The sequence below is a fragment of the Lactuca saligna genome, chromosome 8 (assembly GCF_052625555.1).
Source record: "Lactuca saligna cultivar CGN05327 chromosome 8, ASM5262555v1, whole genome shotgun sequence".
Classification (NCBI taxonomy): domain Eukaryota; kingdom Viridiplantae; phylum Streptophyta; class Magnoliopsida; order Asterales; family Asteraceae; genus Lactuca; species Lactuca saligna.
In genome coordinates this window covers 42,765,935-42,838,023 of record NC_136424.1, presented here as the reverse complement: position 1 = coordinate 42,838,023, position 72,089 = coordinate 42,765,935, and the positions used below count along the sequence as shown (strand labels likewise).

The 72,089-nt window shown below is 36.0% G+C and overlaps 1 protein-coding gene and 1 long non-coding RNA gene across 2 annotated transcripts; one reads left to right on the top strand and one right to left on the bottom strand.

The window, feature by feature from the left end:
• The first annotated feature begins 17,909 nt into the window (after positions 1-17,909).
• On the top strand, positions 17,910-19,720 carry LOC145013179 (uncharacterized). Its single transcript, XM_078971984.1, has one exon. The coding sequence runs from the start codon at positions 18,308-18,310 to the stop codon at positions 19,511-19,513; it is 1,206 nt and encodes a 401-aa protein (XP_078828110.1). The 5' UTR covers positions 17,910-18,307; the 3' UTR covers positions 19,514-19,720.
• Positions 19,721-20,537: 817 nt separating this feature from the next.
• Positions 20,538-40,879, bottom strand: LOC145007996 (uncharacterized). The gene is made up of 3 exons (XR_013663219.1): positions 40,522-40,879; positions 40,322-40,414; positions 20,538-20,752 (listed from the first exon to the last, which is right to left on the bottom strand). It is a non-coding gene; the product is annotated as an uncharacterized LOC145007996 (long non-coding RNA).
• Between the last annotated feature and the right edge of the window lie 31,210 nt (positions 40,880-72,089).

Below are 72,089 nucleotides of genomic sequence, written 5' to 3'. Positions count from 1 at the left end.
AAGATCATAAGCGCACAAGACATATACTCAGAAAGTTCCACTAGATAAGGAAGTTGGTTGAAGATGGAGACTTTATTGTGAGTCGAGTTTCTTTAGAAGATGATCCTGCCGATCCGCTCGCCGAACCATTATCATGAATCAAGCATGATGCTCATAATAGATCTATTGGAATTATATTTGCTAGTGAATTGGTTTAATTTTACAATTTGTAGTTTGATTTTATGGAGCATTTTAGATATTTTTTGTATGGTGATTATTATAATAATTTGCTATGTTTATTCATATTATCTATGTTCCTTCTTTTGCATGTCTAGAACCACTTCCAGAATAATATTTTATTCAAACTTCCATAGTCTATTGGAATATAATAGTGAATTAAGACTTCCATGGAATATTGGTATATTATTCATCAATATGAACATAGCAAAGGATTACAATCAATGCTGATGAGTAATTGAAAATGGAGATTTTAAGTATTGGAATAACCATGTTTAAAGATTACTTCATGGATCATTTCATGAGTAAATTAAGAAAATTATATTTCTTATTCTTTAAATGGAGATGCATGAGGTTTTTTTCTACAGTCTGTTGTGTCTTGGTTTTTCCCACCATTCTCTATAATTGGCAGCTATATAGGGTTTGACAAGATATTGCATGAGGAATAGCATTGAACTATGTAGTCAAAGTTTATTTTATCCTTTTGCCAAAAATGGAGAAGTAGATATCTCTGGGGGCCCCGTGGACTTGTTGTTGACAACAAATGATTGGCCAAGTTAAGACTGAGTTGATCGGATTCAATAGTTAGTCAATAAAATTCACAATAATTTGGTATTAGGAAACATAATCATGAACCATGAGACTAACCCTTGATCCATGTTTTTAGTTCGTAATAAAATAACATGAAGATCAAAGAAATTTGAAGTCGCTAGTCTTAGGGTTATTTATAGCAATGTTTCTATAAATACAGTAGTTGCATTGGACTATCATTCATTGATGTTCCTAGTAAGTATTGGACCGGTCAGTTGTTGATGCCTTAGTGCAAGTAGGAGTTGATGGAAATTACTGACCATATGCATAACAAGCAAGTAATATTACTATATATTAATAGCAGTGTCCTTTTGAATTACACGTAAGAGCAAAATAAAGTAGAACTAAAAAGGCATTCATATTAGCGAATTGTTTTGTTAATGAATTAATAGTTTAATCAGTTAATTAGAAAATAAGTGAATTTGGAATATTCCAGTATGATTTGAAAAGACAAGATAATTACAAAGTTCGAGATCATAAGTAAAAACACTAGAATCATCGGCGCCCATTCCCATGTCATGGTTGACCATTTTCCATGTCTTGTTCCATTACATATTAGCTTTAATCGAGTCTTCCAGTTGCTGGTGTTCGAGGAAATTTCAGATCTGTGAAGTTTTTAGGTTTTGGCTGTGTTCCCATGTGAGGAACTCTATGTTGGGTTCTCAAGTTCGATCATCTGGCTAGACCAAAGAAATCGAAGATGAACATGAAGGTATGACTACTTGTTTTATGTCCTTTAAAGTTGCATAGATTTGTTTAATTTAGATCTGCTAGTTTCAAGTCTATAGATCAAAAATATTGTTCTTGCAATGTCACAATTTGGTCTTTAACTAGGGTCGAAACCCGGTAGTAAGAGCATGGTGTTGTAAGAAACAAACCCAACAAGGAACCTATTGCCCATGCCTGAAAGGTACATCTTAAAGAGAGAGAAATAGGAGAGAGTGGTCTGGTTACACTAAATAGATAAACTAATGTGATTATATAAGTTAGGGGTATCCTAAGTGTCCAAAATACTTCTACATGATTTATTAACTCATATCATGTGATATAATAGCTAGTTAGCTTTCTCTCTTTAATTATTAGTTTCACAAAACAATATATATTCCCTAATTAAATACTAGAGTTGATTTTATTTATTAATAATGAAATTACAAATAAATATTCAGTAAGTGACAACTTCTTAAAGGTGTGATCCTATATGATTATATGTTATTGGTAACACCATTTTAAAATGATTCGTAAGCATATAGATCCAACACATTGGGGCCAATGTCAAGCCATGGACTTAAAACAAGGGTAGCTACCTGATAGGCAACTCATGGGTATTTTCGTCTTTTTGCAAAAGTTGTATACGAACAAATTATTTTTTGTTTTTGTTTTCCAAGTAATTTAGATACTTAGGGGAGGCTAATTGTTTTTATTAGGGTTTAGAAATATCCAGATGTTAAATCAGAAAAAAATCTAAGCTCTTTCTCTGAACATTCCATGGTCATGGAATGGTTGCACTGGCCAAAAAAAAAACGGCGTGGAATAACTTTTTCACTATAAAAAATGCACAAAACACAGTCGTGGAATGCCCTTCAATATCAAAACACGGTCAGGGAAAGTTAAGTAACATAAGTGTTGTGCGGTTACACAGTTGTGGAATGCTATGCTTTATAGTTCCATGACAGTGAAACGACTATATCTCAATTTCACATTTTTTTTATCACTTAAACCATTTTGCACATATTTTTTCCCTACTTGTTCTAAAATCACGATTGCCTACCCTTCTGTTTTGTCTCGACTGACGACGCAAATAAACACATACATGCATACATATCTCCCGATTTTTTCTTTAATCTTGCTTCATTCTAAAAAACAAAGGTATGATTTTAACTTCTAACGTCTTCCTTCTTCCCATGTGTCAAATAAAGCTCCTTTCATAAATATTTTTAGATTATTGAAGAACCCCCTAAATTTTGGGCTCGAAAATTTGTTCTAAATTATCAATTCTATTTATATTAAACTTGGGGAAGCATAAGGAATGTGATTTCAATCATAAATTAGAAGTGAAAAAGACAAAAATCGGGTAATCTCACTCTAATTATACTTGCTTTGCATTTCTCACATAAAGCTTGAATCTTTGTGTGTTCTGTGAAAAAGACAAAAATCGGTAATTCCAAATGAAGCAGAGCTGTTAATTCTTAAAGTGACAACCATCATGACCTAAACCCCCCGCTGCATGTCCAAAATCAAGGTGGTATAGAATTTTCTACTCCATCTCAAGAAAAAATGTTTTTATGGTCTTATAGATTGCGTTCGGGTTTCTCAAAAATTTGTGGATGTTCCTACTTGTCGTTCTTTACATACTACAATGGAGTGTACACACTCCTACAAAATATTAGGTGGGAAGGAATTCATTCCATAGGTGATTTGGGGTATGTTCAACCCACCTTGGAATTCTTATCATTTGTGAAATTATTGGTGCACCATCCATTAATTTCCTACGAACCTCTTGTAAGGATAAACACACCGTTCTTTAATGATTTTAGCAATTTTTTGTATAGAATTCCAAGGACCCGATATAATTCTAGCTCGGCCAAAGTTTCAAGTCTCACCCACCTGGTAGTAAAAGTTACCCATTGTATACTTGCTTCCATCATATTTCTTAAAGTGAAAATTAGCAAGGTTGGACAAAAAAGATTAAGTTACTATGGTGTATGACTAACCACACCCGTCTGTATCCCAACTTTTGACAATGGATCATTTATAAAGTCTTATAGCTAAGTCGAAGAAAAAGCAGTCAGTTACAATATGGTGGTATGATCACCATTTTGCTTAAAAATTCATTATTAGGTATCAAAATCCATATGGACCTTAGGCTATTTCGGGTTAATGTGTTTCAAAGCATTCATATGCTTAGGTTATTCCTATGGACCTATCGATAATGATGACTATTTACGTATCTATAGGCAAAATACCAATCGTCTAGTTATCGCAAACCCTATGGAAACAATGTGGCGTCTTAGGTCCAATTTAGGTGTTCTAGTGCCATAACAGACAGTCGATTCTAATGAACAAGAGGATCATGAGGCATCCCCTGCTGACCTTGTAACAGAAGGTAGTGCTACCAATCCACGAGGATCAGTTGTTTTCTTGAGCATCAAATGTATATCATAGAATTCCAGCACTTGAACAATAACTACATACGTCTTTGTCATGACTTCTCCAATCTCCACGAGAGTGCCTATGAGAAATATACCAATATGGTCAAGCTCACCAAATAATTTTATTCCTTTCACATCCACTAACAAGAGCATAACAAAAACCTAAGCAACTTGTAATGTCCCAAAAACCATAGTACAAGATTTTTAAATTTCTACAGGGAATAAAAATCCATTTTCATAAAACTACATCATCATTAAAGCATCTATTTCATAACTATCAAAATCAGAGTATCATGACAAACATCTCTCAAACATCATGAAGTCAATTGGATGGTGCGTACAAACAAGCCTTTGATTTCCCTCAATCCTCAAAAGTAACTATAACATTTAAATCCAAAACTGTGAGATAGATACCAATATGCAATCAACCAATGACTGTGTTGTAGCGACTATGCAACAGGACATTCACGGTCGGAACCTGTCATCACATTATGGTGATCATCCAAAACACCGTATTGGATTAAGCACTTAACCCTTGATCTCTAGAGCCCAAAACACTCAGATCTGATGACTCCAATGGTCTTAATGGATAAACTTTCCAAATTTATCCATAATCATGTCTCAAATGCACCCACACTCGAAACCTAACTTCAAAGGGAAGCAAAACACATGCTTGATTGCACGAGAAAGCATGAAAACACACCTTTCCTCAAACACTCAAGTCCAGAAGTGACTTGGGTAATTTAAATGGTCCAAGAGTTTCCAAAATCCAAATATATATAGAAAAGTGACTCAAAACCACTAAAAAATGTGCATAAACTTAGATATAAAAAAGAAAATGTTGAGGTTTGAACATAGACCTCTAGTGACTCAAGAATCTGAAGTAGATGATGGATCTAAGCTAGTTGCTTTCTTCCTTGCACCAAAATGGAGTTCCTTCTTCTTCAAGCTTTACAAAACCAATAGAACGAGGTAAAAATCAAGTATAGGGTTAGGGTTTGGAAGGGTAATGATCTCAAAGGATAAGGGATACCAAATGAGGCAATCTTAGTAATTAGAGCCTTTAAATATGGGTCAAAATCCGGGGTCTAGGGTTTTGAACTCTATTTGACACCACGTCATAGCTACTTCAATGACATGGTCATGCTATGGTGATCCTCTACTACCACACCAGGATTAGCTATAACTCCGCAAACTTTTAAGATTCAAAATAAATAACCCAAAAAATAGTCCCTATAAAATAGATGTTACATAATTTCATGTCCTTCATTCACCGCATCATTTGTTTAGGTGATCAACCAACATAAGCACCCTATTATCCTTAATATCCACAAAAATACCCTCCACATCACTATCCTTCGCTATATACATCCATTTCTCTCCTCTCGGTCTTCCTCAATAGTTGGTCCCACTCTTTGTCTAAGCATCGAGGACAATGCATCATTTTAGGCTCGGGGAGGGTGGATTTTATTGCATTTCATTCATTGAATTAAAAAAAAAAAATTCCATTCATTTCATTGCATTATATTGCATTTTATAAAAAAAAAACACATAAAAAAGGTTACACTTAAAAGGATACAAAACATAAAAGCACAAAAAGATATTAAATTTTCTTAATTGAATTTATCTTTTTATTTAGGTTTTCTAATATCATATGCATGCATTTTTCTCTCCTATTTATCTTCATCTCTAAAATACCAATAATCTTTTGTCACAATACATAATTAAGGCCAACGTTTTTCCTGTTTATATCTCATGTACATGCAATAGAGTTAATTTGTGAAAATCTAGAGTTATGTCAAGGACACATTTGTTTTATTAATATGTTGTGTATAAACATGTAGTAGTAAGCTATAAGTTCAACACAGTTTACATACTCTGTGTCATAGCATATGGTAATCAAATATAGGGTGCCTTAAATACTTGTGAGTACGTTGATGTGTGTCTCGATTAGGATAAGTACCCATGTCTCTCTCTCTCTCTCTCTCTCTCTCATGGTGTGATACAAAAGTATTATATAACTATCTAGTTCCATTTTAGATTTCTATTGTTAATCATTTTTATATATTTGTTCAGCTCCACTTTGTATTGTGTAAATTAGATTAACTGAATTTTGTTGAATTCTTATGCATGTATTATATTTTGGATTAAAATGATTGGTTATATATATATATATATATATATATATATATATATATATATATATATATATATATATATAAATATATATATATGTTAGGATATATGAAGCTTTTCACCACTTAATTTATGTATTTTTAAGCTAAAAAGTTTTAATTCTTGTTAAAACGCTATCATGGACATCTTAAACAAATAATAATGTCACTGCTTGGTTGTACTAATGGGTAGCATAAGGAAGCAGAGTCGAATCCTTAGGGACACAACCTAATGATGTCTCTTTATGTAAGGCACATATTAGCAAAAATAGTAAATAAAAGAAAATGGGGTCTTTTTTGTGAAATTAATAAGTAAAACAACAATGAAAATAACTAAAATAATGTAACATCTATCGAGTATTTGAGATATTGAAACTGATTTGGCATGTTTGGTTATTTAGGGTAGCCTTTTTAGGGTTTTATATTTTTGCTAAATATTTTATGTTCCCTATAAATAATCATATGTTAGATTTTGATGTATGCTTTTTCCTAATTAGGCTTTTCTTTGTACGTTCATATCAAAATCAATATACACAAAACCTTTGACATATTACTTGCATATTATGGTGATTGATTCATGATAGTTATTCAGATTTCACATTCATAATCTCGTTATTATTCTCAACAAGTGGTATCAAAGCAGGTTCTTATAGATCTCAGCGATTATTGCAAGAATCGATCTTGTTTATGGTGATATTCTATCATGAATCTCACTTTGTTCTTCAAGTTTTGTAATTTTTCTGAAAAGAAAAAGTAAAATATATCGTATTATTGCAAAACCTTGTTCAGATCTGTTATCATCTACTATCATCTGATTTGTTCTTGATTCGTGTTTTGGAAGAGAAATAGAAGAAGAACTGTGTGTTTATTCTCATATTTGTGCTCAGATGTGCTTTCTCTATTTAAATATCATTTCAGATCCGTTTTCCTTCTCTAGAAATCTTGTCAGATCTACTTTCTCTCTCTTCGAGTTTTATTTCTAGTTGAAAATATGATGAACTCTTGAGTTTCAGAGTTGTTATCTTGGATTCAAGAAGTAGGAATGAAAGTTACAGATCCAGAATTTATACTTTTCAATACAGATCGTTGGTATCTTATTTATGGTCTAATAAAATGTTCTCAAAGTGTTTTTTTACTTGTATAATCTCTTAGTAGATGCATAGATTAATAAAGATGTATATTTGAAAAATATAGAAAAATGAGTTATAAATTTTTTGGATGAAAATGAGCTTGTGTTGGAACGATTTCGTATTATCAAAAATGATTTGGAACGGGAAAAAGAAGAACAATTAGAGAAAGAAAGAAAAAGAAAAGAAGATGTTATTCAAAAGGATGTTCTTGGTGTTCTTGGTAAAGTTCAATATGTTTTCCATGTTTCTGAATAAAAAGTGACTCCAAAAACTTCTTGTTGAGGGGGAGTCAAGTGGTTCAAGTTTTTAAGAAGTGTTACATTTCGAATTTGGTACTTCTGAAGACGAATCTCAAAGAAATTCTTCTGAAATCATGAAAGTGAAGAAGTTTTTTCTGTTGGAACTCAAACCGATGATTTTTAATATTTTGATGATGTTTTTGAAGGAAAGGTTCCTTACAAAAAGCCAATAATTCAAGATTTTCAAATTTACGAAACTCCAAAAGTTTATGTACCAAAGGCTTGTGATATTCAGACTTTAAAATGTAATGAAGATGTTTAGATCTGAAAATCATGTTTGAAGCCTCATAATCTAAAAAGAAATAAAAAGAAGAATAAAATGAAGAAGGTTTGGATGCCCAAAGTACAAGTTCCTCGAGTTTGTGAAAAAGTTCAGAAATTTAAAGTCAAGCATATTCAAAGAAACTTCAATTCTCATTTTTCTTCAGATATTGATGTTAGAAGTTGGAGGAAAGAGAAAAAAGTATTTGGTTGGTTTAATGAAAATTTTTTTCCAACTAAAAAGCAGATATTGTTTTCAAAAGATGATCACTTTTCGTCAAAGAATTGGGTGTGCAAAAAGTCTTCATCAATCTTGAATCTTAAATATGTACCAAAGGTTTCATAAAAGAACAAAAGGGGGGGGGGGGGGGGGGACAAAAGCTGATGAAAATACAGTAAAAATTGTGAAATTTAGAAGGATGAAATCAATTTTTATTGATTTTTGATAGTTGGAAATGACAAAAAGCTGAAAAAGTTGAAAAAGTCTGTGAAAAGTGACCTTTTTTTGCAAAAAATGGGTTGGCATTTGACAATTCTGCAAAAAGGGATGCAAGCTATCACCTTTTCTAAAATAAGGTGCTAATTTGGAAATTTTGGGTTTATTGGGGTCAGATTCGGAATTTATTGAAACTTTGGTCAAAACTTATTAATTTCGGAATTTGGGTACAATCTATCAGATTCATTGAAGTTTAAGGGTAATTCTCGGAAATATAATCAATTGATCAAAGTTTTTTCCCTACAATTAGTGAACTCAGAAAACGAACCCAAAATCGGAATCGAAAGCATCGAATTCGATATTTACTGTTCATCCTCCGAGCATTTGGAACGATTCAGACTTGGTATGAATCGGATTCGGGACTTCCACACTCTCGGAATCGGAATTTTTAAACTTGGAATTTTGTCAATCCAAATGCGAACTCGTAATCAAAATTCTTCTTTCGGAATTTCCAAGCATTCGCAATCGGAATTTGATTTCAAAGTTAATTTCGGAATTTAATCTTCCAATCAAAAGCGAATCAGACCAGACATCTCAAAACCAAAATCATTATTGCACGATAAATCATAATCAGAACATCAGGCGGATCAACAGGTTTCGGAATTGATGACCATCTCTATCGGAAATTAGAAATTAAATAACTAATCGGAACCTCTAAGGTATTCAAAATTTAAAAAACGGATTCACAATTTCTTGAAATCAAAAACCGGTTCAATTTTGACTTTTTTTTAAGACAAAACGCGTGTTCTTCCGATTATAATGAAGAAGATGACATTTTTCCACATTTTGTCCCCAGATTTTTAAAACATCATAGTTTCTTCCCCAGATCGAAAATTCTTTACAACTTCTTGGGATTTTATCAACTTTTACCCTTCTTACCAAAATATTTTCATTTCTAATCTTTTTCTTTGGTCATATTCTTTTTAATCTCTTCTTAATCATTGCTTCTTATTCTATTCTTTTTGTCTAAATTTATAAACTCGAAAAATACAAAATTAATTTTTGTTATTTTTCCGGTTTTAATTTTGCGATTTGCAAATACTCTAAAAGAATTTATTTCATCAAATCTGATGGGTTATGAAGATCTATTTTGGCAAACTCGCTCCTTATGACAGTGCAGGTTTTACGACTTACTCAATGAGATAACGAATATTGTTGGTGATTCTTCTTAAATTTCTAGATTCTCTCCATGTTATTGTTGAAGATTCAAGGAGGAGTGATGATTATTCAAGGGGGAGTTTGCATTTGGAATATTATATTTGTTTCTCTCGCTTTGAAGACGCATGTGCTGATGAGTCTCGCAATTTAGGGGGAGAAACGCCAAGAGGATCGAAAATCATGATTTTCATCGATTTCAACATCTAGGGGGGATTGTTGAGTATTTGAGATATTGAATCTGATTTGGCATCTTTGGTTATTTAGGGAAGCCTTTTTAGGGTTTTATATTTCTGGTAAATATTTTATGTTCCCTGTAAATAATCATTAAGTTAGCTTTTGATGTAAGTTTTTTCCTGATTAGGGTTTTCTTTATACGTTCATATCAAAATCAATATACACAAAACCTTTGACAGATTACTTGCATATTATGGTGATTGATTAATGATTGTTCTTCAGATTCCACATTCATAGATTCCGCATTCATAATTTCCTCATTACTATCAACAAGTGTCTCAAAATCTGACAATCAACAGAGACACATGGCCAATTTTAAGGCTCACGACGTGGTACATAGGTGTTCGTGTTGTGATATTAGGCTAACCCTATTCTCGTGTTTATCTCCCTATTTAAGTGAAGTAGCAGGCTAGGGTTTGCATACCCTCAACCTCAATTGCGTCCTTCTTGCCTAAAACATTCTTAGCCTTCATTTGTGACCTTAAAGAGCTCATTTGGTGGTTTTTGGCTCTTTGAAGAAGAAGAAGAAGAATATGTGGATGCATGCTTTTTGCAATCAAGTTCCCACCTCATCATCTTGTAATGCATGCTAGTTCTAACATTTATGCTTTCCTTTTCACAGATAGGTTGGGTAGCATACACGAGATCCATAAAGTTAGCAACTTTATGGGTCATTGAGGCATTTTCTTTTAGTATGAGTTCATATATGAAGTCTGGTGTTGGTTTTCGACTCCAAGCATGAGTCTTGATCATATTATCTTCTTATTGGCCTAGTTATTTTCCAAGTCATGAATTGGACATGAAAGACTTAAACACCACAATATCTTTGGTCTTTAGGGTTACGGAAGACCCTCTGGAAAGTCTTAAGGATTAGATTAAGGGATTAAAACCTTAATGTTCAAAGCTGTCGAGAAAGGATCTTACGATGTAAGAAATAGCATGTCACATCGTGAGATGTGGTGTCCACGACTATTTTATCCTTTTCCAATCACGATGTGACCTATGGGTGGTCATCACGTGACCAATGGCTAAAGTTGACCATGGTTGACTTTTTGTCCATGGTTGACTTTATAGGTCAAACTAGGGTATTAAGGATGTAGGCTGATAGGGTATGATTGTACAGGTATTAGCTATCTTATTGTTTCTATTTACCCTGTATGTGAGAGTTGTATTTCTAGATGTTATTCACAAGGTGAGTCTTTCCACTACTTATATATGTGTGGTAGTATATATGTGACCAGCTGGGTCTTTATTGGTTATTGTTGTTTATGTGATTTGAATTGTTGATAACTTGGGATTTCTGAGAATCCCTAGGGTTGCTAATAACCCCTTAGACGTGTTATTAGTCTACACGGTGTGTTGTTAACCCACTGAGATTACTGATAATCCCAAGGGTTGTTGATATCCCAGAGTTGTTTATTACGTTGCGATGTTTGGATGTTTTGGGAGGGAATAACTAAGCTTAATGCTTAAAGTTATGGATTATATTTGTTTTAGGTACCATGGATGATCGCGAGAAGGCGAAGGTGTGACTGTATACTCGGTTTGCAGATTTTTCTATGATTTCCACATTTTGATACTCTGATTTGGGATGACTGTATTGATACACCTGGAATTTATTTTTTTGGTTTTATGATACTTAGGGGTTTTTGTTAAAATGAAAATGAAAAATTCGTTGAAATTTTGGGTTGTTACAAGTAAATTCAATAATAAAAGCTAATTCAATTCTACTACGACTTACCTAATCATGCAAACAACACAATCTTGGTTATTTAAGATGTGTTCTATCTAAGTTGGTACTGAAAACTACTAGCAAGCTATAGTAATTTCTCTTTTACCTAGTTAATTAACTAGAACAAACTCTTTAGTTAATCAAAACTTTTTACTAACCTAATTAAACATGCTCTTTTACCTAGTGTAAAAATATGAAATTTCAGTTTATATCGTAAATAAATCCCAAGATGGAACCAATCTAATACTTTTACTTATTATCAATTTATCAAAATAATAAAGAATTCTAAAAGCTGATTAACTAGATGGATTTAATCCTAAATTAGGTTATCATACTAAAAATAACGAAAATCAAACATTTATTAAGTGCAAAACTAAAATAACTAGATATAATCACTAAATAAAAACCAAGTCTAATGATAGATTACGTAACATGTACTAATCTTGCAGAACTGAAATCTTGGGTTCTAGCTATACATGGAAAATGATAAAAAGAAAATCAAACAACTAAATATTACTAAAATAATTGAAAGAAACGAACCATAATCTTCAAATCTTTAGAAATTGTTGGAAACGGCGAAAAAGCGCCAAAAATTGCTTGAAAAGGGCTTCTTTCCGTCTGTCGTCATCTAGGGTTCAAATAAGAGGACACCTGGTATTTATATAGCATACTTGGCATCAAATAAGGATTATGGAAAGAAGCACAACCCGTGCTACGTAAGCACATTCTGTGTTTAGAGGCAGGTGGAATCTATGTGCAGTTAAATGAAGTACCTTGCGAAAAAAAAAAAAAAACTTTTTTTAGAAGCATGCCCATGAAGCGCGTCTTGTGCTTGGGTATCCATTCCGTGCTCTTCATACGCAAAGTAATAATCCTGTAAATGTTGAAAAATCAGAAAAAATGTCATCAGGGAGTAAGCACAGCTCATGCTTGAGCTATACAACTAAAAATATCCAAAATAATGCATTGGTTTGGATCATGAGGCAAGCACAGCCCATACTTGGGAAGCACGCATGTATTTTAGGACCAAATTTTTAAAAGGCCTAAAAAATCAAAAATACTATCGTTAAGTTTTGTAAGTGGAGAACAGACCATGTTTAGTGAGGTATGGCTCATGCTTGGTCTTTTTTTAGGATTTTGGCTCAAGATGAGCTCCAGTCATGCTCCAAAGAATTCCAAGCATGCTCTAGTGAATTCCAAATGACCACTCCGTTCGAAATATCTAAAAATAGACATGACAACATGAATAGTAGGAGAATTTTGACGAAATGCCTAAGCTGAACATTATTTAAACTAATGCATATGAAAAAGCATAAAATATGATACAAAATACTAATAAAAACTAATACAAAAGAAGCATAAAATGGCATTTAACAGTTGTCAAAGTTGTTTATATTTTCATTAAGCTCAATAATTGTAAACAGTTAGAAGTTTATTGCTATGTTGAAAAAAAATGTTTCTTTATGTAACCATGAAGTCATCAAAAAGTGGAGTCCAATGTAAAATCTTTTACAAGTTTTGTATGGCTTTCAAAGAATTCTTCGAAATCAATTTGATTTTGTTTTGTATATAGTTTTTGTAAAAACTTTTTGTTTTTGTAGCTCTTATTTTTGTAAATATTTACATTGAGTCCATGTACATTTTATGTTGCTTTTTAGAATAAAAAAAAAGAACTAGACCAATCGATTTTAGATATGTCACAATTATATTAGATCTTTCACATAGGAATGATATTCGTTAGATTGCTTACATATTGTTGGCTTGGTTAGTATCGATAGTTGATTTATAGCCAACAATTGTGTTATATGGTTATATTTTGTATGTTTTGTGTTTGTATATAGTTTTGTGTGTGTTAGGTTCATTTAATATGCATCTTTCGACATATTTTAATCAGTATTTTCTTATAAAAAGCCAACTTTCTTCCTTATATTGCTCTAACTTGTGTATTTCTCATTATGTTCACAGAATGTCCCATACTACTCACTTTTGTTATGATTTTCAACGAAAATTAGAGTGGGATGAGAATACGTCACTTTGAGGATACGTTATATGAAGCATCGGACCTTAATTGGAGTTGGAAACTGAAGATTGATGATGATGAATGATTAGAAGCGGTTTTAATTGAAGAATTTCAATCAATATGCAAAAAAAGATAAAACACAATTATGCTTCCTCAAAAAATAAGATCATGTTGATGCTTCGAGGTTTTTTTGGATGTGAATATGCTTCTAAAGTTTTATAGAAAAAAACAATCGTTATTTCCCATTTACATCATCATGTGTCTCCTTTGAAGTCAGAAGATGACCTAAAAATAACAACGTACTTCATTAAACTGGTTTTAGATGTGTATTGAAGAAAAATACGATCGTGTTTTACAAGAACATGATCGTGGAATTGGCCAATAGATTTTTCTACATATAAAAAGCACCTGATAACCTTTTGGTCTCCCTAACTTGGTTTCATATGGCTCTATGGCGAATTTCTAAAGATTTTGAGTGAAGAACGAAGATCCGAAGAAAACGATTTAGTTTTGTATTTCTATTTAGTAAAAGTTAATCACCTAGTACTTATTTTTATCATTTGTAATTAGATTTTCTCAATGTCAGGCTAAAAATCCTACATTTCAGTTTCACATCGACTCAACTTTTCATGCAAGTAATCATTAGACTTGATTTTTTATTGTGATCATGTCTAGTTTGATCAATTTTATGTTTATATGAATGTTTGATTTTAATTCAGTTTTTGTTTTCCACTTGAATTGATATTAGATCATTATAGTTTACTGATTGTTATGATCTATAATTGTCTTAAATAATAGGTAATAAGTAACTACGCTTCCGAGCCTATGCGATGTATTGAAATTTACTGGGAATTTTACACTGTTATTAATGTTGCTTCTCTAGATTAATTAAGAGCTTGTTTGATTATTAATAAAAATTAACGTTTAATTCAAAAAGCATGTTTTAATTAAATAATTTGGTAAAAGAATATTATTAGAGTTTGTTAATGATTTTCAATACCAGTTTAGAAAATGCACAGTTCAAACAATTAAGTTGAGAGTTATTTGCACGAATAGGAGAATCACCGTATAATTGAAATTGCTTTTAATCATTTGAAGTTTCAAAGTTATTAGTTACTTTTTTTAATTTCTAGTATAATAATTATTTTAATCATCAAAACACCTCTATTTAATTTACTGTCAGACTAGTGCATGCCTTACGCAAGAAGGCATAGACGTTAGGATGTGTCCTTGTGGATTTGACCATGTTTTTATTTACTACTTCTTAGTGCAATTGAGTATTATTTTCTATACATATTTATTATTTTTTAGGCTCTTGCGATGGCTTAACACTCGTCGTGGTTTATTATACTTTCTCCCATTATGGAATGTTGGAAGTTGACTCAAGGCTCGAAAGATGAAATGAAGATTGATCAATTGCAGTTGTTGAAGAGTATGGAGAGAAGAACATAGAAAAATGGGTATACCTTTACCGAAGCCAAAGTGTTATCCACCTTAAATAAATGAGTGTAGATATTTATAGGAGGGAGTTCATACATCTTGTGAAATGAGTTCACACATGAGTGGATGAGTTCTTCAGTGAGCCTACCCTATAGATTGAGATACATCCGTTTTATCCTTAAGAGTTAATAGTAGGTGTCATGGTAACATAAATCTATGTGCTCTGTACTTCATGCTTGATGAATATTTTTGCCTTATGTGTTATTTTACCTTGTTTTGGAATGCAGTGTTATTGTTGTGCACATGAGATATATGTTGACAACTTTCTAATCATAATTATGTTGTCGTGTTGAATAACTTAAGGCATTCTTTCTTTTAATTTGTGTTTGCATAATTATTTTTTCCTTTATTTCTATTCTCTCTCAAATTCATTTGAATTTTTTTTCTTGATGACATGAAAAGGTTCAAGCCTGGAGAGATTTTTTAGATGTATAAAATGCACCTTTTGCATACTTATTTCATGTTTATTTCAAAAATTACATATCCTTTTGGTGTAATTTTACATGCATTTTATATTTTTGGCACAATATCAAGGATCCATGTACTTCTCATGTTTTTTGTGGATGTTTCAATACCATTTGAAAGTTGTAACATTATTATGATGCTTAAAGGAGACTCTCTACAAAGTTTCGGGATTTTAGGAGCAAGATTGAAGAAATTGAGATTTTAGAAGATGGGGTGTTCTCAGAATAAAACATAGGGGTGGAATGGTTACACATGTCATTCCACATTCGTGTAATGAAGAGGTTAGCAACCCAAGAGTTAATTTAGTGCCCGTGTTTTCTTAAGGCAAAATCAATCTATAGGCATTTTCCAGAAACTCTCAAATTTTGGCAATGCATTATGGAATGAAAACTAATCATAGCAACATACTTTGCTCATTCCATGCTCTTGTTTTCACAAGGCCAATTATTCCAAAGCATGGAATGAGATTTTGACAGTTTTATAGTTTCCTACCTTCCATTAAAAGAAAGAATATTTATCATTTTAGAAGAAACTTCAAACAGAGACAAGATAGGGGTGATTTTTTAAAAACATTATCATTAATTTTCACTCTGGAAACATTTAATCTTTGAAATTATATGTTTTTTTTAACATTTGTACTTCGTACACTCGTGTTCGAAGTTATTCATGTGATACTAAATTTCCTTTCATTTCTGATTCCTGAATTCTAAAATACTTGTTTGGATTTTTGTGTGATATTAATCTATGTTTATGTGTTAGTCCTTGATTTGATCTTTGTAATATTTTGATTTACACTCTTTTCACTTGATCAATGAAATTATGATTCAAATCATTCTTATTAATCAAATTATGAAATTCGTAAACTTTTTTTGATTTGGAATTAGTGACAAAATTTTAATTGGTTTCAAATGAATCAAAATAAGTGTAGTTAAAGAGTAAATACTTTTACATTTACCAAGAGTATTGAACATTATTGGTAATAATTACATGAAGCTTAAAGTCTTTTAGGAATTTAGTTTAAGAACCTGTTTAGATTTGATTAACTAGATGAAGTTTTACTTAAAGATCATATTTTAAGTAAAATATATTTTGCAATTTTAAGATATTGGACATATTAATACTTAAATTACCAATCTAGATTAAACATGAATTGATATCACATCTTATTCTTAAACCATGATTAAAAATTACTTATAATCACATGATTTTCTTTTTTCATTAATACTATTTACTTTTTGATACATATAAACAATTAAATTATGATCATAAATTATTAATAATCATATGTTTTTTGTTTTAGCAAGATCATTGTTATTTTTAGATGAACATAAAAACTTAAAACGTCACAATAAAAGATTTATAGTTTTTAGTTTTGTTTTATTTACTAAATGATTAATAAACAATGTCCTTTGAACACATAAAATAATTTGTGTAACCAAATGTATTTGTTTTTAACCATATCATATTCATGTGACCAATTTAATTCTATGATTTAGACAAATAAATAATTATTCCAAAGAGATCATATATGTATCTATCATCTTATATAAAAACAATCATAAATGTATTTCCAAAATCAAACAAATATCATGGTAGTTGGTCACATTTGGTCATACCTTTCGACCTTGGCCAGTAAATGTCATTTTTTTTTTATCTTAATTAAATCGTGGCTAAAAGTTTTGAAATGCTCATGTAAATCGATAAAAAGTGTCGCTTAAACTAGGTTAAAACTATATTAGCAACGTTTAGCCAATGAAATAATCGACGTGTGGCACAGTTGTTTCAACCAAAATGTAAATATATGTCATTTTTGTACTAATATTTGAGTTTGCTTTGGGATAAAGTTTGCAAGTGATTGGTATATATCGAAGTGTGTCGCTTTTAGATTTTGGCATATTTATGAACGTTGTTGTGAAAGTCGCCTGTCTTGATCATTTAACTTAGGAATGAAGTCGTAGCTAGAATACCTCTTAATGAAGCTTAATTCTATCATGATATTTTGTACTCCTTATTTAGATCTGTATGGCTTCTTCATCTTATAATCCCTTCATTTTGTCGGTAGTTCCTTACTCATTTAAGAAAGTCGTTATAACATATAACTTATGTTATAATATAATGCGATAAAAGCATGATGTTTCCTCAATTGGCATTGCTAAGGAACTTGCAAAATATAACATGGAATTGCCAAGATATCACTTTAAATGCCAACCAGAAAGGACATGAATGAAAACCGCTTAAACTATATAAAAAGGTAAAAAGAACCGCTTATATTATTTATTAAAGTATATAGGTATAAGCTATATCTTTAGCTCATTTATATATTTTTATATTGAATTTTGAATTATAACCTTTTTAATTCATAAATGAATACGGTCAACATCCAATCCAATGCAAATTTTAAAAATATTGTGGAAAAAGTAGATATTTTGAAATGAATATAGAACCCGAATAACTTTGAAATAAATGTTGAATGTCTTGAAAGAGAGGAGAAGGATACTAATCCCTCGTCTCTATCTCATTCTCTATCTCTCTCTAGGTCAGGAAACCCAAATGTAGCTACTCTGCTACGTACCACGTGAAGTGCTACCATTTTTCTTCTTTTCTCTCTCATCACTCACATATGGTCCAAGTGATAAAACAATGCATCTGTACAAAAGCATCGAGTGCTTCTTCACAACCTTTCTGTCCAACTTTTTCTTCTTCACCTTCATCACGACCACTACCATCCCATCTCTTCCACCACCCTTGTGCGATTACAGCATCACTATCACTTAACATGTCTACTATTCTTGAAGTTCTTCATCCAAAAACATAACTGATTCACATCTAGTCATTGCTAAATATAGCATACACTAGTAGCCTCCCCAACTCCCGGCAGGGATATGGAGCATGTGGGTTCTTCTAGAAAACATGAGTATCTTATGTTTGATCCAAATAAGGTTGATGGTCATGAGATTCCTAATTCATGTCATCAAGAAGAGCCTCCTTTGTTTTTGGAATTCCCTTCACCTTTCTTTGATGATATCGATACTATTCCAATACTCGCAAACAACCATACCCACCAACACCAACGCAGCTCCCCAAACAAATGCTTCAAAATCACTGAACCTACGCCTTCTGAATCGAAACGTCTAAAGAAAAGAAATGTTGGTAAGAAAGATAGACACAGCAAGATACATACAGCGCAAGGTCTTAGAGACAGGAGAATGAGGTTGTCACTTCATATTGCCCGAAAGTTCTTTGATCTCCAAGACTTGTTAGGATTTGACAAAGCCAGTAAGACCATTGAATGGCTTTTTTGCAAGTCCAATAAAGCTATCAAAGAAGTCGCTGACAACTTTGATTCAAAACATTCCAACCAAAGCATGACTGAAGTTATCGACAGAATCGATTGGCGTGAGTGTGAAATGGGTTTCAGCAACGAGATCAAAGTTGCTACCAACAAACCGAAGAACTATCAAGAGATGGAGATCAAGAACAAGGAAAGGAAGCGAATTCAAAATAATACTTCTTCTAAGGATACGAGGGATCAAGCGAGAGCAAGAGCAAGGCAGAGAACAAGAGAGAGACTGATGATCAAGGAACTTGAGAAATCAAAGTTTTTGTTTGAACGAAACCCTAATGACGAAATTCACAAATTAGGGTTAGGGTACATGGTAAGCTCTGATAATCAAAATATAGATAAACTAGGGTACACGTCTACTGCATCTGAACCCATCCAACAACACTCATTGAATCCCTCCGATTTTTCCAGTACGAATCACTTGCTTCGAGAACTCCAATTGGCCAATATTAATGTTGATATATTAAAAAGTTATTCAGGGAGCATTGTGAGCGCACCTGCTTATTGTAACACATTGATGAACTACAACCCTCCTGCAGGTTGGTTAAATTCCAGCTTCGGATTCACAGGAGTTCCTGGAGAATACGATGCTGACAACATTATAGAGTCCTACAACCAAGCAATTGTGTCAAGAACTGATTCTTTGACAGGTGATCATATTAATTATGAACAAAACCCTAGCTCATTTTTTATCTCAACCACCAACAATTTCCACCATTTCCAAACTCAAAACCAAGGCAAGTAAGCAAATTCCCCTGGAATAGCAAGATCACAATGCTCACCCAACGATCCTTCATCTGGGTTTCTTAGTTTTGTGTTTGATTTAACTCATTTGGGATTCTTTAGTCCAAATCTATCGACCAATATTTGTCAAAACAGATCAACCATGTATCAGTATAGTTAATTTATTGTGTTTGTGTGTGGAATATAATACAAAATGGATTGTATTTAAGTCGTCTTGTATTCGCATGTCGTTTTTTTTTTTCCATATATATTTTAAACATCATCAATTGTAGACCTGTCTCAATTTTATAAGTAGTGCTTTAGTACTCTATATTGAAATGTATGGTAACTATTTCCGGTCATAATTTTCTTTGTTGTTTGTTACTTCTAAGACATTAGAATTTTAATGATTTATAAGTAGAAAAAAAAAATTGGTACAACAAATGTTAAAAAGTGTATATATCAGATACACATGCAAATGTACCAGCAGAAATAGACCATTGCACATGATATGTTGAGTGATGTGATCATCATCAAGCACAATACATCATTACTTATGTCCCAAAAGGGTGAATTGACCTCAATCAATATATAAGAGTAATATCATCTAAAGAAAATTATATATAGATGTACTTTTTTTAACAGCAAGAAGCTAGGAATTAAGTACAAAACGTTCAAGCAGACAAGTTTTAGGATTAATACACCAATCCAAACCAATAAATAAACCAGTGGAAAGCTACCCTTTTGATGTCTACTAGCCAGGTCCTTACTGGGAAAAAAACATTTATATATACCTGACTAAAGTCAAACTTATCATACTGGGAAAAAAACCATCAATTAGAATAGGATTGGTTCGTGACGTATGACTTCTACCAATATACTTTTGCTCAATTTACTGGTAATTAATTTTCTTCTCCATCATGTATTAATTAGTTTTGTCAACTTGCATGGTGCAGTGATCATATAACTATATAATTAAGTATCTAATAATGAGAAATTTGATCAGTCTGACAATTATGACAAGAAAATTTTATTTCAAAGGGTGTTATGGTGGTCAACATAAAAGATTTGCTGAAAATCATCAATTTGAACATTAATCTTAGCCTTTGGGTATTTAATCAGTCTACATGTCTCTTAAAAATGTTATCTTGGTACCTGATAGTATCTCATACAGTCATACCAAATTTTCTTTTGGCTCTCATTGTCCTCGACAGATTGTCATGCATGTGTAATGGCAAGAACTCCTGATTTTGCCAACTCCCTTAAAAAAATAAATTTGCAACAAAAGGCTTAGCTGACAATAGTAGAATTTGAAAGAATCATGTATATCATATTACCAGAAAATGAAGCAAAGGGTATATTGAGCTTGTCTGATTAACTTTTCAAATTTATTAAGCGATCATATAGTTTGGCTACTGTCTTTATTTTGAACGGATTAATTAGAGTCATGTGTCATGTGGTGTTCCTAATGCATATTAATTATATATGTAATATATGCATTTACTCATATATATATATATATATATATATATATATATATATATATATATATATATATATATATATATATATATATATATATATATATATATATATATATATATATAATTTACTAATATGGTTTGCTTTTGTACCTAGGTTTTCGTTTTAAGCATAATAATCTTTTTAATGCAAACACAATAAATAGATGACAAATGCATATGTAGTTATCTACTAACCTTTGGCGAGTGTCAACTCCATTGAAAATCTTATTATTGGTTCGGAGAATCCCAACTTCTCCCCATTCTAGGTGGCCAAGTTTTAGTCGGTTATCAGAGCTTTTCTATGGGTTATTTGTTCTTATAGAAATGTCTTGTGTTTTAATGGCAAGGCGGAAAGCATTCGTCACTTAGTTGCTGATGTTTTGTATATGGTAATGCATATGTATCTATATGTTTATATGTTTATGTATTTAGTTGTTAGCCCATAGGTTGGATCGACTCAAGGCCATGTATTGGGATTTCCTTGAATACGTATTGTATTTATTTGGTTGTTTAATGAGAGATCTCTTCATGGGAATTATACCCAATTACATGGTATCGGGCCTCTTCTTTCTCTAAACCTTACGCAATACCCTACCTTTTTCTTCTCCTTCACAACGATGCAACCATATCTCTCGTTCTTTGCCCTCTATTTCTCATGGTCACTCATAAAACATCTAGTATCACCAACATCCGCACCACAGTTCCACTGATCCTAGACTTGGAACGACATAACTATGATTCCTAGCAGGAATTACTCTTTATCTGTTGTGTAGGTTATGGTGCCGATGCACAATTAACATCTTATGTTAAGACTCCAACGACCCTCACTGATGTCGAATGGTCATGCATTAACCACGTGGTTAAATCTTGGATCCATGGTACGTTGTCCCAAACACTTCTCAACACCGTTCTCAAGCAAAACACTTTTACTCGTGTATTTTGGAACAACCTCGAACAATTGTTTCGATCTAACAAGTAGTCGAAGGCATTCTAGCTTAATAATAAAATCCGCGATATCTCAATGGGTGATTAATCTGTTGTTGCTTATTTTACACGTATTAAAACCCTTGCAGATTCATTGGTGAACCTTGAAGCTTCTATCTTGGAGAAAGCTCTTATGATCTACATGATTAATGGATTGTCTTTTAAGTATGGCTCCATTGGTACTTTGAGTCATCACATCTCAACAACACCATATTTTCCAGGTGTTCGTTCCATACTTGAGGTTGAAGAACAACGCATCAACCACCATCGACCTATTAAGCCTCATCACTCTAGCAATACCTCCTTTCCGACCCTTCTCTAAATTGTTGCATATCGTGGTGTTTCCAACAGTAACATAGGCGGGTACTCACATCGCGGTTATGGGTGTGACAGTGGTGGTGGTTATCGAAACAAAACAACTGATTTCCTAAACAGTAGAATCAACAGCTGCAAGCTCACAATACAACCCCATGGACTCCACTTATGGGTTTTGCATGGGCTCTTATTCCCACCGATGTAACGTCTAAGATTTTTCAGGTTGGCTTCTAGGCATTGGAATTTGATTTTATGTCATTTTGGTCCTCAAGAGTAGAATCCTGACTTTTCGGGTAGACGGGGCGTAGCCCTTATTACATTAAGCGTAGTGGTCTCCATGTGTGTACGCTACAGGTACATCTTCGTAGATTGGGCTTACGTGGCTTAGAACAAAACCCTAGTGATTAGGGCTTGTGTACTATTTAAACCCCATTATGACCCCAAGACTTTCCCTTACCTCAGCCCCCATTGTCATTTCGGACCTCCTAGCTAATCCTAGCCATTTTTGAATCTTTAGAGCTTTCTGGAGAGATTTTGAGCTTCCTTGGCAGTGAAGAAGGTGGTTCAAGAAGAAAGCTTTGTCTCCAAGATTCCGGATCTAGCATTTTCTACTCATTTGGCACCACTTTGAGTTATAAAGATCAAATCTTCGCTCATGTTTCCCCCACGTTCTTAATTAGGGCCAGATTTCTCCCTTTTTACCCAAAAGTTTATATCTTAGTGAGTATCAGCTACTCCCAAGCTTTCAAGTTGCATTTCCATGCATGTTTAGTCATCTCAATTCGTAAAGGTGAAACCTTTGAGGTTGTTTAGTCCCCATTCCAAAGATAGATGCATGAAAGGACATAAGAGGCTTGATTTTTGTCTTTGGGCTTCTTGTAGCCATGCAAGGGCTTAAAGTTGGCAACTTTCTAGCCCTAGAGGCCCTAATGGGTTCAGATATGGGTTTTGGGCGTAAAATCTTAAGGCATTAAGTCATTGCAAGAATTGTTGCATGGTTGGCGTGTACGCCATACGTACTACTTTCGGTCGAGGTAAGACGTGCGTACCAGTACGTATGCTGGGCGTACGGCCCAGAAAGCTTGTAGTTTTGGACTTTAGTCTTTACGCCTTATATGGGTTTGGGCTTTGACCTAGTCTAAGTGCATGAGTCTTAGGATTCTGTTTTGAACCTTAAATGGATTAATTGGGCCTTTTGGGCCTTAGGGCCAATCTTTTTTTGGGCTACGAATGGTTAGGCCCAATATGAGAATGGCTTATGGACTTATAACATAGTAGTTTGGACTCGGAGCTTGGGTCCATAATTATGGACTAAGACCCAATTTGGACTTGGGTTATTTGTTAGATAGCGTGAGGATTCTTCTATACCGCAGCTCGAGCATTTACTAGGGATTCCAGCAGTTGAGGTGAGTCTTTTCACTATAACCATGGATCTAAGGAATCAAGGCTGGCCCATTGTCAATTTATGTGATATGTTAATTATTGAATGGTACATATTGTGAATGGGTTGAAATACACCCAGGGAGGGGCCCAATACGGTATGTTGGGTTGAAATATACCCCAGGGCGGGGCCTATTTTGATATGTTTGATTGAAATGTACTCCAGGGCAGGGGTCCATAATTGTGATGGGTTGGTAAGGAACCCTAGGGTTGGGCCCATTGTAATTTGGTATGTGTTATTTTGGGAAACTCACTAAGCATTAGTTTATAGTTTGTGTTGTGGTTTCAGGTACTTCCGATTCTAAAGGGAAGGGCCCAGCTTGATAGCACAACGTGCACTCTCCTCTATTTTCCGCATTCGCTGTTATTTAACTCTGATGATTTTATGTGATGATGATTATGTATTGGATTTTTGGTATCAGACTTATGTTTGTAAAACACACTTTCGGGTGTGTCAGAATTCAAACTAGGGAAATGGTGAAACTTTTTTTAGAAGAAACCAAAAATTAAGCTTTTCTGAAAATGGTTGTCTTAATTGAAAAGGAGAGGGTAATGCGTGAAATTGGTCGAGCTCAAGTAAGTTTTTCCAATTGTATTAACCATGCTACAAATATATGTATGTATGTATGTATGTATACACACACACACACACACACATATATATATATATATATATATATATATATATATATATATATATCTATATTCCTTGGGATTGATATTGACACTATTATTTGCTAAGTGTATGTTTTCAAAGTTGTATATGCTTAGGATTGCATAGCCCTAGAATGATGGATTCTACCTTATTTCCTGTTTCTTGTTTTGTTGTGGTCTTAGGGTAGGAGCTTTATTTGATAGTCTATTTGATTCTATCTAGGTATAACTTGTATGCATAGGGCAACCTGCGGTGTTGATTGAGGTTTCTGGTTCTTTAATAATTGTAAAATCCTAGAAGAGTCTACCTTATGCGTATGTGTTGCATATTGTAGGTCAAGTGTATTATGGTTGGGTGACTTAGAGGTATCTGGTATGGCCTTGAGGACGGTACATGTAGGTGTGGAATGTAGTATTGGGTCCGTACTACTGAAAGCGCAGGACCTGTACCTGAGGCAAGGACAGACTTGGAACTCTAAGGACTCCGGTGGGGAGGTATCCTTTCCAACTTCCTTATCAATTGTTTTCTATGTTGTATTTTCAGTTGAGGGTTCAGGTTCTGGATCGGGTTTAGGATTGGGTTCAGGTTCTGGTGCGGAGCCTATTGATGAGAGGTTGTGCGAGCTTATCGTAACTGAGGTTACTCGCGGCATCCGTGATGCTACCCCGGTGATTTTCGGCACCGTAAGGAGGGGATCATGGAGATTATGGAGGAGAGGCTCAGATCTTTTCGAGTTGAGATCATTGCGGGTGAAGTTGGGACTCGAGCCCCCTCATTCCGGGAGTTCAAGGCGTGCGGTGCGCCCGAGTTCTTTAGGGTTAAGGACGCCCGAGTTCTTTGGGGTTAAGGACATCATCGCTAGTCGTCTCTGGATTACTAACATTGAGAATGCTCCATGTACGAGATTTTCTCCCGATGCGGAAAAGGTTGGATTCACATCCTGTATGTTGAGGGACCGAACACGGGACTGGTGAGAGGAGGTCACCCGCAAAGTGGGGACGACGGGTGTGACTGAGATGGCATGGGAGGAGTTTGTTCGAAGATTTGCTCGGGATTTTGCACCATCCATTAAGGTGCAACAGTTGGTGAGGGAGTTCTAAGACCTTTACCTGACTATACAGACGGTGGTGGAGATCACCGCCAAGTTCAGGGAGAGAGCGCATTTGGTCCTGCAATATGCAGCAGATGAGAAGATGAGGAAGACGATATATCACGTCGCGCTGATGGATGATATCCGTGAGTTTGTGAGTTTCTCAGGTGCAAAACCCTAAATGAAATTATTGAGAAGGCTCGTGAGTGGGAAATTTAGTTAGAGCTCCGCACGAAGCGAAAGCCGAAGCAAGTTTCGACAGTAGTGGGTCATGCCAAGAAGCCTAAGACCACCGATGTTCACGGCAAAGGCCAGCAGGGCCAGGACTGAAGTGCCAAGTGCGGCAAGTCGAACGGTGGACCTTATAGATCAGTGGGACAAGGATGTTTTGGGTGTGGTCAGACATGCCATATGAGCAAGGACTGCCCTAAGAGGGCCTTGATTTGTTTTCACTACAACTAGACAGGTCATAGAAAGGTCGATTGTCCGAGGTTGTCTGGAGGAGCAGTGACGCTGCCTGCACCTGCCACATTCAGGATTACAGATGGCCGCCAGGTCAAGGCAGAGACTCCTGCAATGAAGAGCAGAGCATTTCAACTGACCACAGAAGAGGCCCGAGCAGCACCGATTGTTGTGACTAGTATGTTTTGTATATCTATCCTTATTGTTTTATTATCATGCTTACATTGTTATGATCTTGTATAGGGACCTTTTTGGTTAATGGTTTGTTAGCTCATGTTATCTTCGATTAAAGGGCTATCCGATCTTTTGTATCCCTTGCGCTCAGCATGAAGTTTCGAGATGCTCTGGGGACTTTATAGTCCCCTATGGAGGTGGAGATCACTGATGATTGTTCTGTGAGCGTTATGAGTGTATTACATAGAGTATTATAAACATGTTTGGAGAGAGGTTTCATATCGACTAGGTGTCGATTCCCTTGAGGAGATTGAAGGCGATCATCGAGATGGATTGGTTGGGGCCCAATGAGGTTGTAATTGATTGTCAGCGACAACTGGTAAGAGTTCGAACCCTAAGTGGGGGAGAAATAGTCATTCATGGTGAGAGGGCTTCACATAGGCCAACTATCTGTTCAGCTGTGAGGGGTAGGAGACTTCTTCATCAGGGTTGTTATGGGTATCTGGCTTATATTTCGAATTCCAGGGTGGAGACCACATCAGAGTTGAGTAGGGTACCGATTGTGCAGGATTTTCCCGATGTTTTTTAAGAGGAGTTTCCTGGAGTGCCTCCCGAGAGACAAGTCAAGTTTCATGTTAATTTGATGCATGGTGTGGCTCTGATACCCAAGGTGTTGTATCGCCTAGCTCCGCCTGAGATACAGGAGTTGTCTACGCAGCTGCAAGAGCTGCTAGACAAGGGTTTTATTCGTCCAAGTAGTTCCCCATAGGAGGCATCAATTTTGTTTGTGAAGAAGAAGGACACGTCACAAAGGATGTGTATTGATTATTGGGAGTTGAACAAGCCAAAGGTGAAGAACCGTTATCCGCTTCCGAGGATCGATAATTTATTTGATCAGCTGCAGGATGCCTCTTAGTTTTCCAAGATCGGCCTTCGGTTAGGATATCATCAAATGAGGATATTTAGAAGACGGCTTTCAGAACTTGATATGGTCATTATGAGTTCATGGTGATGCCTTTCGGGCTCACTAATGCTCCAGCAACATTCATGGATCTCATGAAGCGGGTGTGCAGACCGATATTGGATCGGTCCATTGTTTTTATTAATTATTCTTGTATAATCTAAGACCAAGGATCAGCATGAGCAGCATTTGAGTAATGTATTGGAGACTTTAAGGAGGTAGAAGCTTTTTGCCAAGTTCTCCAAGTGTGAGTTTTGGTTGCGTGAGGTGCAGTTATTGGGGCACATCGTCAATCAGGGAGGTATGTTGGTGGACCTGGACAAAATTGAGGTTGTGACGATTGCATCAAAGATTCAGAGTTTCTTGGGTCTTACAGGGTATTATTGGAGGTTTATCCATGATTTTTCAAAGATTGCAGTGCCTCTAACTCGTCTAACCAAGAAGAATGTGACTTTTCCATGGGGTCCAGATCAGTAGTTGGCCTTTGAGACCTTGAGACATAAATTTTGCAAGGCCTCGATTCTTGCGTTGCCCGAGGGACTGGATGATTGGATGGTATATTGTGACAATTCTATTTCGGGTTTGGGAGTTGTACTCATGCAGAGGGGACATGTGATTGTATATGCCTTGAGGCAGCTGAAGCCTCACGAGGCAAATTACCCCACTCATGATTTGGAATTGGGGGCGGTGGTGTTTGCCCTCAGGATTTTGAGGTATTACTTGTACGGGGTCTGATGCACTATATACACTAATCATAAATGTTTTAAGTATTTGATGGATCAGCCGAACTTGAATATATGGTAGAGGAGATGGTTAGACTTGGTAAAAGATTATCACTGTGAGATTTTGTATCATCCCTGGAAGGCCAATGTGGTGGGAGATACTTTGAGTCGTAAGACCGCGTGTACTCCGACCCGAGATATTTGTTTGAGGATGACGGTTACCTCACCATTGATGGATATGATTAAGGAGGCTCAGGTAGAAGGATTGAAAAACGAAATTTGGAAGCCTAAGTGGATTATGGGTCAGATTCCATTGTTTGTCAGAGACAGCCAGGGGTTATTGACTCGGTGTGGTAGGAATTGGGTTCCGACATTTGGTAGGGTGAGGCAGAAGAATCTAGAGGAGGTGCACAAGTCTATGTTTTCTATTGATCTGGGGGGCATGAAGATGTATCGGGACCTGGGATTGAGTTATTGGTGACACTGCATGAAAAGGAAAGTTTCTTGGTTTGTTCAGCGGTGTTTGACCTGTAAGAAGGTAAAAGTCGGGCATCAGAGGCCTCGTGGCAAGGTCCAGCTGTTACCCATCCCCATGTGGAAATGGGAGGAGATCACCATTGATTTTATCATAAAATTACCAAGATGGCACGGGGTGTTGATTCTATCTGAGTTATTGTGGACAGACTGACCAAGAGTGCTCATTTTATTCTGATCGTTGAGAGTATATCTACCAAGAAATTAGCAGATATTTGTGTTTGGGAGGTGGTGGTCAGGCATGGAGTGTCGGTATCTGTGGTCTCGGACTGCAGTATTCAGTTCACCTCCAGGTTTTGGAGGAAGTTTCATGAGGAGTTAGGGACTTGATTACATTTCAGTACGACCTATCATCCCCAGCCTGAACATCAAATGAGCAGACAATCCAGACACTCGAGGATACGCTTAGGTCATGTGTACTGGACTTCAGAGGGAGTTGCGATACTTACATTCCGCTAGCATAGTTCTCCTACAATAACAATTATCATGCAAGTATTGACCGAACCACATTCAAGATGTTGTTTTGAAGGAGGTGTAGGACTTCAGTTTGTTGGGGGAGGGAGGGAGGTTGGACATCGAGTCATGGGAAGCACCGAAGTGGTGCTTAAGACCACCAAATTGATTCAGAAGGTGCGCAACAGGTTGAGCTGTCAGAAAAACTATGCCAACCAATGCCATTTAAATTTCGAGTTTCAGGTGGGGGATTTGGTGCTACTAAAGGTATCACCCTGGAAGGGTGTTATCCAGTTTCGGAAGAGAGGAAAGTTAGGACCCCGGTTTACTGGCCTTTTCAGGATCACTACCTGTGTGAACATGGTTGCTTATCGATTGGAGTTTCTGGATGAGCTCAGTCATATCCACAACACCTTCCACGTGTCACAGTTGCAAAAATATGTAGCAGACGACTCAGCAGTGATCTCGTTGGATGATATCCAGGTGAACAAGCGTTTAAATTATGTAGAGAAGCCAATTGTGATTCTCAATCAAAAGACTAAGTCTTTACATAATATAGTGGTGAATCTGGTTAAGGTACAATGGCAGCACCGAAAGGACTCTGAATGGACGTGGGAGCCGGAGAACGGAATGAGGGAGTACTACCCCGAATTATTCATGGCAACTAACTTCGAGGATGAAGTTTAAATCAACTAGGGGAGAGTTATAACATCTAAGATTATTAAAGTTGGCTTCTAACAATTGGAATTTGTTTTTATGTCATTTTTGGTCCCCGAGAATGGAATCTTGACTTTTTTAGGTATGCAGGGTGTAGCACTTATTACACTAAGCATGGTGGTCTCCGGGTGCATACGATGCACGTACATCTTGGTACGTTGGGTGTACATGCCTCAGACCAAAATCCTAGTGATTCGGGTTTGTACACTATTTAAACCCCATGATAACCCCAAGACATTCCCTTACCTCGGCCCCCATTGTCATTTTGGCCCTCCTAGCTAACCTTAGCCGTTTTTGAATCTTTTGAGCTTTCTAGAAAGATTTTAAGCTTCCTTGGTGGTGAAGAAGGTGGTTCAAGAAGAAAGCTTTGTCTCCAAGATTCTGGTTCTAGCATTTTCTACTCATTTGGCACCACTTTGAGGTATAGAGCTCAAATCTTTGCTCATGTTTCCTCATGTTCTTAGTTAGGGCTAGATTTCTCCTATTTGACCCAAAGGTTTAGATTGTGGTGAGTATGAGTTGCTCCCAAGCTTTCAAGTTGCATTTCCATGCATGTTTAGGAATCTCAATTCGTAAATGTGCAATATTTGAGGTTGTTTAATCCCCATTCAAAAGATAGAATGTATGAAAGGACATAAGAGGCTTGATTTGTTTCTTTGGGCTTCTTGTATCTTTACAAGCACTTAAAGTTGGCAACTTTATAGCCCAAGAGGCCCTAATGGGTTCAGATCTGGGTTTTGGACGTAAAATCTTAATATATTAAGTCATTGCATAAATTGTTGCATGGTTATTGCGTACGCTGCACGTGTTCTTGTACGTCGTGTGTGCTGCTTTCGGTCAAGGTACGTTATGCGTACTAGTGCATACGTTGGGCAAATAGCCTAGACATCTATAGTTTTGTACTTTAGTCTTTGGGCCTTATATAAGTTTTGGCTTTGACCAAGTCTAAGTACATGAGCCTTAGGATTCTATTTTGGACCTTAAATAGATTGGTTGGGCCTTTTGGGCCTTAGGGTCCATCTTTATTTTAGGGCCACGAATGGTTAGACCCAATAAGAGAATGGCTTATGGAGCTATAACATTGGAGTTTGGACTCGGAGCATGGGGCCATAACTATGGGCTATAACCCAATATTGACTTGGGTTATTTGTTAGATAGTGTGAGGATTCTTCTATACCGCAACCCGAGCATTTACTAGGGATTCCAGCAGTTGAGGTGAGTCTTCTCACTATAACCATGGGTCTAAAGCACCAAGGCTGGCCCATTATCTATTTATGTGATATGCTAATTATTGAACGATACATGTTATGAATGGGTTGAAATACACCCAGGGCGGGCCACAATATGGTATGTCGAGTTTAAATATACCCTAGGGCGGGCCCACTGTGATATGTTGGGTTAAAATATAACCTAGGGCAGGGGCCCATAATTGTGTTGGGTTGGTAATGAACCCCAAGGTTGAGCCCATATTATGTTTGGTATGTGTTATTTTAGGAAACTCATTATGCATTATCTTACAGTTTGTGTTGTGGTTTCAGGTATTTCCAGTTTTAAAGGGAAGGGCCTGGCTTGATAGGGCAACGTGCACTCTCCACTATTTTTCGCATTCACTGTTATTGAACTCTGATGATTTTATGTGATGATGATTATGTATTGGATTTTTGGTATTAGACGTATGTTTGTAAAACTTAATTAAAAATGAACAAATTTATCTTGATTTTGGGTCGCTACAACTGGGTCCAACCCTCCCACGAATGGGCTTCTTCCAACTTCTGCTCCTACCTAACACATTTAACCTACCCAACAGCCTAGGCACAACTCCAATCCACAGCCACATGTCATCACACAACCAACATCATATGATCAAACCATTCAAATCCCTTAGTTGTTCAATGTTATGAGTCTTGATGACCTGGACAATGGTAGGTGATATATGGATACGAGGGCCACGTCTCACATCCATGAAAACGAAGGCATATTATACTTTTCACGACCCTCTCGTAATATTCGTTATGTTATGGTTTATGGATCATCGATTAATGTAACTAAGAGCAATTTATCCGCTCCTTACATCGTTGATCCCTATCGTACCCTTTAATTGCATCATATCTTTATCACCCTAATATAACAAAAAATTTAGTATCCATGTTTAAATTTACTAGATCTAACAATCGTTCAATTGAATTTGATGCCTTTGATTTTTATGTGAAGGACTTCAAGACCAAATAGGTTTTTCTCCAATGTGATTGCTCGAGTTATCTCTACCCAATTATAGATCTATATCATCAAGTATTTTTTAGTCCTCGATTCATCCGTTTAGCATCAACGTCTTAGTCACCCCAGTGACAACGTTTTTCAACGGTTAGTGCCTGGTGGTTTTATCAATTGAAATAAAAAAAATCCATACATATTTGTCTTTCTTGTTAAGCAGGAAAGCATGTTTGTCTTTCATTTACTCTTTCAGATTTTAAGGTTTATTTTCCGTTTGATATTATACATTCTTATGTTTTGACATTTCCTTTGTTGAGTCATCTTGGTTTCAAATATTATGTTATTTTTCTTGATCAATATTCTCATTATTTTTTTGTGTATCCTTTAAAACAAAAATACAAAGTGTTTGATAAATTTGTTCACTTTTGTGTCTATGTTTGTACCCACTTTAATTGTGAATTTAAAGTTTTCCAATGTGATAGGGGGGGTTAAAATGATGCTAAATCTCATAATCTTTTTCATACTCACGGTATTTACATGCATTTCTCATGTCTATATATTTCTCAACAAAATGGAAAATCCAAACATATGGTACGAACCATCAATAACATTGTTTACACTCATATTTTGCATTCTCGTCTTCCTCCCACCTTTACGGTAGTAGCCCTTCATATGTTGTGTCACCTGTTGAATATCCTCCCCTTAACCACCGTCCAAAATCAAACACCTCAATTCAAACTTTTCCACAAAAACCCAACATATTCACAACTTAACGTTTTTGGATACCTTTTTTTATCCCTACCTCAACCTAACACATAAAATCGCTCCTCACACCTCTCCTTGTATCTTTATTGGATACCTAATCCATCATTAGGGTTATCGGTGTTATGATCTTTCTACTAAAAATATCATCATCATTCGCCACGTTGTGTTTGACGATACCATTTTTCCTTTTTGATCATCCACTCCTTATAATCCTCCTTCTTATGAATTTATTGATGAACATATGGATTACTCTCCTGTTGCTCATTCTTTCCATACTTTCTCGTCTTCCATTGATCCTAGTGTCACAGACACTGCTAATCCGGTAGCTACTTCGGTTGCCGCTCTGACAATACCTTCCTTTCCATCCGTTATTGTCGCACCCATCGTAACCCCTCCCTATTGTCTCATATATTCCTACAGTCCATGACACATCCAACCACCATCCAATTTCTCCTTCGAGTCAACCGATGACCACCCAATGAAAACATGGCATTGTTAAACATGTGTATCGACTTACTCTTCTTACTGAAACTCAATCATGCATACATCGGTCTTATTTACAGGTGTTAAATGATCCCAACTGAAAGTATGCGATGCGAGTAGAATAGGATGTATTAATTGCCAATAAAACATGGATTGTTGCACCACGACCATATGGAGCTAATATTGTTCGATCTATATAGTTATTTAAAAAGAAATAGAATGTGGATGGTTCTCTTAACAGTTATAAGGCTCATTGGTGACTATTTGTACCACCAAACCGAACCGCACAACAAGCTTATTAACAATAAAATAAATCACTAATTTATATTATACAATTATTTAAAAAACTAGTAAATTATAATTTATATATATATATATATATATATATATATATATATATATATATTGAACTTGACGGTAATTAGTAATTAGGTATTAGGTTTAGCATGTGAGTTTGTCACTTCGTATTTGTGACTTAATGATTATGTGTAAAGTGCAAACACTATGTGGGCTGCAAGTTGCAAGCTTGTAACTTCTAAGCTCAAATTGAATAAAAAAACTGAGCTTGAGAATATGGATTGCAAATGAAGTGATCAAGTAAACAACATAAAACAACACAAAATTGCAGCTTCTAAGCGTGAGGAAACGAAATGACAGCATGTCATACAATCATAAATCTTCACATGAACACCACGGTTAAAAAAATCGTACCGGTGAACAACAAAATGGCACCATATGTTTTGCTCGGTTTAAAACCGACACCGAACTGGTACAAACCGAACCGTGCTAAAAAATCCGCAAAACCATACCATTGAAAAACCGCACCTAATTGTTTCTGGAATTTAAAAACCGCACCTTGCGGTTTATAGTTCGGTTTGGCCCTAAAACCGCACCATGCTCACCCCTAATGTCAAAATATGGATTAATTTTAGCCTTTGATATGACTTCTGATAAATGTAAAACATGCATGGTTACAAAAGTGACAAAACAGTCATTTCCTTATGTTACTAGAAATTCAGCTGTTTTGGAACTTATACACAGTGACCTATGTGATTTTTACTCCACTCCTTCTTTGGGAAATAAAAAGTATGCAGTCACCTTCATTGATGACTGCACTCGGTTTTGCTATGTGTATTTGCTACTTTCTAAGGACGAAGCCTTAGACAAACTCAAAATATACAAAACCAAGGTGGAATTGCAATTGGGAAATCCAATTGAATGTCTTAGGACCGATAAGGAAGGTGAATATATGGATCCCATATACTTCCAATCAGTGGGTATCATTCATGAGAACACAGCACCTTAGACACCCCAATAGAATGGTATTGTTGAATGCGAAGGAAATGGTAAAGTCGATGTTGTCATACTCGGGATTGAGTGATGGATTCTGGGGAGAGGCCATGTTAACGGCTTTCTATTTATTAAATTAGGTTACAAGAAAAGGAACAAAACAGTCCCATGTGAACTTTGGTTCAAGAAAAAGCCAAATGTAAGTTATTTTCGGGTTTGGGGATGTCAAGCAGTTGTAAAACTCACCGAGATCAAAATCAAAAGTTTGGGAGAATGTGGAATTGATTGTATATCCATTGGATGTGTTGACCATTCCAAGGCATATAGGTTTTATGTAATAGAACCTAATGATTCGGTTTCGATTAACACCGTTATCGAATCCCAAGATGTAATTTTTTATGAGATGTGTTTTTCATCGATTCAAAGGCCTACGGATCTAAATTTTGTACTAATAAAGTGAAAATTTTAGGAAGTTAAGATGGTGGTGATGTGCAAGAACCACAAGAGCTTCGTAGAAGCAAAAGAGGCCAAATTGCAAAAAAAAATTGGATCCGACTTCCAACTGTATTTGGTGGAAGTTTCAAGGGATGAAATTAATATTCAATAGTCATATTTCTATTGTATTGAAGGTGATCCTAAAACATATCAAGAGTGCTTTGAGTCTTGAGATAGTGTCTTTTGGAAGCAAGCAATTGATGATGAAATGTCATCAATTCTTGAGAACAACACATAGATGTTGTTTGATTTGCCTCTAGGTTCAAAATCACTTGGTTGCAAATGGATTTTCAAAAAGAAAGTGAATGTTAATGGGAATATTGAAAAATCCAAAGCGTGGTTATTCATTCAAGGTTTTAGACAAAAACCCAGTGTTGATTATTTTGATATGTATGCTCTGGTTGCATGTATTTCTACTATTAGATTGTTGATTTCCTTAGCAAGTATCCACAATCTGGTTATTCGCCAAATAGATGTGAAAATAGCCTTTTTAAATGGTGATCTTGACGAGGAAGTTTACATGAAACAACCAGAAGGTTTCATTATGCCTGGTAAAGAGCATATGGTTTGTAAACTTGTCAAATCTTTGTATGGGCTGAAACAAATGCCTAAATAAAGGCATCAAAAATTTTATGAGGTTATTTTGTCTTTTGTTTTCAAGAAAATCAATGTGAGAAATGTGTTTATAGGAGATTTGATGATGCTCCTAGATTTGGAGTGATCATTTGCTTATATGTAGATGATATGCTGATTTTTGATGTCGATCAAAATCAAGTAAATGAAACAAAGAAATTGTTATCATCCAAGTTTTCCATGAAAGATTTTGGAGAGGCTGATGTAATTCTTGGAATAAGAATTAAAAGGATGAACAAAGGTTTGGTAATGACTCAAATTCATTATATTGAGAAAAGTATCAAGCGATGTAATTTTTTAGATTGTTCTCGTATGAGTACTTGTATGGATCCAAGTGTGAAATTAATGCCAAATAATGACGTTCCCATTTCACAATTCGAATACTATAAGGTTATTGGTAGCTTGATGTATACCATGATAAGTACAAGATCTGATATTGCTTTGTTGTGGGCAAGTTGAGCAGGTATACCAGTTATCATGGTGCTCAACATTGGCAAGCAGGAAATAGAGTGTTTAAGTATCTCAAAGGAACCACGGATTATGGTTTGAGTTACTTGGGGAGTCTTTTGGTTTTAGATGGTCATTCGGATGCAAGTTGGATAACCAACATGGAGGATCATTCCTCAACTTCTGGTTGGGTATTATTGCTTGGGGGTGTCATTTGTTGGGCTTTCAAGAAGCAATATTGCATTACAAACTCAATAAAGGAATATGAGTTTATTGTGTCAGCAGCTGCTGGTAAAGAAGCAGAGTGGCTAAGAAATTTATTCTATGAGATTCCTATGTGGTCTAAACCGATAGCACCTATTTCTATCCTTTGTGATAGTGCAACCCCTTTGCCTAAGGCATACAGCTAGGTTTATAATGGCAAGTCTAGACACCTAGGTTTTAGACACATTATGATTAGAGAACTAATCATGAACGGTGTGATTTCAGTTGAGTTTGTGAAATCACAACAAAATTTGGCAGATCACTTGGCTAAAGGTACGACAAGATAATTAGTGCACAAGTCTGTGATTGGGATAATATTAAAGTCCATTTAATTTTGTAATGATGAGACACCCAATTCTCTCCTAATATAATGTTAGGAGTTGAATTCAATATGGAAAGCTCATACTTATAGATTAGAACATATGAAATATTCATCCCAAATATGTGTTCGATTCTGCAAGTTGAAGCTTAACTTCTTAATAATTCATTTGATAAATGTATTTGCAGATCATGGAAAGGAGTTACCTACATGATTGTGAAGTGTAGACGCATTTTAAGTGGTTATGGACTTGACCTTGATACGATCATGAGTGGACTGAGGCACACGACTTTATATAGTGTCAAGTTGTATTTTGCTAGAAATTCAATAAACTAGTATGTATTTTGCTTTCTGGTATTCAAATGGGTTGATGGGTTCAATTCTTAGAACCCATGATGGCCAACCCTAAGAGGCAAACTCTAATCTTGTTTATTATAAAAACGACTCTTCTCATTGAGAAGATACATGAAAGAACCATTAGCTCTCATTTTCTTCATACGAACAAAAAATCCTTCTCGCAATTTGGCTTACAATTTCTGTGCCAAGATTTGTAAGTGTCATTTTGGATTATCCTAGACTGGATTTCTTGTAACCCAGGCATATGGTAGAAATATCAGTTCGAAAAGTGTTCACATGATCCAAAGGGTATCCAGATCTCCAAAATAAACCCTAATTCCTCCAATAGGTTTTCCTGCACATCAAAACCGACAAGGCCAAAGTTCACATCCACGAAGTAAAATAAGAAACTCGACGATGAATAGAATTCGTGAAGTCAGGTACAATCATCTTATTGAATACTATTTTGCAGATGATGGTGTGTACGTTGAAAAGTTTTGACGGCGGTTCTTGATGAGGAAGTAGTTGTTACGTATTTTTGGCAATTTGGAAGGCCGTTTTCCATATTTTCAATGGAAGTGGGATGGTAGACACAGAAAAAAATTTCTCTCCAATTCAAAAATGCATAGCCACAATTCACCAATTAGCATACATGACGCAGACAAATGAGACGAGTATTTGAGGATATATGAGTGTACCGTAAGGGAATATGTGTACAAGTTCTCCAAAGCTATTACTTTGGTTTACAGGAAATGATATTTGTGCAGAATGACTATCAACGATGTCCACCAATTATACACGGTGCATGAAAGCAAGCATGTGTTCCCAAGAATGCTAGGTAGTATCGATTGCATGCATTAGGCTTGGGCATTGTGCCCTAATTCATGGCATGGTCAATACATGTATGGCGACAATAGAAATATGACGAATGTTCTAGAAGCAATCGTATCACATGATTTTTAGATATAGCATGCATCCTTTGCTCCAGATGGTGCAAACAACGATATCAATGTTCTGGACTAGTCACCGGTATTCAACAATATCTACCGTGGAATGCCGCATGATTTCTCTATTCAAGCAAATGGGGTAGCATATAAGTGCGGGTACTACCTTACTGACGGTATATATCCTATTTTATTTGTTATTGTGAAATCGTTTACATGTCCGAACGACAAAAAAAGAAAAAAGTTTTAAGAAGCACAAGAGTCAACTAGGAAGGACGTGGAGCGAACATTTTGTGTACTCAAGAGGCGTTGGCAAGTACTAGCACTCATGACACGGTCATATGAAGTGAAAAGGTTGCTACACATAATGTATGTGTGCATCATATTGCATAATATGATTCTCTAAGACGAAGGGAGATCGATATGATTTGCCAAATGTCGAACGAGTAGTTGTTGGTACACATGAGTATAAGGAAATAGAAGAGAAGTATATGATAGCGACATTCATCACGCCCTTCGTGTAGATTTGGTGGAGCACGTTTACAAGGCTCACATTCAGCTGCCGACAGAGTATTGACACGATGATTTGTTTGACGAATCAAATGAGGATTCAGATATCTTCGTCGAAGGCGAGGATTTCGATGACGATGACGAGAATGACTATGAAGAGAATGACGATAACGATGATTACAATGACGAGGACGATGACGGCGATTCCGAGTGACGTATTTTGGTTTTTTTAAATTTGGATATTAATTATGTTTTCAAGGATGTGTTTTTCTAATATTTATTGTTTTCTAGTTTTTATTTTTAATCTTGCTTATTTAATGTATCTATTTATGTAATTTTAAATTGAATAAAGTGTTTTTAATTTTAATTAATTTTTATGTTTACTAATTATTTTTAAAAAATTATATAAATTTTTTAAATTAGAAATCTTAAAAAGAATGAAAGATCAGTCTTATACACACCGTGGCTTTGGGTGAGGAAAAGAAAGGTAATGGAAAAGATGGTGTGGTAGGTAAAAAGTGAAAGAACCTTCGCGCACACACCTTCGGGTCTTAGATGTTAATTATGTGATGCTAATGTCGTTTTTATTTTGACATCATGTGAAGTAGGAAATCCAAACGTACAAATTGTTTAGATTTTTAGTATGATTAATTGTTTTCTTGAAAGTTATTTTATTTATATATTTATTTTCTACTTCACACCAGGTTGATCAAGGCGGTTCTTGCATTTAGGCCAATATACTAAACTCTTATCTTGAGTTTGGAATACACATGAAGCCAATTTCAATCTTCATGAAAGATGTTATATAAAGACCTTGTGCATGTATTCTGAGGTAAAAAATGGTATTTTTGAGGTTTAAAATTTCTAGAAATGATGCTTTTAGTTTGCGACATCCTTTAATTGGAATACTCTTGATGACTACTGGTTTGCATAGTGTAACATAGCGCTCCAGGATACGAGAAAGTTGGTGTATATAGATTAATACGGTTGCATAACAACGAACAGTACTCTAATATATGTATATATTATGGTTCTATAATGGTGCTCTATTACCTCTTGTAATAAAACACCGCCACTATATAGTATAGTTGCAAAAACGTATAGTCCATTTTAACTGTACTTTATTTGTCTTTTGTTAGTAGTGGACGTTGTTTCTTTTCGATAAAACATTTTGTTTTTTGTCATTATATGTGTTTTGTATTATGTTTTCTTTATTGTGTAGTTGTGGTGGACTCATTGTCTTATTTAATAATTACCTATATAAGAGGTAGATTGTAATGAAGACAACGACAAAAATAAAAAAGAAGGTCAAAACTATACATGAGGACGGAACATGTTTTAAAGGCTCAAATGTTAAAATGGAATAAATGAATATATAGTATATATGTTAATCGTCCATTAGGGTTTATAAATGAAACAAATTAACCGGACAAGGCCCGAGATGTTATTGTAGCTTTCAAAACACTATTTTTGCACCAAATTAATAGGCATTGAAAAGATATCTCTCTCTAGGTGTTTCTTTAGGTGTTGAGGGTTCAAATGTGACAATATGTAGTTTCTATGAGTAGGATTTTGAGGATGTAGGTGTGTTAGTTGTTTAAAAAACCTATTTTTGCATCTTTTGGTTGTTATTCATGCTTTGGATTTTTATATGATATTTATAAATTTTAGTCTATTAATAAGAAGAAAAAAAAATGTTTTTCTTATGGGAACTATTGTACACAACATTCTTTTGCGATTAATTGAACAGGGCTTTTTCCTGAATAAATTCGAAAAAAGAAATGTATTTTTTGACATAAATATCTAAAGCATTTTAATTATGAAATTAAAATGTTCGTTTTACTTTGGACACAACAAAATTAATTGAAAAGGTAATTTTTAATTAAAATTCAAGATTATTTAATTTTTCTAGCATTAAAAGTTCTCATAAGAACATACTTTTAATACAAACCTGTTTGTGGTTACTGAAAAATTACGCTACAACATACAGATATCATGCGTTCCAATGATGAAAACATAATGTATTGTTCATATATATATATATATATATATATATATATATATATATATATATATATATGGAATACAAAGAAAAATCAGTACCTGAGATAGTGAATCTTGGACTTCATTTGGCCGAAAAATGATGATCATTCGATAAAGAGAGTGTGGGACTTCGTTTTTCTTCGTACGTACGTACTGTTCATATGGAATACAATAAAAACTTCAGAGCTAAAATAATGTTCTCCACTTATTCACTGTACATAGACACGAACACATACATAGAGAGAGGAGGGTTTACTTACCTGAGATAGTTTATTTTTCCGGCCGGCTGATATACTTTATTGAATAATTTGATAAGATCATGCATATATACGCGTACAGAATCACTCTTGTAATCACTGCATATAAGAGTTTTGTATTATCAAGAAAAAGGTAGAACACGGGACTGAAGGTAGATCATGATCAGAGCAAGCAGGTTTCATGATCACCGATCGATCCTCAGATTCAAACGCAAAATGACTGATGATATATGTCTGCTTAATTCTGACCCCAAAATCTGGAGAAAAGATATTCAGAAGAATAGAAACACAAAGTCATGATGCAACTGTTCTTGTCTCATGCTGTAGTACTGTCTTTATTGCAACTGACACTCCGCCGAGATCTCTCTCTGTGTCATTTGTTTGATTTCTTTTAAAATTGAGAACGTAGTAATAATTCAATGTGTTTGTTATGTTGTTGCGTGGAGAAATGACAGTGTCAGTTTGTACTGTGTGGGAGTCGAATTTTCTTGTAAATACAATTACTTACCTGAAAGGCGTATATTAAGCCATGCAACCTAGGAATAATCAATAGTTTATTTGATCGATCTAATCTTAGCGACATAGAACTTAATTATGTAATTACAACCAATATGTTTGGGTTGAAACCACAAATATTTGGTAAATCATAAGATTTATTTATGTTTCAAAACGCGTGTGAATTATTGTGCATTTTGTGGTGTTTATTTGAGTAAATAAGATTTCATTTTCTAATGTACAGATAAAAAGTATTAATTTGAAATATACGTACGTACTGTAATTTCATATATTATCAATAAATGAGGAAAGGATTTGTAAGAACAAATAATTGTAGCGAATTGTAATAATAACATAAAGAGCTGTCACGTGCACGACATAATTATTGGAATATAGAGACATTGAGCCGGAATATTGAAAAGCTTGACTTTTTTAATTCGCCAAATCCGGTTGTACGTTATTCACACTATCCCTTCTACACCATTGTATATGGGTGTTCCTATATATAATCCATGTGCACATAAAAAATCAAATCATGGAGTATACACTTACCCATTCATACAGTACAGTATACGAAACAATTGGAAACACCTCAATGATTGAGGCCTATACATACGTCAATTGAGGACTCTGTACTCACGACTTGTCGTCGGTAAAGCCTATACCGACGACATGACGTCTGTAAAAGTTGAAAATATCGTCGGAGTTGTCGGTATAGAATAATCAATCTAGACGACAAGTCGTTGGCAAAGGATCGTTGATATTGATTTTCGAGGAAATAAGGAAAAGTTTTATTCGAACCCTATACCGACGACTTGTCATCTAGACAACAGTGATCTTATACCGACGACTTGTCGTCGGGAAAAGTATGATCAATAGCGACGACATGTCGTCTGAGATGGTGAAAAACAGTTTTTACAATTACAAAGTTGTACCGACGATATGTCGTCGATCTAGCCTCTTTTTTTTTTAATATTTTTCACAGGTTTTGTTATATATACCAAATCTGTTTTTTAAAACAAATCCAAAAATGAATTTTGCAATATAAGATATACATAACATAACATACCATTAAAATCCAAAAACACTTGATAAAAATAACATATCATTCAAATTCTACTACATAACAAAATAAGAAAAGAAAGCAAGTTTTTAACAAACATTATTGTCACTATCATTCTAGTTTTCCTCCTCGTCATCCTCATCACCACCATCATCATCATCATCATCCTCCTCGTGTTCATTGGATGTTTCGGGGTTATTTTGTGAAAACATATTTGCATTAAACTGGAATTGTGGCATTAGTTGTGGTTGTAAGTTTGGAATGACAGATGCGAAAGTGTTATTAAAAGTTTGGTTCATTTGTATCATTCATTGTTGCATGATTTGAATTTATTGGGATAATAAAGCAACTTGGGGATTATCTGAAGATTGGGATGTGGAAGCTTAGGAACGTTTGATATGTTTATTTGGAAATAAATTATTGTTGATGCTTGGTTTCCTTTCAATTCCGCGAATATGCCCACGTCTCTCACCGAGGGCACGAGCGAGACATTATTCTTCATTTAACTTTTCGTTCTCCAGAAGCTCTGATTGCATCAACATCTTCTCTTGTTGAATGTTTTCCTAAAATAAAGAAAACAATAAAAAGACATTAATTAAAAAAAATAACTAAATTTATACACTAAAATAATAATATACCTTAAACTAACTATAATAATAATAATAATAATAATAATAATTATAATTATAACAACAACAACATATTTATCAAACAACTTATTAACTTTGTTTATTATTTACTCAAACTACTTCTGTTTGCGGTGTACACCAACCCCGACTTTCTGTAAATCGCATCTATCTCTAACAATCGATATGTTGCAGGTCTTCTCTTTTTTCTCTCTATAATAAGCCAAAGACAATTAATATATTTATATAAATTTATAAAATACAAATAAATTTAATTACCTCATCACGTCATCTGTTTGCATGTGTTCTACTTCCATGAGAACTCGTAAATTGAAGTTTGGACCTACTTTCTTTACTTTCTTTGCATTGTTTCCTATAACTCGCACCCGAAAAAAGAAGATCAATCATATTATCTTAAGTTTCGTCGTCCATATCAGCCAGTGGATATCGTCTTGCACCTTCCACATCATCATATCCACCAGCACTATCAAAATAATTTTTCACTTCATGTTTGTGTTCTTTATAAGCTCTTTGGAAGTCGCTCTGTACATTCGTTCTAACGGCTTCCCACATATCTGTACCCTTATACATATCAATATTAAAATATGTCTGCAATAAATAAAACAAATTTAATTAGTAAAAAAATGTAAAAAGTATAAAATTTTCACATATAAAAAGTATTTTGTACTTACTTCAATCACAGGATACATAGCTTCATAGTAATGGAAAGGAACACGTCTCCAAGTCCTATAATGGAGTGGTACATGATCTGCCACAAAGTGTTAGATAAAACTTGTCAACATTTTGTCATTTGTATTTATGAATCTATAGGTCCCCCCTTTGCTATCAATTCACATGTAAAGATTGACCGTTGTGCATGAACTTTTTCGCATATTTAAGCCTCTTTCTTTTCGACGTCAACGTGTCTGGTTTACTACATTGACACATAGAACTAAAAATTTAGAAACTTAAAAGTTTAAAAATATATCCAATATATTTAAGAATTTCATGTAACTTACAAGATTGACAATCCGCTAGTATCTTGCCCTACACGCTCATATGGAGGTCGTTCCCCGCCATCACCTCCATGCCCCCTCGCAACATTTGTAGCCATCTGTTTAACAAATATTAGAAAATATACTAAACATACTTTAAAAACCTAATAAACAATTTTAAGCAATCAAAATGTATAACAACCGTAGCATACCATCAATCAGAAACATCACTAGAACAATATACGTGTACAACATCATCATTAATAAACCGTAGGCAAAACATGTCGATACGAATTCACACAAGTTTTGCACGAACAACACACTTTGCCTTTAGAGTTGACATGTTTCTTAGCAATCTTCATAAGTTTTTAAGACCTTCCATGTATTTTGAAGACATTAGGTTCTCTCTAATCCAACTCTTATCAATCGTCATTGTCGTTTCATTATTAAAAATTATAATTTATATATATATATATATATATATATATATATATATATATATATATATACCCGAGAATGGATAGAGTATTCACAAGTATATATAAAATATATACTCGAGAAGTAAAACTCAGACGGATTGTATAGAGTATTCACAATGGTTATGAAGAAGAAACTTAAACTAAAAAGCAACGATTCACCGTGTTTTAATAAGAAAATCATATTAATTTGATTTTATAATTAATTTTAATTTATTTTAATATTAATATTAATTTGATTTTATAATTAATTAGATTTTGTTTTAAAATTAATATTAATTTGATTTTAAAACTAATTTAATATTTATTTTTATTGATTTTTTTAATTAATTCAACTTTACTTTATAATTAATTTAAAATTACTAAAAGTATGTTGCTATTAATAATCAAATTAAACTAAAGTTGTAATGACCAATATTAAGTCGCGAACAAATCTAGGCACTTTGAAACCATATTAAGCACATTATAATACAAACAATAGCATCTAAATACAAGAACTATAACTTATCAATTAACAAAATTATCATAATTTTGTTAATTATAACATCATACTTTTATTTATTTTCTATTATAGCATCGTAATTTTAATATTATATTACATAATATTTTGGTTTAAAAAATATACCGTTTAATTTGATTTTTTAATTAATTTTATTTTATTTGAATATTTATATTAATTTGATTTTAAAACTAATTTAATTTGATTTTAGAATTAATTGGATTTTGTTTTAAAATTAATATTAATTTGACTTTTTAACTAACTTAATTTGATTTTACAATTAATTTAATAATTTATTTTTATTGATTTTTTTTAATAAATTCAATTTTACTTTATAATTAATTTAATGTAAGTCCCAAATATCCTTGTATATCAATCAGATCCGTTTGATGGTGCGGAATCTCAATCAAACGGATGATGTCAGATCAAAATAGAAAAGAATAAAAGGAAGAAAAATATGAATATTGTATGATTTGATTAGAATGAAGTTCCTTACACAGGATTCACACACTTATAGACACTTATGCTCTTTTCTCTCTCTCTTGGCCGTCCACTCTCTTATGTTCATCATCCCCTCCTCACCCGTAACACCCATATATATATATATATATATATATATATATATATATATATATATATATATATATATATATATATATATATATATATATATATATATATATATATATATATATATGGGTTGTAAAGGGGTTCACAACTGTGTACCAGTTCACAGCCATAAACACCTATCATGGTCGTAAACACAACTGCAAAAACATATTACACGACCTACCGAAGGTCAAAACCCTTCTATAAATAGCATGTGAAGCTACCCGGATTATTTTGCAAAGTTACTCCTTCTTTCACTCTCTACACCCTGTTAAGCCACTCTAACCCCCCCCCCCCCCCCCCCCCCGGAGCTTAGGGAACCTCCTTAGCACTAGAAGAAGGCCCCGGAACACTCGAAGTCTCTGAGAAAAGAGTTTTTCGGTTTGAAACTCTGCCCGCGTAGAACCCATTTTTCAGCAAAAACTTGCGGTTTCGTCAAATGAGATTATTATAAGAAGCAAAGTATTATCCGAATCACCACCTTATCTAGTGAGTTTATACACTTATGTTTTCACTATCTTTTCATATTTTTAAGAGGAGAATAAAAGTAAAACACAAGGAATCTTGTGTTAATATCAAAATTATTCAAATAGTTTCAATTGGCATTTTTACTAAAATAAACATATACTACTTTACTAGTTTGGGATTTAACACAAAAATGAATATATAAATTATAATAGGTATATTTTATGAGTCATACATACGATTTTATCAATACAAATTAGCTTTTCTTTATTCTACACATAACTGTCAATATAGCTTTGTGAGATATACTTCAAGTACTTATCTAAGTACCAACCAAACCCTGAAATTATAACCAGAGTCTCCTAGGAGGAGAGCATGACACTTGTATATAGATCTATACGAGACTAACAATCCGACACCAAAAATGTTAGCTACAGTTAGGCCGGCAAGCCTGAGTGACAAATGTCAAACCCATTTCGACGTCTGAAGAATGTCGTGCTCAGACCATCTTAGGTCATCAAGTATGGTTATAATAACTCACTATTGGTTATTGAACAATACGATTAGTGAACGAATACGTAAACAACTTTATATAGATTTATTAAATATAGAACTACAATACAATATTTACAATATAGCTGGTGTATCCATGCACATACATTCATGAAATTTTATACAAATGCAATTACAGTATCCTATTTTCCAATACAGTAAAACTCACATTTATGTAAATATTCATTTTATGGTTTTATGTGGATTAAGATTAAATCATACTATTTCAGAGTTCAACAACATTTACACGTTCTGGTCTTAGGGTATTAAGACCACAATACATTTACAACATAAAATATAGGATTTTCTAGAAGAGCACACTTACATTTTCAAGGAACAAATGATAGATTTCTCATACAAATATGCTTATGAATTCACCAACTTAATTGTTGACACTCTTTTCAAAACAACTTGTGTTTTTAGGGAATCAGTAAAACATGTACCCACCTGCTTTTGAAGATTGGTCGTTAAGGCGTCAAACAAATCATTTTGACATCATATTGTAATTGACTTTTGAAACATGTAACACTTACAATGATGTAACCTTTTTCAATTATATATATATGATGGTTGTGTTTGTTTTCTTTACTATTATTCAATTGTTATGATATAATACATGAAAGTCATCTACCCCCGAACGTTTCCGCCATCCTGGTTTGGGGGTGTGACGGATTGGTATCAAAGTATTGTTTATAGTGAACTAAGTATATTAAACCACATATGATATACAAACTATAAATACAATGGGACAAAAACTCTTTGACGTAACATTTTCGTACAATTATACTTTAAAATATTGCAGTACTTTTATAAAAGTATAAGTACAATCATCGGTGTCATAGCAATAGCAAAACAAAAAGTATTAGATAAATTGAACACTACGAGTAGGCCTCGGTGTATATAATCAAATCTGGGATGAATATAGCCTGATCAACTATATTTATCTAGGATATGACTAATGTATGCCGAGGAATGGTCATAGTGAACTACGAGTCTAAACTTACCAACAAACCATACAAAGAACCTTTATCATACAAATTTAAAATACTATAGGAGTATTTTCTTGTTTGATACTATAAAACCACATGCTTAGATTCTTTCTATGCTTTTTACCTCTATTCTCGTATAGACATTATGGCATGATTTTTCATCCCCGGAGATCCCCACTACCATAACCAAGGAAACAGAGGCTGGATCAAGGAAGATCATGAATAGATTTCATATAATGAAGAAGACGAGGAAGACACTTACTCAGAACCAGAAGTTTACAATCCACCACAAGACGCTCAGAATCCCCAACGGAACTTCCAGGGCCCGACGCCTAGATGGGCAGTAGATGTAAAGAGATGGAGTCAAGAGCAAGGAAAGTTCCCACCCTACGGTATAGAACAAGGTTTCTACAACCTCAGTAAAGGAGTTTCAGCAGACGAGCCTCTACATGTCATGGTTCGTCGCATCACCCGCCAAGGCGATCAATCATGACCATCCTAGAGATCACACCGAGTCTCTACAAAAGGAAGTTACCACATCCTTTGATTACTGAGAAAGTCACGGACACCCAAGGGAGTGTTCTTATAAAGACTTCACGAACACCAAACCCAAATCCTTTGATGGAATTGGAGGTGTCATTGCTTTAACACGCTGGTTCGAGAAGACAAAATTGGTGTTTGAAATATGTGTGTTCCCTGAGACTAGCAAAGTAAGAATTTGCAACTTGCACTTTCTTAGTCAGAGCCCTCTATTGGTGTAACGGCTATCTCAAGTCGTTGTCTCTCCAAGTAGCCAATGCCATGAGTTAGAAAGACTTAAAAGTCTTAATGCTAGCAGAATACTGTCTGGGGGGCGAAGTGCAAAAGCTTGAACAAGAACTCTGGGGTCTGACAATGAAGGACTCCGACATTGTTGCTTATACTGCCAGATTTAGTGACCTGGCTATTCTATGTCCCGGAATGGTCACCTCAGAAAGCAAGAAAGTGGAAAGGTACATCAGGGGACTATCTCCCCAAATCCAAGGAAACGTAATAGTTGCAAACCCACTTACTTTCGATAGTGCCAAATGTCTGGCACAAACATTAGTGGATCATGGAGTTCGCCAAGGCTTCATGGCAGCCATTCCTAATCAACCCAAAGAGAGTGGCAACAAAAAGAAGTTTTGGAACAAAAGAAATGGGAAATCTTCACAAGACCCCTCAAAGAAGCAACAAATTATGGCAGTACACACTACTACTATTCCCTCTATTGTTCTTGCTATTGTTCCTGCTACAGCTCCTGTTACTCCAGCACATTCCAATCGATATCTTGGAAATATTCCTAAGTGTAACAAGTGAAACTTTCATCACATCATAGCTTTTCAGGAAATACACTGCAGAAATTCCAACAAGAAGGGGTACACCGCCCGTTTCTATAAGGCGTCGACACAACCGATCACCCAAGTCCTTGGCTTTGGAGTAAGGTAGGGTTGTTATGGTTGTGGTGAAACAGAACACTTCAAGAGGAATTATCCTAAAGCAAAGAATGTTGGTGGTGTGGGAAGAGTATTGGCAATAGGTCATGAAGAAGCAATAGTAGATCCTACCGTGGTTATCGGTACGTTTCTTCTTAACAACTCATACACATGCATTCTTTTCAATAGTGGTGCGGAGAAAAGCTTCGTGAGTCATAAATTCAAACACCTACTTAAACATAGTCCCCAATCACTAAAAGACACATTTACCGTAGAAATGGAAAACGGAAAGACTGAGAGCATTAACGACATATACATAGGATGTACCCTTACTTGAAACAATTATTATTTCCAAATCGACCTTATGTCAGTCTCAATAAAAAGCTTTGACATTATCATCGGCATGGATTGGTTAAGTTCTCACCGTGTTGATATTCTAAGTTACGAAAAAGCCATTTGTCTTAATCTGCCAAGTAGCGAAACTCTCGTTATTTATGGCGACCAACCCAGTACGATCCTCCAAATCATTTCTTGCGTCAAGGCCCAGAACTATCTTTGCAATGAATACCGTGCTTTCTTAGCCCATGTGGTTGATAAGATACAAGAAGTGAAAATTATCAAGGATATCCCCGAAGTTTTTGATTTCCCCGATGTATTCCTCGAAGATCTCCCACGATTTCCTCCTGAATGCCAAGTCGAATTCCGAATCGACTTGATTCCCGTAGCTACCCCCATAGCCAAATCATTGTATCGTTTAGCATCGTCAGAGATGCAAGAACTATCCAGTCAATTAAACAAACTTCTAAGCAAAGGTTTTATAAGACCAAGCTTCTCACCTTGTGGAGTACCGGTCTTGTTTGTGAAGAAGAATGACGGATCGTTTCACATGTGTATAGACCACCGGGAATTAAATAAGCTCACTGTCATAAATAAATATACGCCCAAGAATGGATAGAGTATTCACAAGTAAAAATCAAACGGATTGGATAGAGTATTCACAATGGTTCTGAAGAAGAAACTTAAAGTAAAAAGCAACGATTCAACGTGTTTTAATAAGAAAATCATATTAATTTGATTTTATAATTAATTTTAATTTATTTTAATATTAATATTAATTTGATTTTAAAACTAATTTAATTTGATTTTATAATTAATTAGATTTTGTTTTAAAATTAATATTAATTTGATTTTAAAACTAATTTAATTTGATTTTACAATTAATATAATATTTTATTTTTATTGATTTTTTTAATTAATTCAACTTTACTTTATAATTAATCTAAAATTACTAAAAGTATGTTGCTATTAATAATATAATTAAGCTAAAGTTGTAATGACCAACATTAAGTCCCGAACAAATCTAGGCACTTTGAAACCATATTAAGCACATTACAATACAAATAATAGCATCTAAATACAAGAACTATAACTTATCAATTAGCAAAACTATCATAATTTTGTTAATTATAACATCATACTTTTGTTTATTTTCTATTATAGCATCGTACTTTTAATATTATATTACATAATATTTTGGTTTATAAAATCTACCGTTTAATTTGATTTTATAATTAATTTTATTTTATTTTAATATTAATATTAATTTGATTTTAAAACTAATTTAATTTGATGACCTCTTAAGCAACTACAAGGAGCAATTTTCTTCTTAAAGATTGACCTAATCAGGATACCACCAACTACGAGTCCAGGAAGAAGATATTCCTAAGACTGCATTCCGAACTCGTTATGGTCACTATGAATTCGTAGTGATGCCCTTTGGTTTAACCAACACACATGTAGTGTTCATGGACCTGATGAACCGTTTGTGTCGACCTTACTTACACAAGTTCGTAATAGTTTTCATCGACGATATACTAGTCTACTCCCGAAGTAAGGAAGAACACAACGAACACTTACGACATGTCTTGGAAACATTAAAGGCAGAGAAGTTGCATGCAAAGTTATCGAAATGCAAATTTTGGATTCGAAAGGTGGACTTCCTAGGTCACGTAGTCAGTGAAGAAGGAATATATATGGACCCTTCCAAAATGAAGGCAATCAAGAACTGGTTGGCAATCAAGAACTGGTCAGCACCAAGAACATCAACAGAAATCCTCCAATTCCTAGGCCTTGTTGGCTACTACCGAAGTTCATCCAAAACATCTCCAAGATCGAAAAACCATTCACCACCCTAACTCAAAAAGGTGTAACCTTTAACTGGGAGGAGAAACAAGAAATTGCTTTCCAGACACTAAAGTGAGCCCAATGCAGCGCACCAATTTTGTCCCTCACAGAAGGAACGGAAGATTTTGTAGTTTATTGCGATGCGTTCAAGCAAGGGTTAGGTTGCGTTCTTATGAAGCGAGGAAAGGTCATATCTTATGCCTCGAGACATCTTAAGAACTACGAGGTCAACTTACCACACACGACCTCAAACTGGGAGCAGTGGTTTTTGCTCTAAAGATCTGGAGACATTACCTTTACGGTACAAAATGCATAGTCTTTACGGACCACAAAAGCCTCCAGCACATCTTCGATCAAAAAGAACCAAACATGAGGCAAATACAATGGGTAGAACTACTCAATGATTATGAATGCAAGATTTGCTATCATCCTGGTGAAGCCAACGTAGTAACAAATGCCCTTGGTCAGAAAGAGTACTCGGGTCGCTGAGTAAAGTCTCTAACTACGACAATCCATTCACACTTGTCTGTGCATATCAAATAGGCTCAGCTGGAAGTCTTGCAACCAGATAATGTGGCAGGTGAGGCCATAACCGGAATGGAAAAGAACTTGGAATATCAAGGGTGACAGAGTTCGTTATATCATGAATCGGATATGGACACCGAAGTACGGTTGCTCAGAGACATTGTCATGAACGAAGCCCACAAGACTCGATACTCCATTCATCCAGGTTTAGACAACATGTAGTTGGACCTTATGAAACTCTATTGGTGGCCAAACATGAAAGTTGAAATTGCTACCTATGTGGGCAAGTGTCTGACTTGCACCAAAGTCAAGGTAGAATACCAGAAGCCTTCGGGTTTACTACAAAAACTAGAAACACCCTAATGGAAGTGGGAGCAGATAAGTATGGATTTAAAAACCAAGTTACCCAGGAAAACGGGTGGTCATGACACCATTTGGGTAATCGTTGACAGATTAACCAAATCCGCGCACTTCCTGCAAATAAAAGAACCTAACAAAATGGAGAAATTAACAAGGAAGTATATTAAAGAGATAGTACGATTCCATGGTGTGCCAATATCCATTATCTCTAATAGAGATAGTAGATTTACTGCGTGGTTTTGGCAATCACTACAAAAGTCCTTGGGAACCAAACTCAACATGAGTACATCGTACCATCCCCAAACTAATGGGCAAAGCGAGACAACCATACAAACGCTGGAAGATATGTTGAGATCTTGTGTGATTGACTTTGGTAAAGTTTGTCGAATTCTCATACAACAATAGTTATCACACTAGCATCAAGGTCGCCCCATTCGAAGCTCTCTATGGCCGCAAGTGTTGATTACCTATGTGCTGGGCTGAAGTGGCTGATATGCAACTAGCCAAGAATCAAGTACCCAATAGCACTCTAACCGGTCTTAGGATCATTCGAGAAACAACAGAAAAGATCATCCAAATCTGAGAACGACTGAAACATTCTAGAGACAGACAAAAGAGTAATACAGACAAACGAAAAAAACCCATGGAGTTCCAGGTTAGTGACCGCATCCTATTAAAGGTCTCACCCTGGAAAGGAATGATACATTTTGGAAAATATGGAAAACTAAATCCAAGGTACATTGGATCATTCGAGATTCTTGCTAGAATTGGTCCAGTAGCGTATAAACTCAACCTACTTCATGAACTCAATAACATTCATCCAATTTTTACGTATCCAATCTAAAGAAGTGTCTGTATGACGAGACTCTTGTAATCCCGCTCGAAGAAATTAAGTTAAACAAGATCCTACACATCGTAGAAGAACCAATGGAGGTCATGGACAGGGAAATCCAGAGAACACAAAAAAGTCGTATACTAATAGTGAAGGTTCGCTGGAATGCCAAGCGGAGACCTGAATTCACTTGGGAACAGGAAGATCATATGAAACAGAACTACCCGCATCTTTTCCCTGGTTCATGAGTACCACTTTAGAAACCATTTCGGGATAAAATTCCCTCTAACGGAGGGATAATGTAACAACCCGTTATTTCAAGTCAATGTAATAGTCTAGGTCAACCATTGTAACTCGTTTTAAATTAATAAAGATGTAATAAATTAAAATAAAATGTTAGATAAACCCGATATCTATAAAGAAAGTTGTAGTTGTCGTGACAAGGATTCTGGATATATAAAGAATGTTGAAAACTAATTTATAATGAAGAAGTTATGGCATGTCGAAGTTTCGTAATAGTACCGGCACGACGATGTGTGACATAAAAGGTGAATTTACGATAAAATGTTTCTTAGCCTTAGCGATCTAAATGAAAGTCGTAGTATATGTTAAAATGAGAGAATGCATAAAAAGAACGTCCAAATCTGACTTCGTATGAGGAGGTTATGAATTTTCTAAGATTTGGCGTAGTAGTGTGCAGCCCGGAATTCAAATTATAGATCGATCAATTTTTAGCCGATACAACCTAAACGAGAATCGAAGATCTCGTCAATAGTAGTTCAACTGTAAAAAGTTACACAAAACGGACGTCGGATGAAGAAGTTATGAATTTTTAACAGACTTTTCTGTATCTGCCTATTAAAAATATAGCCTTGAAAATTGATTCAAAATTAGCCGACGAAATCTAAACAAATGTTATAGAGTACGGCCGTACCTACGTGTGGATCTAAATAACATCGAAAACGGAGCTCGTATGCAAAAGTTATGAATTTTTAAAGTTCGAGGCACATATTTCGATGCTGGTCCGAAGGGGAACGCCCCGCGTTCGCAGAAACTTGGTCCGGAGTCAACTGCATAACTCCTTCGCATGGGTGACACATACGAATCTCGGAACACGGACACATGCCCCACTCCTCCGCCCCATGTACGAGGGTACGCCCTGCGTTCTGGAACGCTTCGCATCCTTCTCAGGAACGTCCAACGTACCGAAGGTCATAACCCTCCTATAAATAACATGTGAGGCTGCCTGGATTATTTTGCAAAGTTACTCCTTCTTTCAATCTCTACACCCTCTTAGGCCACTATAACCCCCCCCCCCCCCCCCCCGTTCCACCCTGAAACTTAGGGAACCTCCCTAACACTAGAAGAAAGCCCCGGAACACCCGAAGTCTCCAAGAAAAGAGTTTTTCGGTTTGAACCTCTGCCCGCGCAGAACCCGGTTTTCAGCAAAAACTCGCAGTTCCATCAAAGGAGATTATTATAAGAAGCAAAGTGTTGTCCGAATCACCACCTTATCTGGTGAGTTCATACCCTTACGTTTTCACTATATTTTCATATTTTTAAGGGGGATACAAGTAAAACACAAGGAATATTGTGTTAATATCAAAACTATTCAAATAGTTTTCAATTTTCGTTTTTACTGAAATAAATATACTACTTTACTAGCTCGGGATTTAATCCAAAAACGAGTATATAAACTATAATATATATATATATATATATATATATATATATATATATATATATATATATATATATATTATGAGTCATACATACGATTTTATCAATACAAATTGGCTTTTCTTTATTCTACATGTAACCGTCAATATAGCTTTGTGAGATATACTTCAAGTACTTATCTAAGTACCAACCAAGCCCTGAAATTATAACGAGAGTCTACTGGGAGGAGAGCGTGACACTTGTGTATAGATCTATACGGAACTGACAATCTCGCACCTAAATTGTTAGCCATAATTATGCCGACAAGCCTGGGGTGACAAATGTCGAACCCATTTCGATGTCTAAAGAATGTCGTGTTCAGGCCATCTTAGGTCATCAAGTATGGTCATAATAACTCATAATTGGTTATTGAACAATACGATTAGTGTAAGAATACGTAAACAACTTTATATAATATAGAACTACAATACAGTATTTACAGTATACCTGGTGGATCCAGGCATATATACTCACGAAATTTCATACAAATACAATTACAATATACTATTTTCCAATACAGGGAAACTTACATTTCTGGAAATATTTATTTTATGGTTTTATGTGGATTAAAACTACATCATACTATTTCAGAGTACAACAACATTTACACGTTTTGGTCTTAGGGTATTAAGACTACAATTCATTTACAACAGAAAATATAGGATTTTCTAAGAGAACACACTTACATTTTCAAGGAAAAAATGACAGATTTCTCATACAAATATGCTTATGAATTCACCAACTTAATTGGTGACACTCTATTCAAAAAAACTTGTATTCTCAGGGAATCAGTAATACAGGTAACCACCAGCTTTTGAGAATGGGACGTTAAGGCATCAAACAAATCATTTTGATATCATATTGTAATTGACTTTTGAAACATGTAACACTTACAATAATGTAACCTTTTTCAATTATATATAAGATAGTTGTGTTTGCTTTCTTTACTATTATTCAGTTGTTATGATACAATACATGAAATTCATCCACCCCCGAACGTTTCTGCCATCCTGGTTTGGGGTGTGACAGTAGGAAGTGTTCAGATTTGGTTAACCTGTCAACGATCAGCCAGATGGTGTTAATTATGCCCGTCATCTTGGGAAACTTGGTTATTAAGTCCATGGTTATCCACTCCCACTTCCACTCGGGTATGTTAGGTTGCTGAAGCGAACCCGAGGGCTTTTGGTATTCTACCTTGACCTTGGCACAAGTTAGGTACTTTCCCACATAGTTAGCGATTTCTGCCTTCATGTTTAGCCACCAATAAAGTTTCTTAAGGTCCAGATACATCTTGTCTGAATTGGGATGAACGGGGTATTTGGTTTTGTGAGTCTCGTTCATGACAACATTTCTGTACCCTCCAAATTTCGGTGTCCAGATTCGGTTCATGAGATAATAAGCCTTGTCCTACTTGGTTTCAAGGGTTTTGTCCAATACCCGCAAGGCTTCACCTGCGATGTTCTCGGGTTTCAATGCTTCAAGTTGTGCCTCATTAATTTGTGTGGACAAGTGTGAATGGATGGTCATGGTCAATAATTTTACCCAACGGCCCGAGTATTCTTTTCAGCTTAGGGAATCTTCTACTACGTTGGCCTTGCATGGATAATAACGAATTTCGCATTTGTAGTCATTTAGCAGTTCTACCCATCGTCGTTGTCTCATGTTGAGCTCCTTTTATTGAGAATATGTTGAAGACTCATATGATAAGTGAAGATGGTTCATTTTGTACCCTAAAGGTAGTGTCTCCAAATCTTTAGAGCAAATACCACTGCTCCTAATTCAAATTCATGCGTTGTGTAATTAACCTCATGAGTCTTGAGTTGTCTTGAGGCATAGGCAATGACCTTTCCTCGTTGCATAAACACACATCCTAGGCCCTGCTTAGATGCATCACAGTAGACCACAAAGTCTTCGGTCCCTTATTAGAGGAACAGGATTGGAGCACTGCATAGGGCTTGTTTAAGCGTTTGGAAGGCAGTTTCTTGTTTATCCTCCCAGCTGAAAGTCCACTCCCTTCTGAGTCAAGGTACTGAGCAGCTTTGCGATTTTGGAAATATTTTGTATAAACCTTTGGTAGTAGCCAGCAAGACCCAAAAATTGGCATATCTCCGTTGGTGTTCTTGGTGTTGCCTAATTTTCAATCGCCTTGACTTTGGAGGGTCCACGTGTATCCCTTCCTTGCTAACTATATGTCCCAATAAATCCATTCTTCAGATCCAAAATTCATATTTTGAAAATTTGGCATATAGTTTCTCGGCCCTTAACGTTTCCAAGACTTGTCGCAGCTGCTGACTATGTTCTTCCTTACTTCGTGAATAGATTAGTATGTCGTCGATGAATAATATCACAAATTTATCTAAGTAAGGTCGGCATACACAGTTCATTAGGTCCATGAACATCGTGGGCACATTAGTCAGCCCAAAAGGCACTCAACAAACTCATAGTGATCGTAGTGGGTTCTAAATGCCAATTTAGTAACATCTCCCTCCTAGATTCGCAATTAATGGTACCCCGACCTTAGATCGATCTTTGAGAAGTAGCTCGATCCGTGTAGTTGATCAAATAGGTATTCGATTCATGGTAGGGGATAACGGTTCTTAATAGTGAGTTTGTTCAGTTCTCGATAGTCTATGCACATGCGGAAAGATTTGTCCTTCTTTTTCACAAACAAGACCGGTGCTCCCCAAGGTGAGAAGCTCAGTCTGATGAATCCCTTGCTCAGTAGTTTGTTCAGTTGACTAGACAATTCTTGCATCTCTTCCGGTGCTAAACGGTATAGGGATTTGGCTATGAGGATGGCTCCAGGAATCAAGTCGATTCTGAATTCGACTTAGCATACGGGTGGTATTCCCGAAAGGTCTTCTGGGAACACATCGGGAAAGTTACATATTTTGAGACTATCCTTGATGTCTTTCACTTCTTGTTTCTCATCCACCACATGGGCTAAGAAGGCGTGGTATTCCTTATGTAAGTACTTTTGAGCCTTGATGCAAGTGATGATTTGTAGATTCATGTCGGGTTTATCACCATAAATGACGAGCGTTTCGCTACTTGGTAGGTTAAGGCGAACGGCCTTTTCATAACACAGAATATCGACATGGTGAGGACTTAACCAATCCATACCAATGATAACGCCAAAACTTCTTATTGTGACTAGCATTAGGTCGATTTGGAAGGAATGGTTGTTTAGAGTTAGGGTGCATCCTATGTATATATCTTTAGTTCTTTCTATTTTTCCATTTTCCATTTCTACATGAATGTTTCATTTACTGATTGGGGCTTCTGTTTGAGTAAATGTTTAAACTGATGGCTCAAGAAACTTTTCTCCACACCACTATCAAAAAGTATGCATGGATATGAATTATTGAGGAGGAACGTACAAATAACCATGGTGGGATCCCTCATGGCCTCCTCATTCCCCATTGCTAAAACCCTTCCTACACTTCCGCGGTTCCACCATTTTGGTTCTTTGCCTTTGGGCACTCCTTCTTGAAATGCCCCGTCTCACTGCATCTGTAGCATGCCTAACTCACCCCATCATTAGTGGCTTGGGTGGTTTGCGTTGGATTAGGTGTCTAAGCCCATAACTATAATTGGTATGTACTTGACCCGAGAGTAGCATGGTCCATTTGGGTTGCATATCACCAGGACAATTTGATAGGATGGACTTTTGAGAAAAGGTTATTTATGATTTGTTAATATATTATAAGTTCTAATATATTAATATGAAATCATATTATTTAATTAGTATTGATCAAGAATTAATTTGAAGTTAATTTTGTGTTCAAAAAAGCCTAATTAAATATATGGGGATTGATTTGGTAAATCATTCATTCTTATGGTATGGGCCAATGATCCTTGATTCTTTAGGTTGGGCTAAACCAATGTAACAACCCATGGATGATCCATGGGGGTTTAAACCCATGGAGCATGAGGAATATGGAAGGTCATGAACATTAGGGTTTACATGTTGTAATCCTAATCTTGCCACATCATATAAGAAGCCCCTTAGAATCCAAAATTGGCTACTACATACACTAGTATTCTTGGAGATCATTGAGTCGATTTTTGGTGTTAGGATATTCTTTCAAAAGTCAACCTTTTTCCTAGGTGTGTTGTGATTCCATTTGAGGCATTCATAATATTGGTACTAAGTTCTTAAATGCCAAACACAACAAGTTCTACAAGCTACATAAAGAGGTAAACTCCTAACTAGTATTTTATGTTGTTTATGAAATTTGTATGCTAGTTATAGGATTAATGCTTTGGAAACAATATTGCATGTATAATTAGAGAAAACATAGATCCAAAGCATTTAGGGTTGTATGTGCACCATAGGATGTTGTAGTATACAAAACCCATCAGTGGTATCAGAGCCTTGGGTTGTTTTATATTATATTTGATGCAAATGTGTTATTTTTCAAAGCTGAAAAACTATCTGATAGACCTACTCGATGATTCCAAGCTTAAACTTGACGAATAAGATGAATTTTGTCATGGACTCATCGAGTGCAGTAAGGGGCTCGACGAGTTGCCTGTCCAGACAGCAGTTTTTCGAGTTTTTTGGCCTGTTTTGGATTAGGATCATTACCAAAAATATTTTTGTTCATAAAATTTGATTTTTTTGCTATGGTAATGATTATCCTCATCCAAATAAAAGATAATTGTCATAGTTTCAAGATTTGTATTATTTTATAAGATAAACTAATTTCTTACAAATAGTTGATTTGAATTATCTTATACTTATGACTTTATTTAGATCATGAATAAATTATTTAATAACTTTTGTTATTTGAAAATATTATCTAAATGTTTTAATGAACTCCATAACTTGCCCTCAAGTTATGGAAAATGAAAATTCCTTCTTTTAAAAGTCATTAAAACTTATAGGTTTTGGAAAATGAAAATTCTTACTTTTAAATGTCTTTTTAAGTCTTCCATAACTTGTCCTCAACTTATGGAACTTGAGAAGTTTTTCATAAATGTTTTTTATGAACTCCATAACTTGTCCTCAAGTTATGGAAAATCAAGAGTCTTTTCATAAAACCAATATTAAACTCATAAGTTATGAAAAAAGTTTTGAAAAAGTTACTTGCCCTCAAGTTTTGGAATTTGTAAATGTAAAGTCTAACTTTTGAAACATTTAGATCCAAACACTAAAATTTTAAAAGTTTAAAATTCAACCCTTATATTATTATAATATTATAGGCTTAATATTTATAAATATTTATAAGATCAAAGTCAGTCTTACCGTTTGTAGGTTTCATTCACGAAGCCGATCTATAAGGGGGTATAAGGTTACTGCCTATAAAATGGCAGTTTAATGGTTGTCCACTCTCACCCACCACTTCCTTGATTGATGGAGGGTCGTTAGCCGAATGGGTAGGATAGGACATTAATATAAGTATAATGATAATTATAAAGTAACTAAACTTTTATTAAATTCCCAATCTTAGTTACTTTAGGAAAATGTGAAAATGGTGTCATTCCATAAAATTGCACTTTGCACCTTGTTAAATCGTTAGTGGAGCGTGTGTGGTTAACCGGCACACTAATCTGGGACTGACAATGTGTGGAAAATGGTAGCTTGATTTTAATCATATATCAATGGATTATGTGTGGTTAACCGGCATATTGATTAGGTGGTCTGTAACATTGGGTGTACCAAGTTAATTTGCATGGTTATTCACACCTTGTTTGTGATCCTCGGCATCCCAGTCACAAACTTAAAGGGCACAATCGAGATTTAAACATGCCATTGGAAAGTTTAATGAATCTTAAAGTATCTAGGAATTTCAATCCATTTAAAACTTATTTATCAATTTCTTTTCTCATGGTGGAAATTGGTAAATCGTCATTTACCTACCTTCAAATATTTGCAATAGGATTACGGTGTAATGCCTGTGTTTCTGGGCTTGCCATTTTTAGCAATGTAATAGTCTAGGTTAACCTTTGTAACTAAATTTGAAATAATAAAAATTTATTATTTGTGAATTATGTGAATTATGTGATTTATGTGTTTATTTTCTTGATTTTTATAATTTAATGAATTAAGAATAAAATAAGCGTCAAAATTAAAGTGTGAGATAAGCCCGACATCTTTTCATAAAGTTGTAGTGGTCGAAACAAGGATTTCGGAGATATAAGGAATGCCAAAATCCGAGTTATAACGAAGAAGTTATGACCTGTCGAAGTTTCGAGACAGAACCGACACGACGTCGAGTGACGTAAAATATGAATTTAAGATAGAACGATATTTAACCTTAGCGATCTAAACGAAAGTCGTAGATTTCGTTAAACCGAGAGCGTGCATAAAAGGAACGCCCAAATCTGACTTCGTATGAGGAAGTTATGATTTTCTGAAGTTTCGACGTGACAGTATGCAGCCCGAATACTCGATTTGAGATCGAGCGGTTTTTAGCTGAAACAATCTAAATGAGAATCGAAGATCTTTTTGTTAGTAGCGAAGCAATGAAAAGTTAGGCGAGAACGGACGTCAGACGAAGAAGTTATGAATTTATAACGAAGTTTTTCTGTCCCAGCCTTCTAAAAATAAATAATAAAAATAAAAGTCAAAATTAGCCGACGGAGTCTAAATGAAAGTTGTAGAGTACGGTCTGACCTTCGCGTGGATATAAAGAACGTCGAAAACGGAGCTCGTATGCGAAAGTTACGCAATTTAGAAAATTGACAAGTCAATTACGCCCCGCGTAATTTGAGTACGCCCCGCGTACTCAGTCGGATGCAACTTGTCTGACCAATACTCGAGTGCCACCAGTCGACGCACGCAGTGACGTCAAACTACGCCCCGCGTAACCCGAGTACGCCCCGCGTACTGAGTACGCCCCGCGTAATTTGAGTACGCCCCGCGTAATCCCAGACCCAGCAGCCTATAAATAGAACTCGAATTCAGCCATTTTCTCTTGTTCAAACTCTTCTTTCTCTCTAAGTTTTGCCTCGTTTTGCGTGCCGTTTATACCCCGAAGCCCCGGTAATATTCCCGAGCCCTGAAGCAAGATCCGAAGCCCCGAGAATCCCGAAGAGCGTTATTCCCGAGCCGAAACGCTGCCCGCGAGGAGCCCGGTTTTGTGAAGATCTTCCAGATCTACGGAGAAACACCTCTTCTACAAGCCGTAGTGCTGCCCGATCATCTTCTGATCAAGTGAGTGTGTAGTTACTTTCATTCCAACACAATATTATGAAGTATTTTATATAAAATACGTGCTATGTGTATATATTTGGTTGTTATATATGTGAATGTATACTCACTCTCTTCTATATTATAGATCTGATTATTTCTCTATGAAATACGTGTTATGTGTGTGTGCCTCATCTGTTATGTGAAAAATGTTTTGATTGAGCATGCTATACAGGTTTTGAAACTACGTATAAAAATGTATATTTTATCTACTAATATGTTGGGTAGAATATGGGTAGATAGTTGGTATGTAATAAACAGATGAGAGGCCTCGATGTTGTTTTGATCCAGTCATCTAGCGGAATTTAGATGACGACCACGGACTTTTCTAGATAGTCCAGTGGAACGCTAGCAGGCTCATAACCTGTAGGTGTTAATGAACTTGGGTGTTCATTCGCTGTATTCCATCCCCCCATGGTTGCCTTATTTGACTTATATTGCTGAGGAACCCCCGAAGCATGTGTAGTCGCCCCGATGAAATATTCTTAGACTAGGTCCCTTGTGTTAGTTATTTTAGGGACATAAAGTGAGAATAACGGGAATGGGTAACTGGGTTATTGTTGGTTGATAATAATTAATTTAATTATTTATTGTGGTTTGAAAACCCTATATGCTCACCAGGCTCCCAAGCCTGACCCACTCAGTTGATTTATTTTACAGGAAGTGGCGCAAGAGCTTAAGATGGGCGAACATCAAGTTGTTTTGTTTACAAGTCTGTATATGTATATATTTGTTGAAAGACTTGTAATGCTATCGTTTATGCTTTATGATCTGTATCGGAACATGACATCCCGACTTTTGATTATGAAATGAAATCATATTTCTTTATGAAATGTTTTGATAAATATCTATTTTATCATGTTTTGTTTTTGGGAACAAATTCCGCATCTCTTTTAAAATTAAAAGGATTTACTCTGAAAATTATTTTAAAAAGCATAAATGAAATCGGTCTTTTCGGGCCGAGATTTTGGGGATGTCACAGTTGGTATCAGAGCATTAGTTTAAGCGAACTAGGAATTTGTAGGATTTCTAGACTTAAACTTAGAATGCTAAGTGGAATTTTGAGATGTGTCTGTTATGTTTTAAGACATAAGCACTAGTTTATTTTAGGAAAGTTGCCTAAAATGCTTTATGTGCTAAATGTTATATGTTGCCATATATGATATTATTTGTTCGGATCTATGGTCTGTTGCCGACCGGATCTAGAAACCTTATGTGTGTAGGATTCTAAGCGTATGTCTACGATATTAGAACTAGCATATAAACGTTTCGGAGTGATAAGGATGATTTGAATATCTATCGTGAATAAGGATCTAATTTCACCTTATTCGGTGTGTAGATCAAAAATGGTGAGAACAAGAAGTGGAGTTGGAAATGCTGATGAAAATAGAAATCAACCACCAGTGATTGAACAAAGACCTGTTGTAGCAGCAGCACCTGAGCCAATAACCATGGCTGGTGTGCAATTGATGATTCAGACGATGTTGGATCGTCAGATGGAGGAAACTAGACGGTTGCTTCAACAAAATCGTGAAGAACTGTCGATTCGTGTGGAAGAGCCTGAATTAAATGAAGGGCAGTCGGAAGGTGGAAACTTCAGTGGATCAGTTGGTCAAGCCAACCCACCGATAGTTAGGCAAGATAACCGCGATGGAAGGAATGATGGAATGGGATGCAAGTACAAGGACTTTTTGACTTGCAAACCATCGACCTTCAATGGAAAGGAGGATCCGATTGGGGTTATGGATTGGATCTCCGAAATGGAGCTAGCCTTCATGACGTGTGGCTGCAGAGGTAAGTTGCAAACCATCTATGTTGTGCGTCAATTCCGAGGTGGAGCCGTTCGTTGGTGGAACACTCTAGGGAAGACTTTGAGACCTAATGAGCCACTGCAATTGTCATGGGCGGAGTTCTTGGTGCAGTTTAAGCGCAAGTTCTGCTCGGCTCAAAATCTGTTGGAGTTGGAGAACAAGTTCCTGACATTGACTAAGGGCAGTATGTCAGTTGATGAATACACCAATAACTTCACCGATAAGATGGAGTTTGCCTTGCGTATCGTTCCAGACGAGCTGACGAAGGTGGACCGGTATGCGAAGGGACTCCCATGGGAGTATGAGGTGCCAGTACGTCAGGCACATACTTTAGAGGCAGCTATCTGGGCTGCCAAGTCTGTTGAGAACATGATCAAGGGGAGAACCACCAACAAGGTTGAGGTTGGTGAGAAGAGGAAGTTTGAGGGAACATCTGGTTCCGGTAAGAAAAGTAAATTTTCGAAATCTGATTCGAAAAGGTTTGGTGGGGGAAAAGGGGGAGAAGTGAAGTGGTGTGACAAGTGTAAGAAAAAGCACTTTGGGAAATGTAGCGAGGATGTGACCTGCTACAAGTGTGGAAAGGTTGGACATTTTGCTAATGAATGTCCGAACAACAAAAGGATGTGTTTTGGTTGTAATGAAGAGGGGCACATGTTCAAAGACTGTCCGAAGAAGAAGGAGGCAGCTAAGCCCAACATTCCACCAAAGCCAAAGGCGAGAGCATTCCAGATGACACTGGAAGCTGCTAAGGATGAAGCTGATGTCGCTTCAGGTACCTTTCTCGTTAACAATTTGCCTGCCCAAATTTTATTTGATTCTGGAGCCAACTACTCCTTTATATCGCATGAATTTGGTAGAAAACTAGCTTTGCCTGTTGATAGACTAGATGATGCTTTATTAGTCGAAGTTGCTAGTGGCAAGTTTGTACCTGTTAGCCATCGTATGAAAAACATCTTAATTGACTTGAATGGGAATAAGTTCTGCGAGGAATTATTGCCTATCGAACTTAACGGTTTCGACATCGTGTTGGGAATGGATTGGCTCAACGCCAATGATGCCGAAATTTTATGCAAGAAGAAGATTGTTAAAGTAAACCCGCCTGGAAAGGAATCGTTTATGGTGTATGGGGACAAGCGCCGAGTGAATTCTAGAATCATTTCCCTAATGAAAGCCAGAAAGTGTTTGACCAAGGGATGTACATCATATTTAGCATTCGTGATTGATGCTAAGAAGGAAAAGAAGGTGATGCAGAGTATTCCTGTGGCGTGTGATTATCCGAAAGTATTTCCCGAAGATCTTCCTGGATTACCACCTGATAGACAAGTAGAGTTCAGAATAGACTTGCTACCAGGAACCACGCCAATAGCAAAAGCACCTTATCGATTAGCACCAACGGAGATGAAGGAGCTGATGATGCAACTTCAAGAGTTGTTGGACAAAGGTTTCATTAGACCTAGTTCATCGCCCTGGGGATCTCCGGTGTTATTCGTGAAGAAGAAAGATGGAAGTATGAGAATGTGCATTGATTACAGAGAGCTGAACAAGGCAACAATAAAGAATAGATATCCATTGCCAAGGATTGATGACCTATTTGATCAATTGCAAGGTTCGAGCTATTTCTCGAAGATCGATCTTAGGTCAGGATATCATCAGCTGAAAGTAAGAGAGCAGGATATAGAGAAGATTGCGTTCAGAACTAGATATGGACACTACGAGTTCTTGGTTATGTCGTTTGGACTAACCAATGCTCCGGCAGCATTCATGGATTTAATGAATAGGGTTTGTAATCCGTTCCTTGATAAATCCGTGATAGTGTTCATCGACGACATTCTGATTTACTCAAAAAGCCAGGAGGAGCATGGCAGACACTTGCGAGAAGTGTTAGAAGTTTTGAAGAAGGAGAAGCTGTATGCTAAGTTCTCCAAATGTGATTTTTGGATTCGTGAAGTCCAATTCTTGGGTCACGTGGTCAACCAGAAAGGGATAATGGTTGATCCAGCAAAGATTGAAGCTGTAATGAAGTGGGAACAACCGAAAAGTCCCACGGAGATTCGAAGCTTTTTAGGATTAGCCGGATATTACCGAAGGTTTATCCAAGGCTTTTCTTCGATTGCTACTCCATTGACAGCTTTGACCCACAAAGGAGCTGCTTATGCTTGGAGTGAGAAGCATAAAGAAGCATTCGAGAAGCTAAAGAAGAAACTATGCGAGGCACCGATACTTTCTCTACCCGATGGAGTTGAAGACTTCGCTGTTTATAGCGATGCGTCTGGGGTTGGATTGGGTTGTGTTTTAACCCAAAGAGAAAAGGTGATAGCATATGCGTCTCGACAACTGAAAGAGCATGAAAAGAACTACCTGACTCATGATTTGGAGTTGGCAGCGGTAGTTTTCGCTCTGAAGATATGGAGGCATTACCTCTATGGCACTAAGTGCAAACTTTTCACTGATCATAAGAGTCTCCAATATCTCTTTAATCAGAAGGAATTGAATATGAGGCAACGACGCTGGCTGGAATTACTCAAGGACTACGACTGCGAGATACTTTACCACCCCGGTAAGGCTAATGTTGTTGCTGATGCTCTCAGTCGGAAAGTCAATCTTGAAAGGAAAAGGCCAAGAGCGTTGAGAATTGAAGTTGTCTCGACCATTGTGGAAAGTATAAAGAAAGCTCAAGAGGAAGCTTCTGAGAAAAATGACCGAAAGGAGGAACGTTTGGGTAAAACGTTGGTGTTTGGTACAAACGGTCATGGACTGAAGGTATTCCAAGATCGTATTTGGGTACCTAAGTCAGGAGGAATTAGAGATCTTCTGATGGAAGAAGCTCACAAGACCATGTATTCGATTCATCCCGGTAGCACTAAAATGTATAGGGACCTGAAACCCTACTACTGGTGGCCGACGATGAAGCTTGATGTTGCAAAGTATGTAGCCGAGTGTGTGACTTGTGCGAGAGTCAAGACACAGCATCAGAAACCGTACGGGAGTTTAGAACCTTTACCTGTGCCTATGGGTAAGTGGGAAGACATTGCCATGGATTTTGTCACTAAACTGCCCAGAACAATGAATGGTCACAACATGATTTGGGTGGTCGTTGATCGATTCACTAAGAGTGCGCATTTCATAGCAGCCAAGGAGAAATGGTCTATGGAAAAGCTTGCGAATTCTTACGTAAAGGAAATTGTGAGGCTTCACGGTGTTCCGTTAACAATTGTGTCGGATCGTGATAGTCGTTGCACCTCGCGATTTTGGAAAAGTCTACAAGAAGAATTGGGTACCAAGTTGTGTTTAAGTACAGCTTACCATCCGCAGACCGATGGTCAGAGCGAACGAACGATACAAACACTTGAAGATATGCTGAGAGCATGTACCTTGGAATTCCTAGGTAATTGGGATGAACATTTACCGTTGGTAGAATTTTCCTATAACAATAGTTTTCACTCGAGCATTAAGATGGCACCTTACCAAGCTGTGTATGGACAAAAGTGTCGTACGCCGTCTTGTTGGCTTGAGGCTGGGGAAAAGCAGTTTATGGGACCGGAGATGGTTCATCAGACTGCTGAAAAGTTGAAAATAATTATGGAAAGAATGTTAGCAGCTCAAGATCGTCAAAAGAGTTATGCTGACAAAAAGCGAAGACCGACGACTTTTGAAGTTGGGGATTCGGTTTTGCTTAAAGTCTCGCCGTGGAAGGGACTTATAAGATTTGGTAAAAGGGGAAAGTTGAGTCCAAGGTTTATTGGACCGTTTAAAGTTCTTCAGAGGATTGGGAACCAAGCTTACAAGCTCGAACTACCAGAAGAACTGAGTGGAATTCATAACACTTTTCATGTGTGTTATTTACGAAAGTTCACGGGGGAAGTTCCCGACATGATTCCACTTTCGGAGTTGAGAATCGATGAGAACAAAAGGTTGATTGAAGAACCAGAGGCAATTGTTGACCGAAAGACTAAGAAATTGCGACGTAAGATGGTGGAGTTAGTGCTTGTCCGATGGAAACACACGAATGGGCCAAATCTCACCTGGGAGACGGAGAGTGACATGAGGAGTCGCTATCCGCATTTGTTTGTTGATGTGTGATTCTGGGGACGTAATCATTCTAAGGTGGAGAGAATTGTAACGCCTGTGTTTCTGGGCTTGCCATTTTTAGCAATGTAATAGTCTAGGTTAACCTTTGTAACTAAATTTGAAATAATAAAAATTTATTATTTGTGAATTATGTGAATTATGTGATTTATGTGTTTATTTTCTTGATTTTTATAATTTAATGAATTAAGAATAAAATAAGCGTCAAAATTAAAGTGTGAGATAAGCCCGACATCTTTGCATAAAGTTGTAGTGGTCGAAACAAGGATTTCGGAGATATAAGGACTGCCAAAATCCGAGTTATAACGAAGAAGTTATGACCTGTTGAAGTTTCGAGACAGAACCGGCACGACGCCGAGTGACGTAAAATATGAATTTAAGATAGAACGATATTTAGCCTTAGCGATCTAAACGAAAGTCGTAGATTTCGTTAAACCGAGAGCGTGCATAAAAGGAACGCCCAAATCTGACTTCGTATGAGGAAGTTATGATTTTCTGAAGTTTCGACGTGGCAGTATGCATCCCGAATACTCGATTTGAGATCGAGCGGTTTTTAGCTGAAACAATCTAAATGAGAATCGAAGATCTTGTTGTTAGTAGCGAAGCAATGAAAAGTTAGGCGAGAACGGACGTCAGACGAAGAAGTTATGAATTTATAACGAAGTTTTTCTGTCCCGGCCTTCTAAAAATAAATAATAAAAATAAAATTCAAAATTAGCCGACGGAGTCTAAATGAAAGTTGTAGAGTACGGTCTGACCTTCGCGTGGATATAAAGAACGTCGAAAACGGAGCTCGTATGCAAAAGTTACGCAATTTAGAAAATTGACAAGTCAATTACGCCCCGTGTAATTTGAGTACGCCCCGCGTACTCAGTCGGATGCAACTTGTCTGACCAATACTCGAGTGCCACCAGTCGACGCACGCAGTGACGTCAAAGTACGCCCCGCGTAACCCGAGTACGCCCCGCGTACTGAGTACGCCCCGCGTAATTTGAGTACGCCCCGCGTAATCCCAGACCCAGCAGCCTATAAATAGAACTCGAATTCAGCCATTTTCTCTTGTTCAAACTCTTCTTTCTCTCTAAGTTTTGCCTCGTTTTGCGTGCCGTTTATACCCCGAAGCCCCGGTAATATTCCCGAGCCCCGAAGCAAGATCCGAAGCCCCGAGAATCCCGAAGAGCGTTATTCCCGAGCCGAAACGCTGCCCGCGAGGAGCCCGGTTTTGTGAAGATCTTCCAGATCTACGGAGAAACACCTCTTCTACAAGCCGTAGTGCTGCCCGATCATCTTCTGATCAAGTGAGTGTGTAGTTACTTTCATTCCAACACAATATTATGAAGTATTTTATATAAAATATGTGATATGTGTATATATTTGGTTGTTATATATGTGAATGTATACTCACTCTCTTCTATATTATAGATCTGATTATTTCTCTATGACATACGTGTTATGTGTGTGTGCCTCATCTGTTATGTGAAAAATGTTTTGATTGAGCATGCTATACAGGTTTTGAAACTACGTATAAAAATGTATATTTTATCTACTAATATGTTGGGTAGAATATGGTTAGATAGTTGGTATGTAATAAACAGATGAGAGGCCTCGATGTTGTTTTGATCCAGTCATCTAGCGGAATTTAGATGACGACCACGGACTTTTCTAGATAGTCCAGTGGAACGCTAGCAGGCTCATAACCTGTAGGTGTTAATGAACTTGGGTGTTCATTCGCTGTATTCCATCCCCCCCATGGTTGCCTTATTTGACTTATATTGCTGAGGAACCCCCGAAGCATGTGTAGTCGCCCCGATGAAATATTCTTAGACTAGGTCCCTTGTGTTAGTTATTTTAGGGACATAAAGTGAGAATAACGGGAATGGGTAACTGGGTTATTGTTGGTTGATAATAATTAATTTAATTATTTATTGTGGGTTGAAAACCCTATATGCTCACCAGGCTCCCAAGCCTGACCCACTCAGTTGATTTATTTTACAGGAAGTGGCGCAAGAGCTTAAGATGGGCGAACATCAAGTTGTTTTGTTTACAAGTCTGTATATGTATATATTTGTTGAAAGACTTGTAATGCTATCGTTTATGCTTTATGATCTGTATCGGAACATGACATCCCGACTTTTGATTATGAAATGAAATCATATTTCTTTATGAAATGTTTTGATAAATATCTATTTTATCATGTTTTGTTTTTGGGAACAAATTCCGCATCTCTTTTAAAATTAAAAGGATTTACTCTGAAAATTATTTTAAAAAGCATAAATGAAATCGGTCTTTTCGGGCCGAGATTTTGGGGATGTCACATACGGCATCCCTCTTCCGAATTGTAAAATATTGTGTTGGGTCCTAGCCTTAATATTTCATTTGGGTGTTATATTAAGGACTTAAGTCAACTAACTCAAATTTCTCCCATTGTAAATGTCTAGTTCAGAAAACTATGGTCTTCCCAAATCTTTTGAACAAGCTTTCCCCTTGAAGATGATATCTCACATGGCGATCAAGGAGAAAGATTAATCCCTTTGTTGTGCATTAGTGGAAATGGAAATCATACCTCACTTCCTCCACCTCCTCTAACTATTCTCCCTAACCAATAAGTTCTAACACTTAAAAAGTTCAAGGTCACTCAAGCCATACTTGCAATGAAACATCAAGATGGAAGGCATGTGTGTACTCACATCTTTGGGATGAAGTCACATATTGACAGGCTAAAAATATTGGGCATCGTTGTCTCGAGGAAGTTGGTTGTTGATTGGGTTCTTCAATCACTTCCTGAGTCATATAGTGACTTCAATCACCCATTCCCGCTTCCATTGTCGTTTCCATTCCCTTTCCCATTTATGTAGTTACTGATGATTTGGGCCATTGCGGCAGCCACAGTGGCTGTTACAGCATCCTGGAACACAACAAAGTCCATTTGTGGAGATGGCGGTGATGGAGTTGCTGAGGTGTTGACGACACGTCCGTTAACTCTTCATGGTGGCATCTTTCTGCCATAAAGTTTAAAGGTGGAATGATGGTAAGCTTTGATAAGGGTTATGAGTCGGGAATTACCGTAATGGAATATCTACATATAGGTATTAAGGGTTATGAGTCGGTTATATATGTATTAAGTCTCGTTGTTATTGTAATTTGCAAGCAATTTATAAATGGAGATTTACTATAGTAAGTAAACAACTACATAACAAATAGCAACACCCAATGAAATAAAATGCATGCCCAATTCATTGATAATATGGTATTAGTACATAGTTTTGTGAAAATTGACCTTTCAGAAGGTATACAACACCTCAAGAGAATAGAAATTTTTTACGGTATAACGACCCCTTTGAATAGTGTAATCAATTATTCGTAGAGATGAACCTACATGCAGGAAAGAGTACCACTAACACTTACTCGTAAACCTAGTCTACAACAAAGTGTGAGTAGTATAAGCCTTACTCGATACTTGTGGTCTCCCGTGGGCCATGGGATGAAGTCATGGAGGCCTACATCTCCTCTATCTGGTGTTCAGCAATGATCACCCTCTCTTCGAGGGTCGCGTGTCTCTCCTGGTAATCCCTTGTTTCTGCTCAGGCGGTGGTGAGATCCTCCTAAAGGTCGTCGATGATCTCTCGGGTCCATATTTCATGAAGAACATATAACATAGTTTATGTTTGTTTTGCTTAGTTTTGTATCATTACCCAACATAACACAAATAAATGTTCTACACACATATAATAACCATATTTCATAAAGAAAAATGCTTTAAAACACAACATAGATTTGAAACTTGCAAACATTTGTGTTATAAATCAAACTTTTATTGTATCCCCCCACCCCCACCCCTAAAACATGAAAAAGTCGAAAAATATGGGGGTATGAACTCACCTTGAGTGTGTTTGTGGTTGGATAAAGAAGTAATGGTGAAGATCTTCAAGACTAAAACACTTGAAGGTGGTTGAAGAACTCTTTGAAGGTGGTATTATCATATGAGTTTTAACATATGATCATGTGTGTAAATGAGATGAAACTAGCATGAAAGTGTGTAGAAATACTAGATTAACAAGGAATACTTATCAAAAATCCTAAGAACCAACTTGAAGAATTAATCCTTGTAAGATTTGCACTTGTTTCTTGAGAGAAAAGTAAAGAAGCTTGAAGATGGTGGGGGGGTTTGGGGGAGTTCTCGGTCGTAATTAAAGAGGAAGGGGGTGAGGTTATGTTTGCCTTGTTGTTTGTTGGATAACAGTATGTTGGATAATATTTTGTGTTGGAATGGATGAAACCCTCATGTTATGAAGTCAACTCTTTTTCTCCTTCTTTTCAACTGATAACCTCATAAAGCCACTGAAATCACATGGTGATTTCGACCTAGTACCACTGAGATCACCTGGTGATTTCAGTCTAGGTACCACCGAGTTCCCAAGGTGATTTGGCTCCAAGTATCAACCGAGATCACATGGTGATTTCGGTCCAAGTACCAACCGAAATCATAATGTTTTAGGTCCTAAGCCGAGAACCCTAAAATCAAGGTATAAATCATGATTTATGTCCTAACCTGTTGACTTTTTTGACTTTTGTTGACCTAGAACTGCCAGTTGTCACACTTTGGTTGAGCGATTGGTTCTAATATAGTGACAAG

What these genes read in the sequence shown, in the direction of transcription:
- LOC145013179 (XM_078971984.1), top strand. Translation starts at nt 18,308, where the DNA reads ATGGAGCATGTGGGTTCTTCTAGAAAACATGAGTATCTTATGTTTGAT.